The sequence below is a fragment of the Sturnira hondurensis genome, unplaced genomic scaffold (assembly GCF_014824575.4).
Source record: "Sturnira hondurensis isolate 20B ecotype Veracruz unplaced genomic scaffold, ASM1482457v3 Scaffold0002582, whole genome shotgun sequence".
NCBI classification, from domain to species: Eukaryota; Metazoa; Chordata; class Mammalia; order Chiroptera; family Phyllostomidae; genus Sturnira; species Sturnira hondurensis.
In genome coordinates this window covers 89846-160635 of record NW_028075213.1, presented here as the reverse complement: position 1 = coordinate 160635, position 70790 = coordinate 89846, and the positions used below count along the sequence as shown (strand labels likewise).

The window sequence follows — 70790 nt, the reverse complement described above, 5'->3', positions numbered from 1 at the left end:
TGAGCCTTTGGTCCCTTTGCCTGTTTCCTAGTCTGTGGATGTACAAGAGGGCACCCAGAATAACCCAAAACCAGAATTTTCTTGTGGAGGGTGATCTCCTTGTAGACCAGGCTCCTCCTGCTAGGTGAGTGTTCTAGGAACCCATCTGTATCAGTGCACCAGCTGGCATTGTGAGAGGCTGTGTTTGGTTTCAGTGAATTTTTTTTGGATTCATGGTGTTTGCCCATTTCGTGATGGGTGATTTATGAGCTCACATGCCCACATGATGCTGAGTGTTAAGCAGTGTTTGACCAAAAACAGCACAACCCCCATGCCTCACCCTCTCTTTTCATCCAATCTCGCCCCGAGTGACGTTTTTGTTGTTTCTTGAGTTGAAAAAAGTCCTCAAAGGGAAACATGTTGCCGATGTGCAAGAGGTGAAACAAAAACGGCAGAAGCACTAAAAGGCATAAAAACTGATTAGTTCAGAAAGTGTTTTGAGTGGTGAAAAAATGTCTCCATAGGTGTATTGCATCAAATGGAGAGTACTTTGAAGGTGACAGAGGCTTAAACTTATAAGGATAAATACAGAACATTTAACTAATTCTGTTTTTTTTGGGTCCCCACTCGTATTTGGATTCTCCAGAAAAACAGACCAATAGGGTGTGTGTGGAGACATGAGACCAGGTTGATCATGGTTGGCTCATGTGGTTTTGGGCTTAGAAGTCCCATGACCAGACATTTGCAGGCTGGAGACACAAGAGAGGAGACAGGTAAGGCAGTCCCAGTCAGGAGGTGGGAGAACCAGGGGCTCTGAAGTCTGTGGGCAGGCAAGACATACATATCTGAGACGAATGTCCAGAGAGCGAATATGCCTGTCCTCTGCCACCTTGTTCTGTGTGGACCCTCAACTGGTTGGATGAGGCCCACCTGCTTTGGTGAAAGCCACCTTCTTCCCTTGGGTCACCTAGTCAAATGTTAATCTCGTCTGGGGCACCCTCACAGACATCTGGAAATGATGCTTTACCCTCCTGGCCCTCCCTCAGCCCAGCCAAGGTGACGCATAAGCTAACCACGTCAGCAGTGCTGGGTGAATCTGCATTTATAACAGGTTCCCTTGTCAGATGCTGCTGGTCCAGGGAGCCCTTTGTAGCATGGGGTGGTGATGGACAGACAGCTAGCCTCTTCTGGCCCCATGCCCTAGGACTGGGGGGGCTCTGCTGGCAAATGTCTGCCCATGCATATGGTGTCTTTGTGGATTGGGATGCAAGCCCTGGTGCATTTGAGGAGTCTGCACTTGTGAAGGAAAGGCAGTGGGCTCTGGGAAGAGACCCTGAGCACCCCTATCCCCTTTTGCCTCTAAGCCTGGCTCTGTCACACCCAACCCTGAGATGGAGGGCATACTGCACCATGGGGAGAGGTCATGTTCTGGGCCCTTGTCACTTCCCTCCTTCCCAGGTCTGTGGGCACCCATTGCTTGGGGTCCAGACCCCCAGCCTTACTCTCTACAAGCCCAGACCCCAGGAGAGACCAGTCCTTGATCCTGTTCTAGGGATAGAAGGCCTGTCCTAGAAGGCCACCCCTCCCACCTCCCACAGAAGAGGAAATCGAGGCCTGAGGACAGGACAGGCTGCCTTGGTGTCTAGTAAGGGCCCTAGAATTGCCATGGTGAGGAGGCAGGTGGGGCCCGGCTGGCCTCTTGTGTTTTCCTTTTTCACACTGAGGCATAATTGCACATGTCTTCAGTGAGCTTTGCAAACAGTACATCTCTGTAAACTCCATTAAAACCCACACCCCAGCAAAGACAAAACACCTCCACCCACAGACCTTTGTGGTGCCATGCTGCCCCTGTACAATGTGGTTGGACACTTGTGTAGGCATAAACAAGCTGTGGGGCATCTAGGCTGGCTCTAAGACGTGCTTTCACAACTGGGACACCTTGAGTGGCTGGGACACCTTGAGTGGCAGTGGCTGGCTCGTGGGGCCAGGTTGTGGGTCCCATACTGGGCCAGAGGCAACAATTTTCCCAGCTTCCACGTTGGCAACTCCATCTGCACAGGACTCTGCTTCTGCTGCTCAACACAGAAGGTGGCTGGGGGTCAGGGAGTGGGGGAGCACAGGACAGTACCCCTTCACATCCCTTAATTACCTTGTCAGGGGCTGGTGGTTTCACTGCTCCCCGGGCCTGTCCATCCTCTGCCCTCTGCTCTCACCTGCAATAAAGCCATTAGCTCTGGAGCCTGCCCTCTTTGGGAGCCCTGGGGAAAAGAAAAGTGGCCTGTTCCGTCTCCTCCCAGGCCAGATATCTTCTTGGGAAGATCAAAAAATTCCTCTCAAATATTGCAACAGAACCAAGTAGACCCTCAGATGCGGTTTGTCTGGCCACCTGAAGGGCCTGTGTCTGAGCCCAGAACTCCCAGGAATCTGGCTGTATGCTGCTGCATCAGGGGACAGGGTCGAGGGGGTGGAGCTGCTCCACCCTGAGGCCTGCTGGAGTAGGATGTCTCCAGGAATGGGGCTGGGGTTGCAGCCAGGTCGGTGGGGTCAGCACAGAGCAGGGAGCAGCTCCACATGTGGGGAAGACAGTGTGGGTGAGCTACCATTGCTGGACTTTCAACACTAGCACTGGCATCAGGTGAGGCTTGTTCAAAGTGAACCAGAACTCAGATTCCACAATTTCTTGTGTGGGAAAATGTCACATGGTAGAGACGTGTTGATGAGTACAGCTGGGGTGGCCTCCTTTTGTCCTTGGAGAATGCCTGGATATGCCCTGTTTGGTGAAGGGGCTGTGTAGACAAAGGGGCAGCGTTCTCTGGGTGAGGGCCCACACAGGGATGTGGTGAGGGCGTGCTGGGGGCAGCAATGCCAGTGAAGTTGGGAACTTGACAGGTAGGAGGAGTGCCAGTGATTTGCAGGCTTGCCCTGGTGGTTCCTGCAGTGTGGCCAGGGAGGGGCTGGAGGACGTGTGGCTGGCAGGAGAAAGTTGACCAGGGTGTGGAGCTGTGGCACCCAGCAAGATGGGGGTGAGGAGAGAGGAAGGGGCTGGGCCCCCATGGGTGAAGAGGCGACTCAGAATGTGAGGGGTATGGTTATAGGCTCCACCTGGGCAAAGCTGTCTTCTTGGGACCCACCCCCAGGTAGGAGGGGGCTGGAGTCTGTCCCTTTCTTGGGGCCTCTTCCTCTTTCTAGCCCAGGCAGGACAGACAGAGAGGACTCTCCCTGGGCTGGGAGGTATTGAACACACATGAGGTTATGAAAACACCAGGAGAGGGAACAGTTGGTCCCTGTTCTGGGTTCTGTGACCTAGTGACAAGTTCTGCAAACCTTAGTGGCTTAAAACAACAGACCTTATGTATGCTGTCTCATGGATTCTGGAGGGTTAGGGCTTGGAGCTTCAGAGCAAGAGGTACTGGCCTGAGGTCTTGCATGAGGTGCAGCTAAACAGCAGCAGTGCCTGACTTTCTACCACAGGCCTTGCAGTGGGTAGAGCTGCATCTCTCAAAAGTCCTATCTACCTGGACTGTGGTCTTATGTGGAAATGGGGTCCTGCCAGGTGTAATCAAGGTAAGGATGGAGATGAAATGACCCTGGATTAGGTCAGCGCTCAACCCAATGACATGTCTTTTTAAAAAATTTAATTTATTGATTTAAGAGAGAAAATCTTTTTAAATTTTTTATTTATTTTTAGAGAGAGGGGAAGGGAAGGAGAAAGAGGGAGAGACACATCAATGTGTGGTTGCTTCTTGCACAATTGGGGACCTGGCCCGCAACCTAGGTGTGTGCCCTAACTGGAAATTGAACTGGTAAACCTTTGGTTTGCAGGCCAGCACTCAGTTTACTGAGCCACACCGGCCAGGGCTCATTGGTTGATTCTTGTATGTGATCAGTGATCAAACCCACAGCCTTGGTGTATTGGGACGATGCTTTAACCAACTGAGCTACCTGGCCAGGGCTAATGACATGTCTTTATAGAGAAAGGAAGGGGAGATTGGAGACACAGATGTGGAGAGATGGCCATGTGATGACAGTGGTAGAGATGGGGTGATACGTCCACAAGCCCAGAGATACCTGGGATACCAGCAGCTGGATGGGGTAGGAAGGACCCTCCCCTGGAGCCTTCAGAGGGAGTGCAGCCCTGTGACACCTTTCCGACATGTGGCCCCCAGACCTGGGAGAGAGAACACACCTGTTGTTTCAAGCCCTCAGGTTTGTAGCCCTTTGCTACCATCCTCAGGACCTCAAACCTGCCTGAGGACCTCATACAAGTTTCTGCACTCGGCTGGTCCCTGGGCTGAAAGGTTGCCCCCACACTGGGCAACCTTCCCCCCCCCCACTCTCCCCCCCCACCACCATAACCTTCTCTGTCCTCTGTGCCTGCCTGGGTATTGTCTGCACGCAGTGGCCTCAGGGAAACCAATGGCTTGTAAGTGGGCCCTGGGCATATCCCTGGGTCTGACCATCACCCTTCACAGCCAGTCCCCCTATAACCCTACAGGACTAGGGGAAGGCCCGCGGCAGCTGGTGCTAATACTGGAGGACACTCATCATGCCACGCCCCTCACTCATTGCCCCTGTGGGTCCCCAAAGCCCTGTGCCTGGAGAAAGTCAGGTGTGGAGAAGGTTGACCCTGCAGTGGCAGTGGCAGTAGCAGTTACTGCAAAGCTGACCTGGGAAAAGTTGGCACCTGTGGGGCAGGGCTCCTGGGCTGCCACCATCATCCCCCAGTGGCCCAGGCCAGGTGCAACTGTCTTCAGAAGCAGGAGTTAGGACATGGACTCTCAAGGATCCATGTGAGTCTTGCTTACTGTCTGTGGCACCATGCCCAGTCACCAGGACATGTGGATTGGAGTCAGGTGCCCTGGTGTTCCTGGGACATAGCAAGTGGTCCTGTCAGAAGCCCCATGTGTCCCAACCCCATTCTCCCCAATGAGGAGCCCCCTCCCCACTGTGCCCACAGCCCTCTTTTGATGGGTTCCTCTCTTTCCAATTGGTAGATGCAAGCACACTAGCTCCTAGGTTCTTATCTCTGCCCCTTCAGGTGAGCTCTCTCCCTTGTCAGTCCTGTCAGCCCACCCGTGCCCTCCATCTAAAACAGCCCTCCCCGCCCTCTGCCCTTCACCTGCCTTCTCTATCGCATAGGACACATGATGCAGTCTTTTGTTTCACGCTGTCTGTCTATCTCCTGCCACCTGGCAGGGCCTTGGCAGTGGACCACAGACACTATGCCCTGTGGGTGATTCCAGGACTGGATGGAGAGCAGGGTGGGTCTCAGGGGACAGCCAGCAGGCCCAGTCAGAGATCCCGCAGACTGGACAGGCAGCCTCAGGTCCTTGGGGGACTCTGGGCTGTGTCCCAGCCAGTAAAGCCAGGCAGGCTTGCTGTTGCCACATGAGGCACCACTGTCCTTCGGAAGGAGACTGGGGCAGAGGTGGTCAGGTGGGGGCGCTCCTGTCCAGGCCATGGCTGCCAGGCTGGGAGCCCTAGCACTTTACCAGAAACCCACCTCCTGCCTGACCTCACTTCTTCCACACCTCCCACCTAACTGGAGCCCTTCAGAGCTTTGAGGTTGATTAAAAAGCCCGGTGAAGGATCATGGTGTCCTGGTGTCTGCCACCAGCGCTTGCCTGCATGCACCCTGACCCAAGTCCCAGAGGAGGCCTCTTCCTGTCCTTCCTCTCAAGCAGGGTCCTCTGTGCCAAGTGCTGTAGGCCACCTCCAGCTCTGGTCTCTTCACTGGGCCATGTCATTCAGAGCTCACTGTCCCCACCAGGGGTGAGCAGGGCAGGTACCATCCCAACTCCAGACCCCACACCCCACCTGCCCACCCATCTGGGTACCCAAACTTGGGGAGCCTTTTTAGGGGGAGTCTCCAGCCTCCCCCCCTTGCAGGTTGTTGCCTCCAGCACCCCTGTTAGGACTGTTTCTGAGAGGTGGGCAGGGTGCCTGGTAACCCAGGTGCATTCAAGGTGGGTGGCATGCAGCTTACCATCTGAGAAGCCAGGACATTATGGTCTTTCAGCCAAACCTTCAAAGGCCTCCTGTTCAGGGCCTGGCTACAGAGAGGGACACTCAAGCCAGCCAGAGGGGCCGAGTGCCTGACAAAAAGGGACCTGTTCTGAGCCTCAAGGGGACAGCGGCAGAGGGAGCTGGACTCAGGGCCAGAGCCCAAGCAGGTGGCCAGGTTGCTGAGGAGGCTGGGGCAGCCAGCACTTGAGTTGCTTCTGTTCTGGGAAGTATCCCTCCTTAACTGGGCTGGTAAAAAATCTAAAAAACACACACCCAACAGTGAAATAGACACGCTGGATATCACTGTGTGCTGGGGGCTGGTTGGGTTGGGTGTTGACTATGTTACTGCCTGCCCAGTGTGCTAGGTACAAGCTGTGGGGGGAGTCCAGGGAGTCCTCCGGTCCTATTCCAGGGCCTAGGAGTCTCCGCATGCTCCTCAACCCAGGGGCCCGCTTAGGGATCCCAGGCCCTCACAGGAGGGAACACAGGAAGTTGACATGCCCCTCTCTAGCTGAGGGAGCATATCAGAGTGGATGGTGGCCTGTCACATACCACATGTCAGCCCGGCTGGGATGCAGACCCTAGATCCTGTGGGAGTAGGCTGGCTCAGTTCACTGTTGAGGGTCAGCCCAGGGAAGGGGCTAGACCCAGGGTCAGGAGCACGTCTCTTCTCCCTGCCCACGGCAGGACAGGTCCTGTGATGGAGAGGCAGAGAGTTTGTCTGAGCCACCTGTAAGTGTGTCTCAGCCTGAAGCCTCCCACCTGTGTGGTGTGTGACCCCCACCTGTAGCATGTCTCCACCTGCATCCCCACCTGCAGTGTCCTCCCTCTCCTGTAGATTCCCCATCTGTGTCATCTCCCCCTGCATTGTTCCAACCTGTATGGTTCCTGCCTGATGTGTCCCCACCTATACTGTCTGTCCCCATTATGTCTTCTCTACCTGCATTGTCCTCACCCACAAGGTATTCACCCGAATCTGCATTATCCCCACCTCTTTTGTTCCCACCTGTATGGTCTCCACCTGCAGAATTACCACCTGCAGTGTTCTCGCCTGAGTCCCTGACATATTTATTACCATCATAGCTCTTTGGGAGCTAGACTGTGCCCTTGCTGTTTGGAGAGGGGGTTGAGGTTGTCCCCAGGTAGGTTGAACTATCTCCGGGTAGAGGCCACATTACCCTCCTGGTCTGAGCAGGTAAATGCTGGGCTTGAGCCCCACTTGCTTCTCTACATTGGCTGAGGGCTGGGGTATCTGCCCTTCTCATTGGAGAGGCTAGAACTGCCCACACTCCACTCCTCCTTCCAGGAGTAGCTGTCCCACAAGTGCAGGTTGGGCTGTGGTTTCCTGGGCAGCTCCTGGGTAACCCAATAGGCAGCCAGCACTCCATGGGGGGGAGACCTAGAGCTCAGAAGCTCAGGTGCAGGTTGGGGGCCAGGGAGCTGCTGCTGCATTTCCAGGAGTGTCCAGGATCTTGGGCAACATCCTTACAGGCAGGCTCTCTGGAGGCAGGCAAAGGGCAGGCTGAACCTTCATCCTGCCCCAGACCTACTCCAGACTCCCAGACTGACCCGTGACCTCAGGCTGCCCCTGCTCCTGTTCCAGGTAGCACCTATGCTGGACACAGCCCCTCCCTGGTGGGCTCTCAGGGCAGGAGAGACCCACCGCACAGACCCTGTCCTCAATTTACTGTTGACTTGGAGACTGGGGCAAGGTCTGGTCCTCTCCTGATCTCAGTTTTCCTGTTTGCAATGTGACCAGATGCTGTGCTGTCATCCTGAGATTCACATGACCTTCTTCACGGCCACTTCCTGGACTGCCAGGGCATGGCTCCTAGGTGACCACATACACCTGGCATGGCTGCAGGGCCAGCCCATGTTTGAGGTCATGCCTTGCAGGGTTGGCCCCTCCTGAATGCCCCCAGCCTCTCCCAAATCTCCCCCTATAACAGAGAGTGTTCCTCTGAAGGGCTCTGGCGGCGGGGGGGGGTGCACTAACTTGGCTTGTTCAGCATGTCCTGCACAAGGGCTAGGGAGGGCGGATCTATTGGGCGTGGGACTGGAGGTAGGGAGAGAGCTGGTGGCTGCAGAGGAGCCAGGTATGGGGCTTGGCAGCAGAGCCTCTCCCCCCACCATGCATGTGTGCATGTGCAGACACACCCAGAGCTTCTCTTGTGCAGCCCAAGTGCCCTGTGTGGGCCCTTGAGTTATGGCTGGTACTGGCAATGAGATGGTAAGAAGGCTGTGGCTAGGGGGATAGTGGGAGGTGAAGAAACTCAAAAGTTAACTGCAGGTGGGGCTGGAAGGTGTGATGAGAGGTTGCCGAGTGCCCTTGGCCAAGTCATGCTCTGGGGAGGGTCAGTTTCTCAATCTATGCATAGAGGCCCCACTTCAGCCCAGAATGGGACCAGGGTGTAAGGGGCATAGCCTGAGGCACTTCGACTCCATCAGTGGGCACTGGGGAGTGATGGTTGGTTCTTGAGCAGAGGTGGGGCTGTGCAACCGTGATCTTAGTTCCTGAGGTTCTGGCTCAGATCTGGATACTGAAAGCACACGTGGGAAGAAGCATGTGTACTCTACAGGACTCCTTCCAAACAGCCTTGCCCTGGGTTCCCAGCCTTGCCTCTTGGGGATCTGGGACCTATTGGGCTGGGCTGCACCAGGTAAGGTAGGGAGATGAACCTGGTGCACAGTGGGCAGCAGGGGGACTTGAGAGGCTGCTGGGGTTCTGTATGGGCCTGCCTGCCTCTCCACCTTGGCCCTTGTCAAGCGAGGGGCATACAAGTAGGGAAGTCCCTTTCTCCCTCATTGCTGCTGCCTGTGCCTGGAATTCCATCATTCACCCTCTTGCATTCCTGTCTTCAGTTCTGCAGATGGCCACTGGGGTGGAGAGAGGTGTGTGCAGAGTCCCGACTTCTGCCCGGACTTGGAGCCCATTAAGGGAGGTGACAGGAGTTGTGGTTGGATGCAGAACACTCCCAGGAAGAAGGCAAGGGCTCTGCTGCGCTTTCTGAGCTCCCTTTGGAGGGCCCTCTGCCACAGGAGCCTCACCTCTCCCTACAAGCCCTCTGGATTGACTGCAGTGCCACCTCCAGCCGCACCAGCACCCGGCCAGCAGGATTCTAACTAATGCCAGTCCAATGAGTTTGCCGGCAGCTGGCCTCAGACTGGGCTGCAGGGAGGAGATCAGCCTCCTCCTTCAGAGGGAGTGAAGGTTCCCCTAGAATGGGGCCTCTGTGGATGAGAGAGGGTGCTGTCCCTCCCAGCCAGCCATGTTTGGGTGGACCAGTCCTGGTCCTCACACCATAAACACCAATTTGCAGGGCCCAAGAGCCAAATGACTGTTTACCCTAGGCTCCAAGGACTCAAATAAAAAAAAAGAGAGAGGGAGAGGGAGAGGGAGAGACATGAACAAGGAGCCAGCCTGGAGCTAAATATCAATTAGCACCTTCTGACTAGCTACTGTCCCAGCTGCCAGGCTGGGAGGTGGCGACTCCCAGGCTGGGACCCTCCCCAGGGCTTCCCTTGTGCCCTGGGCACCCTGCTTGGGCCTCAAAAGTATAGGAGGCCTAAGGGGTCTGGACAGAGGGTGTTGGAGCCAGAGACCCAGTGCCCCATGCTCACCTCCTTTTGGAAGCCCTTCCAGGTGACCCAGTAGGTGGCAAAGGAGCTATTGCGCAGCTCTCCAGGATCAAGGTGACTGAGTGGAGTGAAGGGTGGGAGTGTCATTTGTGAGCTGCTCCCCATTTGCCCCACTTTGTGGGGTGACAGGGAGGCAGTAAATGGGGATGGCCTCACCTACATGAACTCATACCCTGAAGAGTAGCCTCATCCAGCAGGCTTCAGTTTACCTGTCTTCCAAACCTATGAACAGGAGGGTTGGCAGGCTGTGCCCACAACCGAGGCAGGGGTAGGGTGCCATCCCGTTCCCTTGAGAGCTTTGGGTGTCTCCCTGGGAGGTAGTGTGCCATCCAGACTGAGGCTGGATGGCAGGCTTCATGGAGAGGGTGGGGCTCCCACCAGGTAATGGGTGGCAGAGAGCAGGGCTGTGGGGTCTGGGCCAGGGAGTCCATTGTAGGGGAGAGCCGAGGGAGTGCAGCCACCTCAGACCATTATGCCAGGAGAGGCTGTGCCCCCAGACCAGAGTCCAGGGCCAGACTGTGTCCCCCAGACCTCAGGGCAGGGCCATGTCCCCTAGACCAGACAGATCCCAGAGCAGGGGCAAAGTTTAGTCCAGTGGGGTCTTGACACCTACCCATCCAACCAGGCTCTGCTTGGGGGCTGCGGGGGCAGGAACCTTCGACATTTGGGTGGGGACTGGGATAGGGTCCTTAGTCCTCTGACTGTTGCCCTTGGTTCCCAGCCCTGGGGAGGAGGTAGGGGTTGCTCAGAGAGTCCCTGAAGGAAGGAAACCAAGGTTCCAGGATCAAGACAGTAGAGGCCAGAGGAGGGCTCTGCCACACCTCTGTGAGACTTCAAAGCTGCTGTTTGGGGAGTGTGAGATTTACAGGGGTGGGGCCAGAGGGGGACTGGAGCTGCGTGGGGGGCCAACCACCTCCGGGCCTTTAATATGGTTATTCCTTCCCTGTCTCAACTACCTGCGAACAGTCCCACCAGGTCCATTTCCTCCCTCCCAGGGCGGGCAGTACCCGCTATAAACTCCCTGGAGAAGCAGTTTCAGAGGCCACCAGGCTGCTGGCTCCCACCCTTTGAATGGAGGTTAAGGAGCAGGCTGGGGGATGGGCAGGGGTGGGGATTATAGATGGGAACTTGTAGATAGATCTTGGCAGGTGAGAAGGTAGCCAGCTGGGCTCCACTGGTGGCTCTACATGAGCATCCAACATCAACAAAAGGCAGGAGAAGAGAGGCCCTGGAGAGACACCCCCTCATCCCTTTACTTCTTGCACTGGAGGGAAACTGAGACCCAAGATGGGTGGGGCTTTCTCCAGGACAGCAGGCAGTTGAGGGTTTCCTGTCCTTTACTCACACGGGCACTTCCCCAGGCCCTCAGGGCCTGTCCTATGGCCCCAGGGCCTGGGTGCCCCATCCTGGCTCTTTTCTGGTGGGTTCTACCTCTGCACCCTGGAGCCATGCTAGAAGGGATGGGGGCATGCCTCCGAGATCAGCACTGTCCTGGTGCCTCACCTCCATGAGCTGAAGCCATCTCCACAGGGGTCCTCCCCAGCCTGAAGCAGGGCCTCAGGGCCCAGTGCTTAGAGGCCAGAGTGGGTCCCTGACATACTGTGTCCTCAGGCCAGTGCAACTCCCTCTCTGGGCCCTGGCCAGACAGATCCCCATGCTGAGGGTTTGCAGTCCTGTGACTCAGAGGTGTGAGGACCAGACAGGCAGGACTGACCTCTACATTGACCCCCCAGGGTGGTCCCATCTTGTCTCCCTTCATAGGCCAGCCCCACCCATGCCCAGCTGGGCTCTTGTGCCCTTTCATCTGCAGAGCCCCTGGCCCCTGGTTCTCAGCAGGTGCCAATTAGCGTGGCTCCTGCCCAGCCCCTGACTCAGGTGCTGCACGTCTGTGCTGTCAGCACTGTGACACACCCACAGGTGGCTTGAAGGAGTACCTGTCAGGGGCCTGACTCCTGTACAGGAGTGTTGTCCAGGATGGCCTGGTGGGCTGTGAGAGCCAAGGTCCCCGTGATGATGACTGAGCCTGGTGGGGTGGGGAGGGGATGGCCTCCAGTGCTCCAGCCCTCCACCCCAGCACTGAGTCCTGGGTTCCCTGTTTATACAGCACCTGCCTGTACCCACTCTGGCCCTGGCTGTCCTCTTGGGACCCCAGTTGAGAAACTCTGGTGGTTAATGCGGCCCCAGAGCAGTAGGTGACCCAGCCTGGTGTAGGCTTGTTAGGGGAGCAGCAGCCCTTGGCCACTGAAGCTGTGGGCTTAGGGTGGGCTGTGGGGGTACCAGCTCATGAAGACCAGGGAGGGATGCTGGGAGTCCAGAGCTGTGGTTTGTCCTCTCTCTTCTTGTCCCACTGGGCCCCATCTAGCTCTGTCTTCAGTGGCTTGGAGCCTCCAGCCAGGACCCTGTGGCCATAAGAAATGAGGGGGTGCAGGCAAGTGGGGCCTCTACCCAGGTTCTGTCTTGACTGTCAAGGCCATGCCCTCCTACCACAAGGCTTCCTTTTGCTGTCCTCACTCTGATGAGCACCCACTCTATCCACCAGGCTTCCCCCCACAGAATCCCACAGTTTTTTCTGGCACAGGCCATGGTTGGGAGTAGATATCCCTGCCCCTGCCCTGGGTCCGCACACCCTCGTCTAGGACCCCCCCTGCACTCTGCACACCCCTGTCGGTGACACCCATGCCCTGCATCCTCACACCCCCTTCCAGGACCCCCTGCTTTGCATCTGTACATACAGTTCTAGTACCCTCTGCTAAGCCAGCAGTTGCTCTCTGTCACCAGAGGGTGGCCTTTATTCCCTGGACCTTCGGTGGCCCTGATGTTCCAGTGGCAGGAGTGTTGGGCTCATGTGGGCTCTGGCCAAGTGTGTGTGTTGGGCATGGAGCTGACCTGGGGCAGGTGTGGGCTCCTAGATGGGGGCCAGGTTGGAGTCTGTGCCCAAGGGCAGTGGGGAGCAAAGGCAGTGGGGGGGCTGAAGGACTGAGGACTAAAGGACTGAGAGGGTCAGTGGAGTACATGCTCCCAGAGCAGAAGCCAGCCTACACCAAGATCTGGGGGCACTGGGGGGCTCCCCTTAGAAAAAGCTGGAGTGGTGGTGAGTGGCATGGGCAGGCTCTGCCCCCAAAGTCATGCAGACTATACCTCCCCCCTCCCCCCACAAATGGCTACATTGGACTCCCTCTGTCCACCCTCAGCTGGCAGGGGGCTCCTTGTGAGGCCTCCTCTTGCCCCCTACCTCCTTCCTTCCAGCAAATGGCCTGTATAGGGCCCCAGCTCTGAGAGGGTGGGGGTTGGGCCTCTGCCTGCAGCTTCCCCTTTATGGTCCTCACCCTCCACCTGTCCCAGCCTGTCCACGCTCTCTCCTCAGCTTCCTCCCCCCTTTTGAGTTTGGCTGGAGACTAGGGCAGGGCTCAAGAGGTGGAGATCTCAGAAAGGCAGAGAGAGGTGCAGGGACCCTGCACCCAGCTTGAAGAAGCAAAGGTGTGGCCTTGGGACACCCCACACAGGGGCCACGTCCTCAAACACAGAGCCAGCACTGAAATGTCAGCTGACTGTCATGGACATTTGGGGAAGTGGCTTTCGTGTGACTTGGTGGATGTCCCACTGCTCCACTGACTTTTGTGGGGCCTCCCACCTGCTCGCTGCATTGCACCACCCCTGTAGCAGGCAGGCTTCCTCCTCCTCCCTGCACCCTGCTTTCCCCACCCCCAGCCTTCTGCTCAGGTCCAGTTCCCTCGCCCCAGACCTCGGCACCACTGGCCAGGTCCTCCTTTCCTTGGCATGTCAGGTCCTCTTCCTTCAGTTGGAATTCTGGCCTCTGGAAGCCACCTCTTAGGCCCCAGGAGTCTCTGAGGTGCATGCCGACCACCTCCTCCCCTGGCCCATGGGTGTCCCCTGCCCCAGAGGTCACCACTGAGCCAACCTCCATATCCTTCCCAACCCACTACCAGAAATCCAGAACAATCCACAGCATTTGGTTGTTTCTGCTTTTTGTTTTTTGTCTTTTACTTCCCCATTGTTTGGAACTCACAGCTATGGCTAAAATAATTTCTTTCACAGAAAGAAAAGGAAAAAAAAATAACAACACATCTGTTTGTCTAGCTCCAGTGTATGGTAGATATAGCAGCATTGGAAATAAAATTAAAACCAAAAACACAAAATTCAAGGCAAGGGAAGGTCTTGTCCTTGGAGGCATGCAGGTCATCCCTGTCTGGCTGGTCTCCTCCCCCAGCCTGGACGGTGGGTCCTTGGGGACTAGGGAGTCTTTCACAGTGGAAGAGTCTGAGCGAGGAGAGGCCTGGCATAGGTGTTGGCTGAGGGGTCCAGAGGCCTGTCCTTCCTGGGTTGGGTGGATGAACCAGAAGGTGAGGGGAGCTGAGTTGCCAGCCAGGTGCTCTGGGACAGTGGCCAGCGTGGCAAGTCTGGCACACTATCGCTACAGAAGGAGGACTGGGAGATCAGTTTAAACCACCAGGGCTGGGGCGGAGTCGGGGGTGGGGGTGGGGGGGAGGACCACCCTCTAGGGGCTGTGGGTCTTCTGCAGCAGCACAGGTGTGGCTGTTCCTACCAAAACATTCCAAACAACCCCACCCCACCCCAAATGAGTCTCCAAGGCAGCATGATGGAGCTGGGGCGGTGCGGTCCAGCAGGCTGGGTGGACTTGGTGTCTGGGCTGTGGATGAGGAAGGTGGGGGAGGTGCTGAGGACAAGAGGAAGGCCGGGCAGTGCTGGGACAGCAGGCTGCCCTCCTCTGCTGTAGACCGGAGGGAGTGTTGGCGAGAGACCCCAGAGGAAAGGAGGGCCCCACAGTGAAGTGTTCTGTCAGCCTAAAAGCAGAGGCAACAGCTGACCAGGCCAACAGTAGGACTGGTGGGGGCGTGGGCGACAGCAGAAATAGTCACTGGGAAGAGCCCCTGGGTGTCTGATGTCCCACTCATGACAGCCAGGGCAGAGCCAGGTTTCAGGGCCCAGCCTCCCGCTCGCCTCCGCCTCCAGAACCCCTCTTTCTCCCAGGCCAAGATGAGTCTCGGGGCTCTGCAAGTTGAGGGCTTTCTCCGTAGGATTCTTGGCCAAGAGCGCTGGCAGAGGCCAGGCTGAGGAAGGCATGCCACAGCCCTCCCGGCGCCAGAACCTATCCAGAGTGCCAGACTTGAACGGCCCTAGTCCCCAGACTTTAGAGGAAGAGGTGGGGGACAGAAGTCTCGGCCGCTGGTCCGCCAGGAGAGCTGCTCTACACAGAGAAGGTGGGGTAGATGGAATCTTTTACAGCGGGCTGCGTTGGAGGTGGGGGCAGGGCTGAATCCCCCTCTTGGGAGCCCCGCCCCTAGAGAGGACCCGCCCCCATCCAAAAGCCTCACCCTGGAGCCCCGCCCCATCCTGGGAGGATCTCCCCGAGGATCCCCCGCCACCACCTTGCAGGCTCCTCCCTGCTCCACCCTGGTGGATTGCGCCCGAACCTGGCGCGAAGCTACTTGCAGGTGTGCACGTCGTAGACGCGCGCGCACTCCTGGCAGCTAACATAGCAGCACCAGTGGAAGACGCAGAGGCACTTCTCCAGGCGCTGCTCCGCGCGCGCGTTGTGCCCGCGGCCGCAGCAAAGCAGGTCGCAGCCGTCGATGCCTGGTGAGCTCACGTTGCAGGTGCGGTCGCGGGTGCCGAAGGAGCCGGTCTCGGGATTGGGCTCGCAGAAGTTGGGCGACGCCTCGTAGTAGACCAGGTCGCGCTCCGTGGGCACCTTGAAGTAGGTGTAGCGGGGCCGCAGCGTCTCCACCCAGCCGCGCGACTCCCGGTGTTTCTCCACCACCATCTCCGAGGCGCTGTCGTACTTGTCCTTGAGGAAGTCGCCGATGGCGCGGAAGTCGGGCTGCGACCACCAGCAGGTCTTTACCTCGCAGCTCCCCGACAGCCCGTGGCACTTGCACTTGAGATGCATGTGACTGGCGATGGCCTGCGGACGTGCGGGCGGGGGCGTCAGGGCAGTGCACACTCCGGTGCGTCTGCACCAGACGATCTCCCAGAACCTGGCTCCTGAACTGCCGGCCCCGCCCCCAGGTGCACCAGGCAAACCCAACCCATCTGCCTGCTCCATAAAGCACCTGGGGCTCCCAGGCAGAGCAGGTGCCTTCTCCATGGGCCCGAAGTGCCAGTCCCCTCCAAGCGCCTCTCCCGGCCAATCCGAAGACCCAGGAGGGGGCAAGGCCTGGAGCCTCCCTGCTCTAGGCTGGTAGGCAGGGTCCAATTTTTTAGCATCTATGACAGAGTGAAGGCAGCCAGGCTGTAACGTTCTGATGTCAGTGCAGGCTGGAAGGAGGAAGGCCTACAGGTTACTTCTGACCTGTAGAACCCAAGACCACGGCCCACAGGTGTATGTGGACTGGTAGCAAGGGTGGGGGCTACTTGAGCGTGGGTGATGGGATGGCTTGCCTTGGGTAACTTCAGGGCCCAGGACGCTGGGTTCTTGGACTGTATGGGAGGGGGAAGAGGAGGAGTGAGGCAGTGCAGGGGACAAAGCTGTGGGGACCTTGGGGGCCTGAATGTGTACAGAGGGTAGGGCCTGGCTGAGGGGTGTGTGTTTCTTTCTCCCGGTGAGAAGCAAAGAACCCCAGGTTCTCTTCCCTTCTGTCTTAGGCAGAAGGGGTGGGGGTGGGTGACCTAATCAGATCTAAGGCTGTCTCGTCCACAATGGTGGGCACCACCACCAGGAGCCCTTGAAATGTGGCTGGTCCACACTGAGAAGCCCTGTGAGTGCAGACCACACACAGGGTTGCTGTAATTCCCCAGACTTCATACATGAAGAGGGTATAAAATGTCTCATACATGATTTTAACATCGATTGCATTATTGAAATGACATGTTGGGTACAGTGGGTTAAGTAGAATTTAGTATTAAATGAATGTCATCTGTTTTCTTTTAAAATGTGGCTAACAGAAAATTTATTACACATATGCAGTTTCCAGTGCATTCCTTTTGGATGGTGCTGGGCTGAGCCTTCAGGTGGGCTCTGCATCCAGACCCTGGCCCTACCCACTCCACCCCCTGTCCCTGCTGTTTCAACTCTTCCCTCTCATACTGGCCCTTTCCTGCAGGGTGTCTGTTAGTTGGCCCACACACCAGTCCATTTCTGTCTAATCTCTGTCCTCTTTTCTTTTGTGGCCAAGAATTTCCAAACAGGAGCAGCTGCTTCCCACCTCTGCCTCCTTAGTCTCTTGTTTTACTTTGACTTTATCAAAGATAAAGCAGTAAAGATATCAAAGATATATATGTATCTACTCTAAAGAGCCCAATATTTTCTAACATCTGTTAAGAACAAGAGTTCTGTGCCTGCTCTCACACTGCACTTTTCTGATACCTCCCACACCCCCATGGCAGTGCCTTGTGTCTCTCACAGATCTGGGGTTCAGCATTGTGTCTGGACCTCTCACCACCCCATCACACTCATGCACATGCCCAACCTCTCCCTGCCCTAAGAACTAGCGCATACTTCCAGCTAGATCGATATTTAGTGCTGATGGGATTGGGACGGTTAAATGTCATTTCAGTGGAGCCATGTAATATGTTATGATTACTTTTCCTTTCCTACAAGATGTTTTGTTGATGGTTTTTAAGAATATATATGAAGGATTCAGTCTTAACCTCTCCCTTAATTGTCTAAATATCTTCTTCAAGACATTTGAATACCAGGTATCTTTTTGGAAACACCAGATTTCATTTTGGAGACATATTTTTGAGAGGTCTTCTGGTAAATTTTATGAATTTTATGTCTGGAAACAAATCTTTGCTACTTTTGCTATACTTGGAAAAATGGTTTAGCTGGGCATAAAATTCTTGGCTGAAAAAACTTCTCCCCACAGAACTCTGAAACATTGCCCATTTTATTCCAGCATTCACATTGTTCTCAGAAACTCTGATGCCATTTTGACTCCTGATACGTTGTGCAAGCCCTGCCTTCTCCCACACAGCTTGGAGCCTGTGTCTCTGCCATTGGCTGGTATGTCACTTTCTTGTGCCAGTCACTTCCTGGGCCTGTGTGGTCTGCAACCTGGGATCTCTGGTCCTGAATCTTCCTGCCTTATTTCTGTGACAATTTCCTCCTCTTCGTGTTTATCACTGTCTCTCTTAGACAGAGCCTCCATATTTTCTATTCTTTCCCACTGTCCATCTTCTTGTCTTATTCCTCTGCTTTGTAGAAAAGTGTTCCGACTATCTTCCAACCTTTCTGCTGAGGGTTCTGTTTCTGCTGTCCTATTTTTAATTTCCAAGAGCTCCTTTTCCCTCTTCCAAACGTTCCCTTAAATTATCATCCTGTTCCACTTTCATGGGTACAGTGTGTCTCTTATTTCTCTGGGGGTAGTGATAGTTTTTGAAATTTTCATCTCTTTACAACATCTCTCTCTCCCATAAATTTGGATCTTGTTTCTTTGTTTTGATTTTTACCTTCATGGTTGCTTCATGGCTTCCTCGGGTGTCTGGCGGTTCTTGGTTGTAGGCTTATATTTAAAAGTGGGGCACTAAAAATCTTGCTGGAAGTTCCTGTGCCCAGGAGGGACTTGCCAACTTGGGCCCTTGCCCCCGGGTGACCTGGCTGCATTGTTTCATTGGAGAAGTTAAGTCTCTTTTCCTGAGTTCCTCTGATTTCTAAGGCAAAACCTTCCATTTTCCTGCCTGGAGGGTGATCAAGCTTTCCTGCTGCGTCAGGAGATTAGGAAGAGAAAATGCGTACATAGATAGACTGTTTTCACTTGGGTGGCCTCACTCTTACCTGTGTTTGGGTCACAACAGTCCACACACACCCTGCTTTACCTTTTTTAGAAATTAAGCCTGCAGATTTCTGGTAAAGGAGAGATGTTGCCTAGGTGCAAGGAATTGGACCAAAGAACTGATGTGTTAAAAGAGACTTTTAAGATAGACTTTCCCCCTGGCTGGTGTGGTTTAGTGGATTGAATATCAGCGTGTGAACCAAAGGGTTGCTGGTTCGATTCAGTCATGGCACATGCCTGGGTTGCAGGCCAGGCCCCCAGTAGCGGGTGTGTGAGGGGCAACCACACATTGATGTTTCTCTCCCTCTCCTTCTGCCTTCCCCTTTCTCTAAAAATAAATAAATAAAACTTAAAAAATAGACTTTCAACCCACCTTCTTGTTTTCAGCCCCATATATATCTCTGCTTCTCAAGACACCTCATGCTAGTAAATCCTGGGTTGTTTCTCAGATTTCTTATCTACTGGCTTCAGACTCAGCTTTCTTCATTCTACTAAGATATTGAGTACTCTTCTATCTGCTTTTTAGCTTTCAGAATTTTGTTGCCACTGTCACTTCTTCTGTTTCTATGTTATCAAATCTGTTTATTCATGTTAAAATTTACTCACTGTTGTTTTGGTGGGTGTCTGGAAGAGTGCAGAGGGAAACACTCATGAATTGGAAGTCCCCGTTCATTCTTCAGTTTGTACCATTTCTATGTGACTCTTTCCCAGTCGATTACATTACTTTTTATAGTTTCCAATTCCCTGCCAAAAGGTTCAACCTTGCATTTCAGCTTTACCAATGTAAGTAAGCATATTTTTTTCCTGATAATCTATGTTTAAGTATTCTAGTATTTGGAGTCTTGCTTCTGTTACTTTTTTCTGATTACCACTCATTCATTACATCATCAGCTCATGTGACAGGTTATCTTTGCTTATGTGTTGGACATTGTGGTTGAAAAACTATCTGTAGAAAAAACTATTTAAAAATTTTTTTAGAAGATTTTGTTTATTTATCTTTACAGGTGAAGAAAAGGAGAGAGGGAGAGAAATGTATGGTTGCCTCTCATGCGTCCCCTGCTGGGAACCGGCCTGCAACCCAGGCATGTGCCCTGACTGGGAATCGAACCGTAATCCTTTGGTTTGCAGGACCTGAGCTACACCAGCCAGGGCAGAAAAAAAACTATTTTTAGCCTAGCTCAAGTTACCATCCTCCAAAGAGGATTCGTGTGCCTTTTCCAAGTGCATGAGTATACCAGCATTTGGGATCACCTTAGTTCATTCTAAAGCCCTGAGACTTTTTTTTAGGCCTGAACATACGTACGAGAACTGGTCTGCTTCTGGTTTACTCCCTAGGGTCCCAAATGGAGCAGTGATTTCCCAGAGACACCACCCTTGGTGGGGCCCTTAGTTCTGGGAGACCATGGAAGTGCAGCTCAGTGTATGTACTTCCTTTCACATCAGCAAATGACCCCTGGACAAAAGCTACCCTAGGTACTAGGCTCAGAGTCTTGTCTTTTGGATTTTGGCTTATTAATCCCTCACTCTAGAGTTAGTTATTCGACACTTAAAATTATTTCATGAAAATGTAATATACAAAAATGTATATATATCACAAGCTAAAACATGACAACATTTCGCAAATCACCAGCTCCTCAGAAACTTCCATCATGCTCCCTTCCAGTGACCTTCCTGCCCTTCTTCAGGGCACTGGCTCTGACAGCATTTTACTGATGGCTAATGATATTGAGCACCTTTCCATATATTTTTTTGCCACTTCTATGTTTTTCTTTTGTGGAGTAGCTTTCTATTTTTTTGGCCAACTCTTCTATTGGGTTATCTGCCTTTTGAAAAATTAGTTTGTAGAGTTCTTTTTATATTATAGCTTTCATATATTTTTGGAGATATAATTTCCTCCTGTGTGGGTTGTGTTTTCAGTCTCTTTTTTATTATTTTTTTATTTTTTTAAGATTTTATTTATTTATCTTTAGAGGGGAAGGGAAGGAGAGAGGGAGAGAAATATCAATGTATGGTTGCCTCTGGTGTGTCCCCTGCCGGGAACTGGCCTGCAACCCAGGCATGTGCCCTGACTGGGAATCGAACCGTGATAATCTGATTCGCAGGCCCACGCTCAATCCATTGAGCTACACCAGCCAGGGCAGTGTTTTCAGTTTCATGGTGGTATCTTTAACGAATAGACATTCTGAAGTCCACATTATTTTTTTTGGGCCTATTTAATAAATCTTTGCCTACCCTGAAGATGTCTCCTATGTTTTCTTCTAAGCATTTGTTTGTCTGTTTTACCATTCCCATCTGGGTTTGTAACTGATTTGATATATAGTGTGAGGTATGGGCCAAGTTAATTTTTTTCCATACTGTGATTTGATTGACTGAGCACCATTTATTGAAAACCCCATTTTCTCTGTGCCACACTGTCTTCCCTGTGATCAATCAGGTGACTGTGTACAGGTGAGCATTCTTTACTTTTAACAAGGTGCTTTTTACATTTCAGGCTGCATGTGTACTTTTCTCCAGCAGGAAGATAAGTCTGACTCACCTGGTCCCTGTGGTTAGAAGTTTAATGTCCCTGTTCACTCCTCAGCCCTCTGCAATCCCCTGGTTCCACTGGGCAAAGCCAGTGCCATCTGTATGCTGCCAAATCTTCTGGACACCTCTAGATTCCTGCGTGGGCACTTTCTGTCAGCAGTCAGTCCTCTTGTCAGCTTCCCACTGACCTTCTGCCCCAGAAGCTCACAAACCCCTCACAGCTGGTCCCAGCAGCCTCTCTGTCCCCTAAATTCTCTTTCCTCCTTCTGCTCGCCATATTCTACCCAAACGAATTCACATGCAGTCTCACCTCTGGACTTCTCAGAGGCTCTCCTGGCCTCCTAGATGACTGCCATTATTCTGCATTTCTCCACTCACCACCCTTAGCAGCAGAAGCCTTTTTTGAGGCTCCAGCCTGGGTCTGGACCCTCTGCTGTGCCCAGTCACCTTGTGGTTGTGCATCTCCTCATTACAGAGCTTCCCACATTGCGCTCTAGCCACCTGGCTGTCTCTCTGGCTATGCAGGAGCTTCTGCAAGGCAGGTCTTTATCCTACCACTCCTTCCTTGTGACCTGAACTCTGGTGGTGGACCTGCCATTCTGTGGGATTTCCCTAGACATTTGTGGAGCAACTGGACAGTGCTGTGTTTCAGACAGCCCTGGGTGGGAGGTGAGCAGAACCCCAGCCTGGGCACTGCAGACAGCCCTTCCACAGCCTCAAGGAATCAGGGCACACACCCTGCTTAGGAAACTTCTATTTCCTGGAGACCCACAGGGGCGTGCTCAGAGGGCCCCCTGGCAAACCTCCAGGGCACAGAGGGCAGTGGCCAGAGGCTCCCCATGTACAGGAAAGTGGTCTGAGAGCCCCCAATAATCCAGAATGGACAGGGCAGTGGTCAGAGGGCCTCCAACACCTCAGGATGCCCAGGGCAGTCATCAGAGAACCCCCAGGTGCATGCCTAGGCTACTCAGGGTCATGGACTTACTTGGCGTCCTGCCTCATTGTTGTGGCGGTTCATGGCAGAGCGGGCATCAGGCCTGTTCTCCCGAGCATCTGCGAACTCTCGGGATACCATCCCTCCAAACTCGATGTCCTCACTGCAGCCGCCCCACTTCCAGCCATGGCCAGGTGAGCCCAGGTGACGGCTGCTGCATCCACAGATGGCAGCGGAGCCCTCAGCACACGAGCGTGTCACAGCGAAGGCCACACCAGCTGCGGCAATGGCGTGCACGAAGGCAGACTCCCGGGTGGCTGCAGAGAGAGGCATGCGGTGGGCAGGACACAGCAGTGGAGCAGGGCTTGGGGTGAGGGGTGCATGTCCCCAGAGGATCCAAGGAGGAGGAAGAGCTTCCCCAATGAGAGTCCACTGAGAGTCAAGGAACCCAAGAAGAGACACTGCACAGCACTCATGTGGGGAAAAGCCCAGGGATGGTGTTATCAGAATCAAGGATCACAGGGAATGCTAGCAAGAACCCTGAGCACTGCTGGCTGGAGGTGCCCCTTGGGAAGAGGTTTGGCAGCTTCTAAAAAATACCCATACCTGCCTAACCAGTCATCACCTTCCAGGTGTTTACCCTAAAGGAAGCCCACATTGACGCAAAGTCCAGGAAGCAAATGTCAGGGCCACTTTATTTGTAACAGCCGCAACTGGAAGCTCCCAAATGTCTATCAACAGGTGAATGGATAAAAAACTGTGGTCTAAGACTTCCAGCCAAGATGGAGGCATAGGAAGACACACTGTGCCTCCTTGAACAACCAAAAGGAGGACAACAAAAATTTAGAAATAAAAAAAAAAACAACCACTACTGACATAAAATTGACTGTATGTAAGTCCGACAACCAAGGAGTGAAAGTAAACACATTCATCCAGAGCAGTGGGAGGGGTGAAATCAGGCGGCTGGGCTGAGAGGGGTCACAGCAAAAAAAGCACTGGCTGGCAGACCCCAGGCATAGGGTGGCAGCTGGCAGACCCAGCAAGGCAGCGGACTATGGAGGGGTGTGGCACCCAAGGCAGCTGGCAGACCAGGCGCAGATAAACTAGGCGAAATTGGGGAGTGAGACAGACCGCACAACCCAGGGCTCCAGTGCAATGAAATAAAGCCTCAAAACACCTATTAAAAACACCTGTGGGGGTTGAGGTGCCGGGAGAGACTCCCAGAATCACAGGAGAGTTTTTTCTAGAGACCCACAGGGTCCTAGAACACACACGACCCCACCCACACAGGAATCAGCACCAGAAGGGCCCAGTTTGCTTGGGGGAAGCAGCGGAAGAGACTGAAATCCAACAGAGAGCAGAGCAAGTACAATTGTTCCCTCTCTGAGCCCTGCCCCCCACACAGAGTCACAACCCAGCAACTGGGTTGCCCTGCCCTGGGGAACACCTAAGGTTCTGCCCCTACTACATAACAGGTGTGTCAAGACAAAAAAAAAAAGGCCCAAACGGAAGAATAGCTCAAAGCTCCAGAACAAATATAACTCAGCAATGAGGAGATAGCCAACCTATCAGATGCACAGTTCAAAGCACTGGTGATCAGGATACTCACAGAATTGGTTGAATTTGGTCACAAATTAGATGAAAAAGTGAAGGCTACACTAAGTAAAATAAAGGAAAATGTACAGAGAACCAGTAGTGATGGGAAGGAACCTGGGACTCAAATCAAGGGAGTGGACCAGAAGGAAGAAACAACCAAACAAAAGAATGAAGAAACAAGAATTCAAAAAAATGAGGAGAGTCTTAGGAATCTCCAGGACATCTTTAAACATTCCGACATCCGAATTACAGGGGTACCAGAAGGAGAAGAGGAAGAGCGACAAGTGGAAAGTTATTTGAACAAATAATAAAGGAGAACTTCTCCAATCTGGCAAAGGAAATAGACTTCCAGGAAATCCAGGAAGCTCAGAGGGTCCCAAAGAAGTTGGATCCAAGGAGGAACACACCAAGGCACATCATAATTACATTACCCAAGATTCAAATGAAGGAGAGAATCCTAGAAGCAGCAAGAGAAAAGGAGACAGTTACCTACAAAGGAGTTCCCATTAGTCTGTCATCTGGTTTCTCAAATGAGACCTTGCAGGCAAGAAGGGGCTGGAAAGAAGTATTCCAAGTCATGAAAGGCAAGGACCTACATCCAAGATTGCTCTATCCAGCAAAGCTTTCATTTAGAATAGAAGGGCAGACAAAGTGCTTCCCAGAGAAGGTCAAGTTAAAGGAGTCCATCATCACTAAGCCCTTATTATATGAAATGTTAAAGGGATTTATCTAAGAAAAAGAAGATAAAAATATGTATAGTAAAATGACAGCAAACTCATAATTTTTAACAACCACACCTAAAAGAAAAGCAAACTAAGCCAACAACTAGAACAGGAACAGAACCACAGAAATGGAGATCACATGGAGGGTTAGCAACAGGGGAGTGGCAGGAGGAAAGAGGGGGAAAAGGTACAGAGAATAAGTAGTATAGATGGTAGGTAGAAAATAGGGGGAGGGCAAGAATAGTATGGGAAATGTAGAAGCTAAAGAACTTATAAGTATGACACATGGACATGAACTAAAGGAGGGGAATGTGGGTGGGGGAGGGTGTTCAGGGTACAGGGGAATGGAGGGGGACAATGGAACAACTGTAATAGCATAATCAATAAAATATATTTAAACCCACCCCAAACTGCAGCATAAGATAAGTTAAGCCCTGGGATGTAACGAACAGGGTGGTGGCTATACTTAACGCTTCTGTGTTGTACATCTGGAAGTTTCTGAGAGTAATCTTAAGTGTTATTATCACACAAAAATTAGCAAGTATGTGAAGTGATAGATGTTCCTTTACTTACTGTGGTGATCATTTCACAATATATGCACACATCAAATCATTCTGTTGTGTACCTGAAACTAATATAATGTGTACATATATCAATTATATCTTCATTGAAATTTGTGGCATTTCCATAAAATTGAATTCTGTTTAGCAGTAATTGGAAAAAGAGCATTATGCTTCTCAGAGTAATCATGCTTCTGGCCACCCTGACTCCCAGGGGTTTGACACACTGGGGTGCAGCCCCTCCCCCCACCCCACCTGGACTTTGTGCTTGGAGCTTCCAGCAACCCGATGACCCACCCAAAGCTTCTGTCTGTGTTGCTGTTCTGCCTGCACATCTTCCCCTCCTGCTGCATCCCAGGCTCCAGGCACTGAAAGGACCACAAGCTCCTAGTGTATACCTCACTCTGTGCTGGTTCCACAGGCTCAGGCCTGGGGATGCCAAGGGCTGGTATTGGAGCTGCCTGGGCCTCACGTGTGGAAGCAGCCTCTTGCTTCCACACATGGGGAAACTGAGTCAGAGGAACGGACATTTGTTCAGCAGAAGGGCAGTGGGGGAGAGCTGGAGCTGGGGAAGAAGAATCGGGTGAGGCAACAGGATCAGAGAGAGGTGTGTGCAGGAGTCCGGGGAGTCCCCTCCCTACCTTGTTGGGTAGGGGAGGCCTAGCCTGACCTTGGTAGACAGAGCCTTGAGCAGCTAGTCCTTAAGGACAGGTAGGAAGCAGACAGAGGGGACACGGGGTGCAGCGGTATTCTGCTGGGCTGGCAGGACCAGAGCAAAGCACAGGGCGTGTAGGGGGCAGCCTGGCATCCCTCAGCAGAACTTTCACCTTCTGGGTATGTGCTAACATTTAGATGGGCTCTGGGCTCAGGAGGAGGGGATGGGGCTGCTCTGGGTCCCCAGGGGAACTGATGGAACTCCCTTCCTCCTCACTCACCATTCCACCAGCTTGCATAGGGAGCACCGGCTGTTTGCCAAGCCCTGCTGGAGAAACAAACAGCAGGGAGCCAGATGGCCTCCCAGAGCTTAGCTTACCTGTGACTAGCAAGACTTTAAAAACCCAGCAGAAAACCTCTCAGGGCTTGGGAGCCCAGCAGGCCCAGACTGAACCTTGGCTTGGCTCTGATGGCTGATGTGCCTTAGGTATCTCTGCTGCCTTTATGTGGGGTCCTGCACCCCACCTTTTTTGGCGCTGGCTCCTATCTCCCCTCGGGCCCTGAGTTGGCAGGAGGGAGAAGGGAGCAGGAGAGATGATGTGAGAAAAAGACTGACCAGGGCACCAGTGAGTGCCCTGTGTGTCCCCCAAGCTCCTCCTGGGCCGAGGACCCAAGGCAGGCTTAGGCCCTGCTGGGCCCTTTTGGCTGTAAGAGAGTCATGGGGGAGGGTTTCTGCTGTCTCCGCACTCTACCTCATTGCCCAGGAGGCTTCTGCTCTGGAAGGGATGCAGGTAGGTGGGCTCCACCCTGGGGAGCAAGCAGAGGTTCTGGGCATCCAGGTTGGCAGCCAAGAGCTAATGTGCCCCAGGCCCGTGTGTGCATACACTCAGACTCGCCCACCCAGCTTCATTCACATTCACACACACTTGTCACCAAAACTGCACATTTTCTCAGCTACGGAGAACACACACACTAGGAATATGTTGGAGGAAGTATCCTCCCCACTGACCTCCCACTGGCCCTGCACACATACTGGCTTCTGGTGACTCTTTCTGTAGAGGTGCCAACACTTTCTAACCGCCCTGTGAAGGCCCTGGGCACCCTTGTCCTCCCTGGGCTCTGACCAGAGCAGTCCTGGACTCTCCCTGCTTTCAGAAAGCTCTGGGCCACACACCTCACTGTAAATCCCAGAAGGCCTCCCATTGCTAGTTTGGGGCCACACTGAACTGCAAGCTGCCTCAGGGGCCTGGGCCCATCCTGTCCACCCAGCCCTTCCCCAGGAGTCCAGCCCTCAAAGTCTCCCTCCAGGACCAGAAGGAGCTCCTGGTGGGGACCTGCACCCTAGCCTCCAGCTTACTCTCCAATCCACATGTGTTCACTGCACACACAGGCACATGGACACGAAGAGACACAAACATGCAAAACACAGACATATATACCCATAGACACTCTCACACACAGGCACGTAGATATGTGGACACACACAAATGCACAAATGTGTGCACACAGACACACACTCATAGACACTTTTATACACGGACACACCGACATACAAATGCACACATACATGCACATAAAGATACATACAACCATAGACAGTCTCACACACAGACACATACATTCACTCTCACATACACATGGCCACATAGCCACACACACAACACACACGTACATACCCACAGACACTCCCACACATAGACAAACATGTACATACACGGACACACAAGGACACCCATGCACAGGCATGTACACATAGATGGGTACACAAACATGTACAGGCACACACCTATAGAAATACTCTCTCGCATACTCCCAGACACACATACATACATAGGCGCACACATACACAGGCGCTGGAACAGTGCTTTGTCCAGGGTTACAGTTAGGGTTAGGGCGAGGGCAAGCACTAATACTGTGCCCATCTTGTTCTGGGCACTGTCCAGTGCCCATCTTGTTCTGCATGGTCCCTTCTCAGGTTCTCAACACTGTCCTTGCTTGACTGACCACAGGCTGACTCCAGCCCGCTCATTGTCCTCCCAGTCCTGTTGGCCGCTACCTGGTCTCCAGCCACACTCAGCTACTGTCCCTCCCTTAAAACAGCTGGGTTTTCCAGCTGTTCTGATGCTCATGCAGCACCTGCTGTGTCCCCTCCCCACTCTGGGGCACAGGACAGGGTCCTGTGACCGTGAGGTCTGGGTAGGACCTACTTTGGCTCTTCAGGCTCCCAGGCACAATGGGAGCTCCCTCCTTCACCTGCTTGATCTGGAAGTCCTCAGCCCTGCTGAGGCAGGGACCAAGTCCTGTTCACCTTTTGTTTCCAATTAAGAGCACCAGGAGGTCACACAGGTGGTTGTTGAGGAGCAAGGACCTGGTCTGAGAAAAGAACAGGAGCCCTGGACTAGAGCAGGGAGTCTGGTGGGGTCTTGGCCCATCTGGGCAGGCCCACCCTGTGGGGCTTGGCTCTCTGACCCTCCCCACACAGCTTATTCTTGAACAGATCCAGGAAAGCTCCCTTCCTCAAAAACCCGTTCTCAAATACCATCTAGGCTGCTGTTTCCCACGACACATGAAGCCCCTGCCTTCTGCTGGCCCAGAGCATCTAAGTGAGTAAATGCCAATGTGTGTGACCACCGACCACTTCCCCTCCTGTCTCCACCCTCAGTAGAACTCCCATCCTTGTTTTTCATTCTCCAGGACCTGGCCTGAGGACTCCTCCCCCACCAGTGCAGCCTGGGTGAGGGGCTGCTGTTGGGATGGCCTGCAGACTCCTCAGGGCCAGCTCTCCTGGTCCACCTCCCAGGCTGCTCAGGATCCAGGACCAGTTCCTGCATCCTGGGCCTTTCTCCTGGGACTCTTCCTCCTGGAAGTCCTCCTGGGACTTATACTCTCTCACTCTAAGCTGGCTAAGGGCCCTGATTACCCTTCTCCAGGATCTCCAAGGCCTGAATGCTCTCCCCCAGCCCAAGGAAAGCTTGCCTTCTAGCCCAGGGGGCTAAGGGCAGGCTTCTACATGGGACCCTCACTCTGCTTCTGCCTCTTCCCCCTGTGCCAGCCCCTCCCCTCCACTCTTGCCTCTGGAGATAAGGGGAGAGCAAACAGAGGCCTTGCCCCATGGCCCTCAACAAGGGCTTGGAGATCCCTGCTTATCAACCTCAGGCAAACAGCTCAGGGCTGCCAGACACACTTGAGGGAAAGGGTGTGTGGGGTGGGGGTAGGGGACCGTGAGGGCTTCCCCTTGAACTTGGAGGAAAAAGAACTCATTCTTACCCAGAAGCGTCACCAGCTGGCTGTGCAATCCTTCACATACCTCCCCCAACCCCATGGGCCTCAATTTCCCCTTCTGCCAGGTGAGGAGAGGCTGCTCATTGGATAGAGTCCTGGTGGCTGAGGATGTCCCAAGGTTCAGCTATCTCATGGAGGAAAGAAGCCTCTGCTTCCTGTTTCAGAAAAATGTAATATGGTTTGTTCTGGCAAAAAAAGAATGGTGACTGCACTGGAGAAACCAGGCAGGCCTGCCTCCCAGAGGGACCAACACAGCCACTGCCAGCCATGGGACAGACATGTGCCCCAGGCACTGTCCCGAGGGTGCTCCAAGGACACCCTCTTGCCTTCAAGGCATTCTCGCCAAAGATGCACAATCTTTCTCTAGTCATCAGGAAACCCAGAGACCTGAGCAGGTTCCTTCCAGTCTTAAGGGCACAAAGGATAAGGACCAGCATAAGATCCTGGACAGTAAAGGAGTATTGGTGGGAAAATGGATGAAACCTGAATACAGTCTAGAGTTGTGCTAATCATGATGGAACGCAGTTTTGATGGATACAACTGGGAGAAGCCTGGGAGTGGGTCTCAACTCACTGCTGCAGTTTCTGTATGTTGACAATTGTTTCCAGAGAAAAAGTTAAAATGTACCCTGAGGCCCCATGGAAGGAAGAACCCAGAATGCCTGGACGGCTTTAAGCCAGGGTGACCTGCAGGTTTAAAGGGGGCTCACAACCTTCCAGAAACCGTGAGCAGGAATGAGAGCATGTCTGAAAACTCACATGGTTCTGGGAAGAGGACCCATTGCTTTGATCATATTTCCATGGTGGTTTGAACAGGAAGGTCACAACCCACTTGCTGGAATGGCTTCAGTTTACAGAGGAGGGGGACACGGCTCCCCTGAGGTCATGGGTGGGGAGGGTCTGGAGCCCAGTGGCTGTCCCGCTCACAGCAAAGTTCCTATCCACAGACAGCAGCTTCTGCAGAGGCTCCTGCTTCTGTTTGTACAATGATGGGGGCTCTCACGCCCTGGGAATGCACCCTCTTCACCTGCAAAAGGCTTTCTTCCCAATAGGATGTGCAAGGTCAAGAGAGGAGGAGACAGAGGCTGTTGGGAGAAGAAGGGTGGCTAAGAACCAGTGCTGCCAGTTGGCCACATCTCTGGGACAGAGCCTGAATAAGCTGCTTGAGCTACCTCAGGCCTGTTCCCTTCAGGCCTAGCACTCTTATCCCCATACTGTGGCCAGGCTAGGAAAATGAGAGAGGGAATCGGGTGACCAAGTCATTCTGTGAGGTGAGCATCTTCCACCAGGAAAGCCTCTTCCCAACTTAGCATCATCTCATTAACAATTATTTATTGAGTCTGTGCAAACTACCAATGATCCTTCCTTCCACCCATCTCCCATCCATCCTTCTCTCATCCATCCACCCTCCGTCCATCCATCCATCTTCTGTCTGCCCATTAATCCTTTTAAGCATCCAAGAGCTAAGAGTCTATAATGAGCCATAAGCTAAACTCGAAACCAGGAACATGAGTTGAGTTAGATGCAAGGTGACCACTCTCAACAGCTAAAGAAAGAAATCTGAAAGAAAGATGGTTGCTGCCCCATGTGATAAAGTTTCCAACCCAGGCTTTTGAGAGTTGAAGAGTTACCTGCCCCAGTGGTAACTAGGCGGAAGCTCAATGACCAGCCCACTCTCAGGTGCAGAGAATCTTTGCACTAGGCTGGGGGAGGGTGAATCCGAGGAATTCTTTCATCTCTTTAATAGTTAGCTCTGCTGCTGCAAGACAGGTTCTTTGCTTTGGGCTGTGCAGGATCTTACAGTTGGGATCTTGCCTTTGGGAGCTTACAGTTCATGAGGGAGAGAGAGTCAGGAGGATAAGGACACCCAGTAGGCTTGGCAACACGAGCTTTGGGGCAGGCCTGGAGTGGCTGGCTGAATGGCTGAATGGGGGATGGAAGGATGGTAGATGGGTGGATGGATGGATGGACAGATGATGGATAGATGATGGATGGGGAGAGTCCAGGGCAGATGAGGGAGCCCTGTGTGGCAAGAGCTGGGCATCCGGAGGAGGGCAGGAAGGGCAGCCCCATGAGGCCCATCCCGGGCACGGCCAGGGCAAGCCTGGGTGTGGGGTGCCAGGTGCTGCCTCTGGACTGGGCTGAGGTGGCCACTTTGCCTCCCAGAACTTAGAACTAAAGGAATCTTAGCAATTCCCTTCTTCCTGTGGCTTGTCAAGCACCAGGGATCACTTGGGGACTGAAAGAGGACTGCCAGGCATTGTCACTTTTCCACAGGAGGGCAAAACATACAAAAATGACTACCAGAATTTCAGAAAGGGAATTTTAACATCAAAAAAGCTCTATTTCTGAAGTCCTATATGTTGAAGAAAGTTCTCAAGACATCCTTCCCAGGACCTTGTCTTTCACATTTTGCCACAAAGATCATCAGTTGGCCACTATTTATTGAGCATCAGCTGTATTCTAAGTGGACAAGAAGGCCACCACTTCTGTCCCCAAGCTGGCCTTCCCTGGGGGGAGGGGGTGACCCAGGAGGCTGGTTCAGTCACACTGATAGGAAAGCACACCTAGAGGCCACCCTTCCTCGCCCCATGAATCCTTTACCACTGATGAGAGAACCAGCCCAGACAGGGAGAGGGCGCTCTGCTTGGCCCCAGTAACGTGGGGCTCAGGGCAGGTCAGCTCCTGGCCCCAGGCTGCAGAGAGGGAGAACAGAGCCCAGATAGATGTTTCTGGGGGTGGCTTCTGCACCCCCTGGCAAGGGGTCCAGAATCTCCACCAGGCTGTTTTCCATGGCTGCAACCTTGAGCGGGGGGTGGGGAGGCCCCACCTACCCTGCAGGGCCCATGCCCCACTGCCATGGTGGGTAAGGGACACCCACCTATCCTCTCCTGGGAGAGGAAGGTTGTAGGGTGCTAATGCTGGACAAGGGGGGCAGGTTACTGAGATGAGCCAATGGCCCCAAGGAGACCCGGAGTGGCCACTGGAGTGGCCCTTCTGAGAAACAAAGGTGATCACAGGCAGTAGAGGTTCCTGGAAGGGAACTGTGGCTCAGACGTGATCTTTGAGAAATAGGCTGTAGCTCCCGGGCCATCCTGTCTGTGGGGCCCACCAGGTGGCCTTCTCAGGAAGCTCTGCAGGGACAGGGTCGCCAAGCCCCACATCACTATGGGCCTGCTCTTCCTGCCATGGGCCTGGGGCCATAGCTCTTGGAGACATCTGTATTCGTAAAAGATCCCAGCTGATTCCTATGCATCCCCAGCTGTCCGGTGTCTGGTGAAGGGTGGCCTCTAATCCTGGGGGAGGAAGAGGGCCCCTGGGATGAGGGCCTCAGGTTGATAAGCCCCCACACTGGACCATGGCAAGACCCGGAAGGAGTGTGGGAGAGAGGAGCTTGCACAGGTCTCTGACACATCCCCCGCCCAGGCTTTCCCCAGTGGGCTGTGTGTCTCTGGCCTAGTCTGTATGTGAGGCCAGGCCCTTGGTCACTGACTTCTGGGACTCAGGGGTCTGACTATTGTCACCTGGTGGCCAGGCAGGGACTCAGTCAAAGGCGGGTGTGGTGTGACCTCCCTAAGAGCTGCAGGACCTTCTGGTCAGAATCTCTTCTCGGCTGACCTCCTCCTTCACTGGGTGCAGCACCCCTCCCCTCAAAGGGCTCCTGGCTCCATCTTTCCTCTGGGCAGTGCTGACCTTTGAGCCTCCATGGGGACTCCATGGGGGCCTCCATGGGGGTCCCCCATGGGTCACTTTGTCCCTGCCTGTCTATAGAGCATTATGGGGGGGGTGCTCACAGATAGAACTGGAGTGCCTCCAACCAGGCTGCACCCTCAGCCTTCCTCCCTGGGTCCCCCAACTTCCCCAGGTGGCTTGGGGACTTACAGAGCCCTGTCCACCTGGCAGGTGAGGAACCCAGGGCACTCCTAGAGCTTTCAGTGGGTTGGTACCTCTCCCCCAATCAATCCCAAGACTGCAGCCCTGCAGGCTGAGGGCCGGCCCGTGCCTCCCCCTCCACAATGTCTACCTTCCCTGGTCCCAGAGTGAGGTGGGCTGTGGTGGGGGGAGAGTCACAATGGCATCTGGTAATCCTGCATCTAGGAGCCACCTGAGAGCGGAATGCAGCTGGCACCCCACTGCGGCCAAGGCCCCTGACACGGCCCTGCCAGCGGCACAGCCAGTGTCCTCTGATTACCTGCTGGGGCTAATGAATTTGGCTTTGTGAGCCACTGTCACGCTGCCTTAGGCCCACAATGGCCAGTGATATTTTATATGAATATCCCCCTTGTCGGCGATTAGGCCATAGCAAGCTGGTCATAGCAACCGGGAGGTATGTGCGGGGAACGCTGTTCACACGCCGAACATGGCCCTCGGGCGTGTGAATCCAGCCGCATTTTCACTTCTCTCTGTACTTAATCTTGTCGTCCTGGCGGGCACATTGTGCTCTGATCCGGGCCCTGTGGGGTGTCCTAGGGTTTCTCTGGCGCCTTCGCCCCCTCCCACTGGGTAGAGTTAATGATATACGAAAGTGCCCCCACCACGGAGCACTGAAACACTTTCTGATTAGGGTCAGAGGTCACAACCTAGATTGGGGACGCTGATCCCCTCAAGGGCCTCCTCTTGGGGCCCCTCCTGAGCCCTGAGCCCAGCTCGTGCCTGCACCCAGCCCTCCCAGGTAGGTGGCAGACCACCTCTTGGAGCTTGGACAGGCAAAGGGCTCTGCCAGGGAGGGGACAGGCTGTGCTCTCCCCTTCCTGCTCCTCCCCAGCCCAGCCACCAGCGAGCACAGGGGAGATTGGGGGACTGGGTTCACACCTGCTGAGTACTTGATTGATTCCCCCCTGCCCCTGCAGCGTGCCTAAGGGGCTCAGGAGCCTTGGGGAACCCATTAGTACTCTGAAGTGACAGGCTCCTGGCCCTGCTCACACCAAGGGCACAGAGAGCATGAGTGAACGCAGCCTAGCGTTGGGGTCATGGGAAGATGCAACTGGGGACGCCTCCACCGAGGATGACTTGGCCCTCGTGGCCCCTTCCACGGCTCTCAGGTGAAGTGCCCCACTCCCCAGCTCTACAAAGAGCTGAAGGAGAGAGCCTGCTCACTTGCACCCTAGGCTGGCCACGTGCCAATGTGCTCCCCAGGGACATGGCCCAGCTGGCCCTCCTTCAGAGTGTCTGCTGAGGCTCTGAGCTCAGAGACCTGCCTTCCCTGCCCTGCAGCCTCCCCATCCCTTTGCCTCAGGGTCAAGGGCTGGCCAGTTCCTCCCCTTGTGTTGGTCAGCTCTGGGGAAGCCAGAACCCTGCCCGGGGCAGGGGGTGGGCAGATAAGCAGCAATCCTACACCAGCCTCCATGCACTCAAAAATTCTTCGAATGCTTTCTGTCCCACAATGCAAGTTAAACAGTTCAGCTGCCTATGAAGCAGGAGGGGGCACTTGTCCCGAGCCAGGGCTCACTTCTGTCACCCAACCCCACCTTCCCTGCCAGCACATCCTGCAGATCCAGCCCCAGGCCAGGCAGATGGCAGAGAGAGTGTGTGTGCATGTGTGTGCTGCAGGCAGAAGCTGTGACCACACGCTCTTTCCCTGAGGTCCTCACACACCCTGCACATGCACCCACATACCCTCATGCATGCCATGCATATGCACACACAAGGCTGGGCCCTCCCCTCAGCTGGCCTGGTGGTGTTAAGCTCTGTTCCACAAGGCCACTCCCATGGGGGCCAGGCACCCAATGGGCCTGACCACGGGGCCTGGGTGACTTCTGACATGATCAGGGCAGCCCTGGCCCCAATCCAGTCAGACCGATTGCAGCCAAGGGCCTCCAAAAGGGCCTCTGGGAGCTGGCCTCTTTCTGGGGCACCTGGCCGGCTCCTTCCCCCATTTCTTAGCCACATGGTAGGTGAGGGAGAGCCAGGCATCCTCTGTCCCATTTAGAGCAACTGGTGAGGGGTGGAGGGCTGAGGCAATTGTCATCCAGCAGAAAAGGGAAGAGGTGGGATATGTGAAGAGGAGGAAGGGAGACCGGGCAGGGGGAGCCTGAGGAGCAAAGGACAGAGACAGGAGCTCAGATGTGGGGAGAATGACACGGGGAGAGTAGACATGGAGCAGTAGATGTGGTAGGAGTGGGTGTGAGGGGTGTGGACGCAGTGGCAGTGGATGTGGGGGAAGTGGGTATGAGGACCTGGACATGGGGCCGTAGATGTGGGGAGAGGTGAAGTGGGGAGAGTCAACATGGGACAGTGGACATGGGGACCAGACATGGGGGAGAAGTTTTGGGGACATGGAAGTAGGGAGGTTAAACATGGAGAGAGTGGGTGTGGGGGAACCAGGGGCCAGGACACTGCGGCTGCAGGAGTGTCCCTGTGACCTGCTGGTGTCTAGACTTCCCGGGAGAAGCTTTTGAGGAAGTTAGAGGTGCAGAAGAGGAGGGCAGGTGCCCAGACCCTGGGGCCCTGCTTTCCCAGGGAGAGCCCCTGCTAACTCCATGTGGGCTTACTTTCCTCACTTGTAACCATATCTCTGGCTCATCTGATGGGTGTTAGGATTCAATATGCTGCCTGGTGTAAAACAGTGAACACTCAGCGGGAAAGCTCTGTGTACATGTTCTAAAGGAAGAGAGAAAACTCTGAGATCTAGCTAGGGTGCCACCTCCCCTGTGACTTCTGCCCACACAGGGATACCTAAGCCCACACTTTGCCTTTTGGTCACCCTCTCACAGCCTCCTTACTAAGCACTATCTACCTGCCAGTGCACACATTGAAAGAGCCCCTTGCATCTGCTGTGTACCTGCTGGGCACACGGTGGGGCACACGAGACTCTGGTTCCAGAGAGGGATGATGTTAGTGGGACATAGATGGACCTGGGAAATGCGGAGCAGCTCCAGGGGCTGGGAGCCACTGCCCAGGTGGGACCTCTGGGCTGAAGAATAAGGAGCTAGACAAGATGAGGACTTTGATCACAGGGGCACAAAGGTTGCCCTTGTTTCAAACTGAGGGTCACAGTGAGGCAGGGTACAAGGGAGAGCGGTTCTGGGCAGGCAAGTAAGGTCTGTCACAGTGTCATTTGAAGCAAGCAGGGAGCAGGATGTGCCCCAGGAGAAGGCATGATGCTATGACACTCATGAAACACAGAAGGGGCTGGGTGGGGCATGGGGCCGACAGACCTCAGGGCTTCACTGGCCTTGCTGACTGAGGTGTTTGTGGGTCTGAATGCAGCTGGAGGATTGCAGTTCGGAGCTGAGGATGATGGGACCAATGTACCAACGTGTGAAGAAAGGGCAGAGCCTGCAGCCAGTGAGGGTGATGCTGTGTCCTAAGGGAACAATGGCTTACCCCAGGGAACAACGGCTTACCCCTGCGGTGCATGGAAATGAGCCAGGGCCCTTAGAAGGCATGGGTGGATGAGGCATCTTCCCTTGGGCTCCTGCCTCCCCTTCCAGGGCTGCCCTCTCACTCTGCCCAGGAGGAGATTCCTGGTCTTCCTGACATGTGTCCAGCCTGGCATTGGCTATGAAACTGGGTCACAAAACCCTGTGCAAATCAGGTGTTTCCAGCTTCTTATTTTCCACAGGATGAAAGGGAATCCAACTGAGCCAGAAGCTGACAGATTTTTAAAACTTTTATCAAAAGACAACAGATTGCTATGTGATTTTTGACATACATAACTCAAAAAATGCAAAAAATCAAAAGATCCCTTTCACGTATATATACTCTCCCACATGTCCTATTCATGTGAACTGGCACCTTCACACTGAGATCTATAAAGCCAGCGTCACACCCAGCAGGGAAAGACTGAAAGCTCTTCACAGAGCAGGATGAAATCAGAGTGCTCACTCTGCCTACTGCTGTTCGACATTGTCCTGGAGCCTCCAGCCAGGACAATTGAACGAGAAAAGGAAATAGAGAACATCCAGATTGGAAAAAAAGAAGGAAAACAGTCTTTATCAGCAAATCACATGAAAACCCTAAGAATGCACAAAAACTATCAGAACTGATAAACCTTCAGCAAGGATACAAAGTATAAGAACAACATTAAAAATCAACTGTGTTTCTTTACCTGAGCAATAAATAATCTAAACATGAGATTAAGAAAACAATTCCACCCTGGCTGGTGCAGCTCAGTGGATTGAGTGCCAGCCTGCGAACCAAAGGGTCGCAGGTTGGATTCCCAGTTGGGGCACATGCTTGGGCTTCAGGCCAGGTTCCCAGTGCGGGGCCGGGGGGGGGTGGGTGGGGGTGGCGCATGAGAGGCAACTACACATTGCTGTTTCTCTCCCTCTTTCTCCCTCCCTTCCCCGTTCTCTAAAAATAAATAAATAAATAGATAAATCATTAAAAAAAGAAAACAATTCAACCTACCACAGTATCAAAAAAGAATAAAATACTTAGAAATAAATTTAACAAAAGAAGTGCAAGACTTGTACACTGAAAACAAAACATCATTGAAAGAAATTAAAGAGACAAGTAAATGAAAAGACATCTATGTTTGTGGACCAGGGTACAATACTGTTAATATGGCCACATTCCCAAAATTGATCTGCAGATTCAACACAATCCTTAAAAATCCAAGCTTTTTGCAGACTGATGAACTGACCCTAAAATTCACACAGGAAAGTAAGGGGCTCCAAACAACCAAAACAAGCCTGGAAACACAGAATAAAGTTGAGGAATTCACACTTCCCAATGTTGAAACTTAGTGCAGGTAATCAGGATGGCATGCATGGGCATCAGTGGGATAGACATGTGGACCAACAGGATAGAACAGAGCCCAGAAATAAACCCACATTTCCCTCTCTGGCTTCCAGGTGGGGTCCAGCCCCATCTGAGACAGCCTTCCTCCATGACTGTATGGTAGATTCTTTAGAGAGGATAGGCTTTTGCCTTCTTCCTCAAATCCTGTTGTTTCCTTTTGGGGCAGTGGGAACCCTAGGAGTCCCCATCTGGGCTCTGGCACCAGGAACCCAGATGGCACAGGGACAGTGTCTGGGGCACCCTGGCGATGATGCAAGTGCTGAACATGCCTCTTGGCCCCACAACACCATTGACCAAGGCACAGCATGGGTTCCATATAGGCAGCAACTGCACCATAGGCATGCTCGCTCAGATGTGCACAGATATGCTCATGCACATGCGCACACACCACATGATATCTGCACACTTGAACACATGTGCACACCTGCATGCACACCATATAAGCAGTCATACCATGCATGTATATGCACAAGCTAAACAAATACATGCATGTGTACACCACATATGCTATGTACACATGGGTGAACATGAGCACACATGTACTCACACAGTCATTCACACCCACACACATGCACACAAATGCATGCAACCACACTCATACATGTGCAGGGACATACACACGTGTGTGCACACACTTATACACACATGTCTTCACATGCCTGGTGTGCCACATTGCCCTGTGGACCTTCCATGCACAGTGGTAGCCATCCCCATGGGGAGATACTATGTAATTACCCTTACAGTAGCTCTGTGAAGTCAGCCAAGTAGCAATTATTTTCTCATTTTGTGACGTGGATGCTGACACTCCAGGAAGTGAGCAGACTTGCTGATCAAGGTCACGTGGTATGACCCCCTCACCCACAAGCTCCGGAGAACATGGGCTCACTTGGGGTGTGGTCGTGACCACCTGACATTTGGGCATCCTGGGTGCTTGGGCAAACACTGTCAGGCCCCTCCAGCCCTCTCTGCAGCACTTAGCTGCACTCTTAGGATCCCTCCTCAGGGGGCCCCTGCTATGTGCACAACAGTAGTCCCAGGACATGATGCATCTTCCTCCCAGATGTCTCTTATGTTTTCTCTTCCTCTGCATTCTGAAGGTGCTGCACATTCCATCCTCCATGCTCATCTTGCAAGGTGACTTTGACATGCCACCAAAGGTTGGGGTTTTTGTCCCCTACCCCAGAACCTGGGCTGGCCTTTGAAAATGCCTCAACCAATAAATGTAACAATGCGAGGCCCCTGAGACAAGGTCTCAAAAGGTGACATGAAGTGACATCAGTGAAATAGCAGAGTAGGGAGTGCCAAGAGCCTGTCCCTCCACAGAAACATGAAAAAAATAAGCAAAAACTGTCACAATCAACATTGTTGTAACCTTGGAAATGAGCCCAAGGTTTTCAGCAACCAAGCAAATTCTGAGTCAAGGTGACTCTGTCAAGGTAGGAGAGCTTCGTGCTGTTCCTACTTGGTCATGGCCCACCAGGCTCCATGGCACAGTGAAGTCTTGAGATGGCAGTCCTTGTTGTTTCCATGTGTGTAGATGGTTCCGAGCGGAGTATAGTGGACATTTCCCCAAGGATTTTGTCTGTTTTGACATGTCTGGGGTCCCCTAAAGGACTGAACTCTCTCAGTGGAGGATATTCCATGAAAATATTAAAATCGAATGAACCAGCCACTTCTACCTGGGGAAAAAAGATAATTGGCTGCCTGGAAGGAAAAGCTGGGGAAAGAACTACTTTGGTGAATAAAGGCTTTGAAAAGCTCCTGTGCATCCTGAGAGAACGAAAGCCACATGCATATCAAATGCAGGATGCTTGCTCAGGAAGTATCTTAAGTTTTCATCTCCAGCTGATCTCCAAGCTCAGTGGTAGGAAGCAAAACTAAGGCAAGTTGTGAGCAGACTAGCTAACAGAGAAAGAGCACACAGCACACAGTTGGTCTGCAAACATGAGAAGAGTATTTTTTGCTTTTCCTTTTCTCCAGGGTATTAGGGAAATTTCTACCAAACCATTATTAGCTGACTACAAAGTAAAGCAAAAGATACTTCAGAGACCACACATGACAAAGAATACAGTAATTATAAATAGTTTTTAAAAGTCACCAAGCAAAAAAGCAAGTACAACTTACAGTAAATAAACAAACCCTGACTGAGGAGGGGCAAGAATCTGGTTTCCAAAGTTACCATATTATAATATTAAAAAAGCACAGATTCACCAAAAATCATGAGGCATGCAAAGAAAGAAAATCTAGATAAAATGGAGAAATTCCCAGAAAAACACAAACTACTACAACTAACTCAAGAAGAAATAGAAAATCTGAATAGCTCTATAATAAGTCAAGAGATTGAATCAGTAATGTAATACTTTTCAATGAAGAAAAGCTTATAGAATTATACCTAACATTTAAAAAAGAATCAATACAGATCATTCTTAAACTCTTCCAAAAAAAAGACAAAGAAAAAGAAAGAGGAAGGAAGAATTCCAAACACATCCTCTGAGGTGATATCAAAACCAAACTACTGACCAATATCCCTTACAAATATTGATGTAGAAATCCTCACCAAAATCCTTACATACTAAAACATCCAGCAGGTTAAAAGGATTGTACATCATGGTCGAAGAGCATTTATCCTAAGAATGCAATGGTGGTTCCATGTAGAAACACCAACCAGTACTAACACACCATGTTAATAGAATGAAGATGACACATAAACATTTTCATTGATAAATAAAAAGATTTTGATATAATCCAACATCCTTTCATGATAAAAACACTCAACATACTAGGAATAGATGGGAATTTCCTCTACCCAATTAGGGCATAACGGAGAAACCCACAGGTCACCTCATACTCAATAATTAATGACTGAAGGTTTTCCTCCTATGACAAAGGGCATAAATAACAAACCCAGAGCTAACAACATACTTAAAGTTGAATGACTGAAAGTCACTCCCTAAAATGAAGAAGATGATTCAACAGAGTACTGGAAGTGCTAGCCAGAACAATTAGGCAAGAAAAGAAATACTATAAAAGGCACATAAATTGGAAAGAAAATATTAAAATTATTTCTATGCATAGATGACATGATCTCATATACAGCAAATCCTAAAGACTCCACAAAAATTACCAGAGCTAAGGAACAAGTTAAGAAAAGTTGTAGGATACGAGATCAAAACACAAAAATTGGTTCTAGTCCTATATATCAGCAAGAACAATTTGAAACAGAAATTAAAAAACAATTCCATTTACAATAGCATCAAATAAAGTAATATACTTAGGAATGCATTAACCAAGGATGTACAATTCTTGTTCACTGGCAACTATAAAACATTGATAAAAGAAGTTAAGGAAGACCTGAATAAATGGAAGACAGCCCATATTTAAATATTTGGAATACTTAATATTGTTAAGATGGCATACTCTCCAAAGTGATCTACAGATTTAATGAAATCTCCATCAAAGCCTCAATAGCCATTTTTGGAAGAAATGGAAAAAAGCTAATCCTAAAATTCATATGAAATCAGAAGGGACCCCAAATAACCAAAATAATCCTGTAAAAGAAAAACAAAGTTGGAGGACTTACACTTCCCAACTTTAAAATGCACTACAAAGCTATAGCAATCAAAACCATGTGCCATTGGCAGAAGGATAGACATATAGAAAAGTAGAGTGAAATTGAGAGTACAGAAATAAATCCCCACACCTACTGCAAACTGATTTTTGACAAGAAGCTAAGACCATTCAATGAGGGGGACAAAGTCTGTTCAACAGATGGTGCTGGAATAGCTACATTTTCGCATAAAAAAGAATGAAGTTGGACCCCAACTTCATGTCATATACAGAAGTTCATAACATAGATCAAAGATTAAATGTAAGAAATAAAACTATGAAACTCTTAGAGGAAAACATAAGTGTAAATCTTTGTAGCCTTAGATTAAACAATGCTTACTTTAATATGACATTTAAATAAATAAATTAGACTTTACCAAAATAAAAAAAATATTGTGCATCAAAGGACACTGTCAGAAAAGTGAAAAGACAACCAACAAAATGGGAAAAATATTTGCAAATTGTATATCTGAGAAATGATTAGTGTCCAGAACTTATGAGAAATTCTAAGAGCTCAAGAACAAAAACACATTGGTGGGATTGCAGACTGGTACAACCACTATGGAAAATAGTATGGAATTTTCTAAGAAAACTAAAAATGAACGTGTCTTTTAACCCAGCAATTCCACTCTTGGGAGTATATCCTAAGAACCCTGAAACACCAATCCAAAAGAACCTATGCACCCTGATGTTCATAGCAGCACAATTTACAATAGCCAAGAGTTGGAAGCAATCTAGATGCCCATCGGTGAATGACTGGATCAAAAAACTATGGTACATTTACACAATGGAATTCTATGCTGCAGAAAGGAAGAAGGAACTACTACCCTTTGCAACATCATGGATGGAACTGGAAAGCATTATGCTGAGCAAAATAAGCCAGGCGGTGAAAGACAAATACCATATGATATCACCGTTAACAGGAATCTAAACAACAAAACAAACAAGCAAGCAAAATATGACCAATGACATTCAAATATGGAACAGGCTGACAGGGTCCAGAGGGGAGAGAATCATAGGGGAAAAGGGAATGGACTCACATGAACAAGTATAAAGGACACATGGACAATAACTAAGGGGGGGGCAGAAAGGGGAGGGAGGTGGGGAGCATGGGGTGGGGGGCGGGCAGGGTTGGGAATATAAGGCAGAAACCTGTACTTGAACAAGAATTAAATAAAAAATTATATTAAAAAAATAAAGGGTTACACTATTGTTAAAAAAAAAAAGAACAAAAACACAAACAACCAAATTAAAAACTGGGCAAAGAACTTGAACTGACATTTTTTAAAAGAAGACATACAGATGTCCAATAATCCTATAAAAAGATGGTCAGCATCATTAGTCTTCAGGGAATTGCAAATAAAAATCACAAGGAGATGCCATTTTGTATCCACTGAGATGAGTAAAGTCAAAAAAGACAGAAAATAAGAAGTGTTGTCAAAGATATGGAAAAAAGGAACCCTTATGCCTTGCTGGTGGGAGTGTAAAATGGTGCAGTTGCTATGGAAAACAGTTTGGTGGTTCCTCAAAAACTTAAACAGACAATTATCTTGAGAACAAACAATTCTACTCATCCACTGCAAAGGCTTTGAAAACAAGTACTCAAAGATAGTTGTACACAAATGTTCATAGCAACACTATTCGCAATGGCCACATGTGGAAATAACCCAAATGTCCATCAATGATGAATAGATAGTAAAATGTGATATATCCATATAGTGGACTATTATTCAGCCATAAAAGGAATGAAGTCCTGTAACATGCTACAATGTGGATGACTCTTGAAGACATTCTGCTGAGTGAAAGGAGTCTTTTTCTCTCTCTCCACCTCCCTCACTTCCCATTTGCTGGTGGGGCCCACCTACCATGTGGTAAGGGAGCCCAGGTCACATGCAGAGGTCGCTTGTGGCTGCTCCTACTGACAGCAGTATTGACTGCCAGATGTGTGAGAGAGTAGCATGGCTGAGGGGTATAGACCATCCCTGCCTGTGTGTGCTGCACTCTGATTTGTTGGACGTACGACACATCACTGTTAAACCATGATGTTTTGAGAAAATTTGCTGTTCACCAAAAGTTAACCAGCACGCAGCCCTCCCCTTCTTCCTCTTCTTTCCAAAATAACTGTTGGCTCCAGGATACTGGGCAGCTTCCCCCATGTGCCCCGTGGCCTGCAATCCTCTCCCTTACTGTCTTAAAAAATTTTCTAAGACCTGCCTGAAGTGTCCTCTTGGAGCTGTGCAATTGCCTTGGGAAAAAGAGAAGCCGAGAAACTGGAATGGTCCTGTGTCCCTCCCGAGTTTCAGGAGCCCCTCAGAGCCAGGGACCACGTGCAGGAACCACACCAGATGCAGACATCATGAGGTCTGCCCACCTGTTGGGGGTGCTGCTCCCATGCCAAGCGCCAAGTGAGACACCAGGGCAGAGTGGAGCAGCTGGCTTGGGCCAGCCACACCCACAGGCTGCCACTTCCATTTGAAAGGCCTACCTTTGTCCAGCACAGGGCCAAAGATGGCCAGGCTGTTGTTGATGGTGGTGCAGTTCCACCGGCGGCCACGGAACTGGTGCTGGCACTCTTCAATGCTGATCCTGACACCCTCTGCCACGCTGGGCATGATCTCCACGTAGTTCCGGCAGAAGCGCAGCTGTTTGGGTACTAGGCCCGGGATACTGGCACAGAGGATCGGCTGTGTGCTCAGGGATGAATACTGGGGCCCGACAGCCAGGGACCTGGGGAGAAGGACAAGGAGAACTAGTGAGTGGGAGAGCTGCCCTGGAGGGAGTGCAGGGGTCTTTTCTTTTGTGCACTCCATGGTGAGACATGCTTGCACTCTGGAGGTGGCCTGTCCCTACACTGTACCCGAGATTTGGCACAAAACCTTAAGATGTGCCTGTGGAGCAGTGGGAAGTAAATCAAGAAGGATGGAGGCTTGCTGCCCCAAGGAGGTGCTGCTGGTCCAGGGCAGGAGCAGTAGTAAGATGGGCACAGCAGTGGCCAAATCACACACCCACTGTGCCAGCCCAACAGAAATAAAAACGTGTCTCAAGGAAGACGTGCTCAAGAATACTCCCAGGGCTGTAATCATGAGCACAAACCTAGAAGCTGCTGCATGTGCAGCACGGGCACATGAATAACAGACAGAGCTTCTGCAGAGAGAAGCTCTAGGAGACAGAGGAGGGCAGTGCAGTGGAGAGGCCTGACGCAGGTGCCTGAGCTCCATCTCTCTGAGACAGAAGCTGCCCACACCATGGGTGGGGACAGAAACCAGGGCGGTGGTTATACACACAGTAGGATGGGCCTGACAGGGGCAGAGAGAATGTTTCTCTGGCTCCAGAACGGTCCCCACTACCCTGCAGGTGCCTGAATTTAGTAAAATGACATCGAAACAGAGAAAACTTGGTTTCTCAGTTGTACCAGCCACATGCGGCTCAAAGCGACTATGGCAGAGGGTTAGATATGGAACATTGCAATTCCTGCAGAGAGTTGCACAAGACCACAGTGGACTACAGTGACAGAGTGCTCTGTGTTTGATGGGGAGTTGATTACCCATGTGTTTGTGTGTCAGAACAGATTGAACCAAGTCCATTTTACTGTAGTAATTGCAGGTCCTCTTGGCAGGAGGAGGGAGAAAGAGCTCCTCCAGTCCAGCATGTGATGCACAGTCCTGCCGCCTGTGGAGGTGTCTCCCTCCGCAGAGGTTGGTGGTACTTGCAGGCAGAGCTCTGAATCTCTTCATCCCAGAGTGGATGGTGCAGGGCATGTAATCATTTCTATCAACTGCTGGTATCATAAAGGGCCTGCAGGGCCTCTGGGAAGGGGCTGCAGAGACCTTCAGGCTCACAGGGGAGGCCCCAGATCCAGGAGGCCCCCAGGGTGGGTGGTTCTAGGGGACCAGCGTCCAAGGCTTCTGAATGCATTGTTGCTAGGGATCTGCTGACTCTTCGCTCACTTGGGCCGTGGGCTGTGCACACGCTGTCCTCTTTCTCTTGAGGGAGCCCCCCTTCTTCCTCTGGACTGCAAGGTATGGGGTGTCCCAACCCCAGACCCAGAGCATCCCCTGGGCCCTCACTTTTCTGGGAGCTTGCTGGCTGGGCTGCAGGTGGGAGGAGAATGAGGACATGGCGGCTTCAATGATGCCTCGGCCAGAACTATTAGAGGTTCTTACTCAGCACCTCCTCTACCCTGGGGGCAGAGCACCCTGAGAAGAAGGGTTGAAGGGTTCTGTGTCTCTCGGCAACCACATATCCCCAAGATGATACCGGCGTTTGGTAAGTCCCACTCTAAATCTAACTTAGTTTCATCTAGCTTCCATGACAGCCATTGGAAAAACAAATCAGCTCTCTGGAAGCACAAAGCCTATCCTACCATCTTTCCTGCTCTGGTCTTCAGAACCTTTATAGGACAGCTGGCTGTGAAGCCTGAGCCTGTGCCTTCCAGCCCCCAAGCACCCATGCCTTTCATGCCTCACCATTTCCTCACCACACCGCCCTGCTAAGACCTGGATTTCCCACCACTACCTATTCCTCTCACAGCCCGAGGCCCTGTACTTCTGCCACCACAGCCTTCCCACGACAAGGGGGCTTGTCTCACCCATCCCAGCTGCCACACGGAGAACCCTCTCTGCTTGCAGAGCCCTGCTCCTTGGCCCTCGGCAGGCAATACATATGCAGTTCCACCTTATTAGTTAGCCAGCTGGAGAGCGGACAACTTCTTCCTGGAAGTCCTGAGTGCAGGGTCTCCCATACGTGATGTCCTCTCACCCCATGCCCTCCTGTCCAAACCCCTCAACAGTCTGTGTGTTTCCCCCATTCCTGGGCGCCCTCCCGCTCTCCAGACCCTGCACACCTCTCAGGGTCAAACCTGTCTCTTTCAGCAGTGTCCACTCACTTTGCAGCCAGATGCCCTACCAAAGCCAGGCTTCCTTCCCATGGGTGCCTCTCCTTCTGGAGGGAGACCTGGTGCTTCCAGACCAGACTCTTAGCCTCTTGGGTCCCTCACACGTCCCCACTCTGATACGCTAGAGTGCTCCCTCTCCTGGCCGTTACCTGCTCGATATGTTGGTGAGCCACAAATTAGCCATGACCTCATGCCAGACACCACTGGCCTCGCCTTACCCCCATCTCAGTCTGTGTCTCTGCTGTGGTATGCAGTGGGTGGGTGGAGGGCTGGCTCATTCATTCATTCCTTGTGGAGCCCTGTCAGTACCAGGCCGGGCCTCACTCTCCCAGCTTCATAGTCCCAGGACCCCAAAGTTCCCAGAAAGGCTAGCCATCTGCTCTCACCCAACTATTTGGTCTTTCCCCTCTGGGAAGCTTCCCGTAATCTGTACCTGGCTCTCCTGCACCTTGCCCTATAAGCATGGTTCTGAGTGGGGCCCACGTGGGTTGCCTCTGCCATCTCTTGGGGACCCTGGGGCAGCCTAGTGCTTGCCTTCCGGGTGGACAAGACAGGGCCAGTGGACAGATGGCAGGATGAGCAGAGAAGCTGGGCCGGGCCTGGTGCTCTGGCATGGGGCATGGGTGGGAGGACAGGGGAGGCAGTGGGGCAGGGGGCAGAGACAGTGCGTAGCTAGCCTGCATGTCCCCATCGCTCTTGGCCACTTGGGCCTGGAGAGCCATGAGGAGTGCAGCCCAGACCCTGGTCCTGCTCGCCACCCCCACTTCCTGTCCAGTCCACTCCAGCCCATTTTTGCGCCACTCACCCACCAGATAGCCTTGTCCTGGCTCCAGAAACTGCGCAACCTGTGTGGATTCTGTGTGTAGATGGCTCTGCCTGCCCCAGGAGAAGGTTACCATCCGTTTCCAAACCTTCCTGCCCGACTCCTGATGAGAAGCAGGTGCTGGGGGTTCCACACGGATGTCTCGAGACAGAAATCCTTGTAATGGCATATCCACTAGGCTGCATGCCCACCCCACTGGACCTGCAGCACCAGGGGAGGGTGCACCCTTGCCAGTGAGTGGGGAGATGCAGGTGCTGAGGCCTGGGCACCCTTCACCGGCTGAGTGTCCAGCAGGAGCGGTTGAGGAGGAGCCCTGTGGCTCAGGCCCCTCTAGTAGCTCCAGGGGTGACTCCTGTAGGGGCCCATCTCTCACCAGGAGGAGAATTTACACAGCTTTTGAACATGCTTTCTGACTTAGAGACTCAGACAGACAGAGAAGAGGACTCTATGTCTCTGTCTTTGCCAGTCTCAAGGTACTGGCCCCATGCCAGATGTGAGGCCAGGATGCATTGTGGGTGAGGCGACAGGAGGGTTGAGGTGCCCACCCCAGAGCCCCACAGCCCCAAGTGCCTGCACCACCCTGGCCCTCCCCACCACCCTTCCTGCCTGCGAGTCGGGGCCAGGGCAGGAAGAGTGGGCCCACCCTGCTTCCTTCGTACCCCATGCCACTACTCTGGGAGATACAGAGAGGGTCTTTCGGGTTCACAGCCTCTCCCCAGCTCATTCCTGGAGATGCTGAGTCAGCTCCCACCTGCCTCCTCCTGGCCCTCCTCTGGGCAGGCCCTGGCTCGTCACTTTCCCAAGTGAGGCCAAGGTGCCAGCAGCTGCCAGCCCAGATGCTGCCCCAGCTGCTCCAGCCTCCACCAACCCCAGCTGGATCCCTCTCCTACCCCATTAGTTTCTTGAATTGCTTCCAAAGAGTTTCTCTGTCCAAAAGCCAGGTGGCCAAGGGGACCTGGGCAATGCAGACCCTTCCCAAGAAAGGCTGCGAGTCAGGGGCGGGGTGGGGGGGTCCCTTTCTTATGGGAGCAGGGCCGGTGTTGAGCAGGAAAGGGGCAGGGAAGGGCCAAGGGATCTAACTGGGCCACCAAATGTTGGTTGGGTCTTAAAGGACAAACTGAGTCATTAAAAAAATCACATAAGCCCTGGCTAGTGTGGTTCAGCGGATTGAGTGCCAGCCTTCAAACCAAAGGGTCACCAGTTCAATTCCCACTCAGGGCACATGTTTGGGTTGTGGGCCAGGTCCCCAGTAGGGGGTGTGCGAGAGGCAACCACACATGGAAGTTTCTCTCTCTTTTTCCCTCCCTTCCCCTTTCTCTAAAAATAAATAAACAAAATCTTTAAAAATAAATTAATTAATAAAGAAATCATAGAAAATTTCAAACATGTTCACTAATCTTATGTGGTGATTATTTTGCAACATGTACATGTATTTTATCAAATCATCATGTTGTACAATGTCACGTGTCACCTGCATCTCAATAAAGCCGGGAAAGCATCCGTACTGCACACACCCAGGGCCCAGATTTCTAACTAAGGAGAAGGTAGACATTGTGTTCCTGCAGTGAGTTCAATCAGTACTTGGAAATCATGACCTGTGTGTGGGTCCCCCCCTGCCACACCCTTCCAGGAAGAAGTGGGGAGCTCTGGGCTGTCACTGGATGGGAGAGTAGGAAACAGCCTCCATCTGCAGCAGTGGCTGTAAGGGGCTCAGTCTCCTAAGACCACCATGTACCGGCCTCTCCTAGGGTCTCCCAAAGACTAGAGGCAGCACCAAGTGGGGCAGGAACAGGGAAAGGATGCCCACGGAGACACTGGTGAAGTCAGCTGTGTGTGGCTGGTGGCACCATGCAGGAGGGCTTTCTCCTCTGAACAAATGTGCTTGCTGTGCAAGACGAGAGTGTGAAGGGACGTGGACACAGCCTGGAATGGGAGGGTGGAACTCACTGGGAACCAAGAGGAGGAGACACAGTTGTGAGGAAGCAGCAGACTGACATGCAGTTGCAGCCGCAACACAAGGTTGTGATTCAGGAATGAGTGTGTCTCCTTGTTGGGCTGACACCAGGGCAGAGAGCACCAGGGCATTTTGTGATCTCTGCCCCACCATCATCTGAGATGAAAGTAGCTGCCTTCTCCTGGTGACACTGGCTCAGAAACTGCCTTAGCTGTGGCAGTTTGCTGCCGTGTTGGTAACTGAAGATGAGCCCAACCTCAGCCGGCGGTGGGCACAAATACAGATAGCATCCATCTCCTCTGCTCTTGGGGCTAGCTCTGAGGTTGCTCTGGGAGTCTGCAGACAGCTGCATGCTGTGGAGGAGCTCCCCCTACCTCACTGCCCAGCAATCCCAGACCCTGACATGGCCCCGAGTCCCCACCCTGCTGCCCAGACCGTGACAGACAGCAGATCAACTTGCTTCATCAGCAGAATCTATGGTGGATGGCAGGATGTCAATCGGGGCCCCACTTGCACAGTTCTGGCAGCACAGACTCCACCTGGGGATAAAGTCAGAGTCCCAAGGAGCTGCTGTGGTTCTGTGAGGGAGGGGTCGCCTCCGGGGACAAGAAAGTGCCCCTCAGGAGCTAAGAACCACTAGGTCAACAGCAGCAAGTATGTGGGGCTGGTCCCCTTGCCACAAGGACCTGATTTGCCAGCTAGGTGAGGCTTGGAGCACTTTGATTTTGTCCTCATGAGATCCGGAGCAAGAAACCAGACAAGCCCCCCAGCCTCCACCAGCAGAGCATGAACTAATGACTGGGTGCTGCCTGAGGCACGAGCCTGGTCACTTGTCCCTCAGCACAGACTGTTGTGTTCCTGCAGCTGCCTCTGCTCACAGGCCCGAAGGGACAGACCCCACAGGCTGCTGGGCCTTCCATGTGCAGCCTGAGGGTCTGTGCCAGAGCTGCCTTTACCAGGCAGTCACAAAGATCTTCAGTTAGCTCTTCCAGCTCCCTCTGCCAGCCTGCATCCCCAGGTCCATCGCCCCCCACAGCTCCTAATTGCCCCCCAACCTGCTCTTAGAGGCTAGTTATTTCTTCCTTCCAAAGGCCTGGCACCACTGAGGCCTCTGACTGCAATTAGCTACCGATAAACCCCTTACCTGGCTCACCTGCCCTTTGCCATCACCTGTGTAGCTTTGAGCTCAGCCCTGCCCTCTCTGTGGCTTCCTTCAACCTGCACAAACTGTAGAGGCAGTGCCCAGGATGCTCCAGACTAGGAGGCCGTGGCTCAGAGGAAGATGCCGGCCAGCAGACAGCTGCCTTCTCACTGTGTCCTCATGCGGCAAAGAATGAGCTCCTGTCTCTCCCTTTTCTCATAAGGACACTGGCCTGACCATGGGGGCTCCACCTCCTAACACTTCACACTGTAGGTCAGAGCTCAACTTGGGAATTTGGAGGACACAGACAAGCAGTCCATGACAAGGAGCAAGATGCACATCAAATCAGTAAACAAAACCTACCAGCCACCACTAAACCCACACGTCTCATTTCCATCATGTAACCGTTGTCAGGGGGGACAGACAGCCGAGGCAGCACATGCCTGTTCCCCGGGCTGGTCGACTCTGCCTGCAGCCAGGGTACCTTCTGTGCTTTGGCTTCTCTAGTGCACACACCAGGTGTCTGGGTGAGAGTGAGGTCCTGCCAGGGTAGACCCCGACCTGCCAATGTGCATACCACAGGACCTGCCGGAAACTTGAGTTCCCTGAACCTGCTGGGTCAGAAACACAGCCTGGGAAAGGAGTTCTGATTCTGGGTCACTGAGGGTGCATCCAACTCTGAGTCCTGGGGCTGCAAAGCCTTCCTGCTGGTGAAGAGACCCTCAGGCCTCTTCAAGTCCACACCGCTGGGCATAGCAGCCAGGGTTACCCTCTGGTTTCTGCTTCTGAACCCCAAGGCTTCTGGAGACATCCAATGCCACCTCTGAGACCACAGGTTTGGTTCAACCCAGGAGGATATGTCTGATCCAGGTCAGGACTTGGGCCAGACATGAATCCCTGTGGCCCTATCCACTTCCCTGGTGCAGCCATGTGCCTCTCTCCAGCCCAGCAGTCCTGGAACCAGAGATGAACAGGTCACTGGGGCCAGGCCCACATGTCCTCTCGAGACACCTACAAGAGGAGGAGGCATCAGTGGTGACTGTTCTAGAAGCCACATGGTGGGAAGGATGATGTTTGGTCACAAGGGACAGCTTGCTCTCCAGCCTGAGCGGACAAAATGGAGTCTCCATCCAGCATTAATGAGAGGGGTTCTCAGGAGGGGCCTCAGGGTAGAACCAGCCTCATTGACCTTGGAGCCTGGGCTGAGCTCTCTCCTGGAATCTACGTGGCAGATTAGTCCTCCAGTCTCCCCTGGGGTCCAGACGGGGATGGGAGAGGCCTGGGTCAGGGGCCACTCACAGGAGATAGGGCTGAGTCCATGCGAGCACCGTAGTGGCGTGTGAAATTCCTTACTCCTCTTTTAACCCAGATCACAGCGAGGGCCTGACCTTGCCTCAGGGCTATAATGCATTCCCCCTCCTCATGGCCATCACCACTGAGGGACATTCCAGCTGATGGCCACTTGGGGTTTGCCAGCCCTGCCCTGATGGCCCCTGGGATTGTGGTCCTGGGGGCCCGGGAGCCACAGGAGCATGAGGGCCCTGCCCACCCAAGGAGAGGCGGAGAGTCTGTCTCACTTCATGCACTTTCTCTACCCGTCCTGGTCACGTGGCTCATCCGTGAGGTGGCCTGCATTTTCCTCCCACTGCCAACCCAGAGGTGTAGGTTGGCACTCCAGGAGCACCCACACCCCTGCAGAGAGGCTGCAATTTTTAACTGCCCAGCTGGACACCATGTCCCACAGGCCTCTCAAAATCAGAGGGTCCCACACTGAATGCTCCCCCCAGACTCTGGGCTCTGAGCCTTTACCCTGGATCTCAGCTCAGGAGAGACCCTCCCCGCAGAGGGGCCAACAGTCAGACAGAGCACACCCACGCCACAGGCCTAAGTCACTGCTGGCATCATCACTGAGAAAGTCCGCGAGATTCAGAAAACGCTTAACAGACAAGGTAAGCCTTACAATGCAGAACACTAACAGCTCTGAGCAGTCTTTTAAACCACGAATAAAGTGAAAAGAACCCACAGTATTAAGTCTATGAGATGACAGACTTTTTTCCAAGGTGAGGAATCACCTTCAGTCCAGAACGAACCACATGCAAAGTGGCCTCTAGGCTTGGTTCCAGCAGCGTTAGGGCCACGTGGACCACACCTGCCACTAGCCCTGGGGGTTTCCTTCCCCCTCCCTTGTTCATTGCTGTTGAGGATGGTGTTGCTGAGAGGCCGGGCGCCTTGCCAGACTGCCTTGCTCCGAGTAGAGGTGGTGCTGATGTCACATGCATGGGAACAGGCCATTGGAACCGGGTCTGGCTGACGGCCTTCACCGTGTAAATTTTACTGTGATTTTGTGGTGGGGCCAGAGGGCAGAAGAAGCTCTGGGAAGAGCATGGATTTCCAGTTAGAGGGGCTGGTCCTGTGTACCCTCCAGGTGGGTCTGAGTCGGGGTCAGGATCTTGGTTTTCTTGAATCCTGGCCATGAGCATTTTTCGGGGTCTGTGGGCAGGGACTCAGCTGGGCCCGGAAGGCAGGATGTGGGCACCAGCTCTGCTATTATTCTCAGTTCTAATTCATTTTGCCTTTCTTCTTTTGGGCCTCAGTTTCCCCCTCTCTCTCTGGAGGCAGGGGCCACATTCTATCTGAGGCTCCCAGAGCGAGGTGAGCAGAGAGGAGGTAGGTCTTTTGCACCTTGGTGGCCCTGGGCACATTCCACTCCATGTCATCAGGCCACCTGTCCCAGGAAGCTCTCTATTCCCCAGTCCTGTTGTTTGCCTTCTTGTCCTGCCAAAGCTGGCTACCACTTCCCACACATCCTGCCACATCTGGGCCATGAGGCACCTTCCCCAGAGGGCAAAGTTATGTCTTCTCTTGTCCTTTGAGGGCATGGAGCTCTGCCCAGGCCCTGGGGGAGCGAGGAAGTCCTGGGGCCTCTGCTGCCCACCCTTAAGGGTCTCTGGCTTGGAGGGTCCTGGTTTGTGCAGGGGGTGTCCCTCATGGTGATGCATGAGGCCTCCAGAGCACTTGTCCTGGTTGGGATCGCTGTCTCCTAAGACTCCTCTCCACGGGAGGAATGAGGTTCCTGTCCTGAGATCTGAAGCCCTAAGTGAGGGCTGCTCCCCCTGAGGGTTGATGGCTACCCAGCTTAATGGGTGGACTCTGCTCCTTTGGGAGGAGCTGTCCAAGAGCCATGAGGAACCAAGGCTCCCCCACTGGTGCAGACCTGCCCCAGTAACCTCCAGGTTCTGCCCACTGAGGGGACCTCAGGAAAGGCAGCATGCCTCCCCTCTTTCTTCTACTTGGAAGACCCCTCCCCAGGAGCATGAGTGCCTTCTCCATGGGGAGGGCCAATGGGAAAGGGGTCCCGGGACCCATCTTTCCCTGCCCAGTGCATGACCCTGCCTGTAGCCCTCCCAGCATCCCCAACCCACCAGGCCAGCAGGCATTACTGACACATACTTTGAGCAAGTCCCAGCAGGTGGGCAGAAGCTCGCGTGCCCGCGGCCAAGCATTTGCCCGATTCCCTGGGCGGCAGCGGCACGTTTTGTCTGGGAAGGAATGTGGAAGCGCCAAAGCGTGAAACACCTCCAGGGTGTCACCTGTGGAGGCTTGGAGGGAGACCGAGGCAGTGCGCCCTGATGAGTCATGGGCAGCCAGCCCGAGAGCAGGGAACTCAGAGGGGGGCTGTGAGAACATTCAACTATGTCCTCATGTCCCCCACCCCATACAGCTTCTGTTTCTTATAGGAAAGATTTCATTGGTTTATTCACTCATTTATTTGTTCATTCCACAAAACTGTACCAGAATTTTCAGAAAGAAAATGGCCAAAAAGGGAGGAAGAAAGAGTCCTGCATAGGTGATGCATAGGATTTCACCTGCACAGGTGATACAGGGACATTCCTATGCCAGTTCTACAAAGGGAGGGACAGAGTGAACTGGGAGAAGGCTGCTGAGATGGGTCTGTTTCCCCACAACCTGTGACCTGTGGTGATGGCCTGGGTTGGTCAGGTCCTTGTCCAACCCAGCATAGGTGCAGCAGGCAGGGCTGTCCCTGTGGTTTGTGCCAAGGCGTCTCTGCAAGGCCTGCCCAGTACAGTGCACGTCTGACACCAGCCACTGGGCAAACACGCTACCCAGGTGGCAGACTGCACCTGGTGGAGTTTAGGGACATTACCAGGAGGATTGTCAGTGGCAGTGGTGGAACCCAGATGTCCAGGGGTCCACACTGCAGCAGGCTGTCCCTTTCCACACCTGCAGGGCAGCCCACCACCTCCCAAGCACCAGGACTGGTATTGCTCTCAGACCCAGGGAGCTTTTCTACCCTGAGCCAAAATCCACTTCCTGGACACCCGCAGCCTCTGAGCCCCACCTCTCACACCCAGCACAGCAGTGTGGGCTCCTGACACTTTGCAACCCTCCAACCACACTTCTCAAGGACACATACAAGGCCTCACATTTGGTTTAAATATCCAAATGCAGTGCTGGGTGGAGAAGCAAAAGGACAGAGGTCCACTGGGCTGCCTGCCGCAGGGGACTTTGGGCTCAAGGCACACATAGGTAGGTGCTTTTCAAACTCGCTAGAGAACAGCTTGCACTTGGAGTCTTTTAGAATCTTCTCACTCATTATAAAATACCCAGACCCGCAGCAGTGCAGGCACTGCTGTGATATCCCCATGCACGTACTTTCAATTTCTGTTCTTATTTCTTCATGGATGACCTGCGGACCACACTCTACATATAACTGACACCTGCTTGGACAGGCAGCATACCCTGGCTCTGCTCTCCTGTCCTGGGCCACACCTGTGGGACAGGACCCGTTGCCTCCCGTCCTACAGGATGGAGACTTGCCCTGGGCCCACTGTGAAGAGTATGATTTGAGTGATTTGCAGCCCCTCTGAGACTGCTCCTCCTGGATGTAGGCATCCTGTTCTCCTTCCACAAAGCATTCTAGCAGGTTTGTGCAAATAAAACAAAAAATCACTCTACAAAAAGTGATAACAAGCCCAGCAAAATGGAGGGCAACCCACCCTGAGAAAAGCTGCTACACCCAGACCCCAGATAGAGGCCTGGGTGTGTGGGTGGCTAAGTCAGAAGGATGGATGTGAGAGTGAGTGAACTGCACTGGGCTTGTGAAGGATTGAGATGAGGAAGATCTGACTTGGCAGTTGTGTGAACCAGCGTTCTGACCATATAGATTTTACTTGTGGCCATTTCTGATATCGCCTCTCAGTAAAAGGATGTCTGTTGGTGGTTCTGTCGGGGAATGCTGTTCCCAGGATCCCAAGACCCTACACTACTTGGGTGCCAGCTGGTGTCTGGATATCCCTAGTTTTATAATCTAGCTACCACTATCACCAGCCTCAGGAGTGCAGAGAGAGAGAGAGAGAGATAGACAGGGCAGAGAAATAGGGAAGAACTGGAGAGAGGCAGGGGGCAGGGCCGCCCTGGGCAGGCACACCGGGCGCAGTTCACAAGGCAGGGTGGCTCGGGAAGTCTTGCCCACTTGGGCCCTGTTTGTCTGAGAAGCCGCAGAGTCTTGCTCAGCCCTCCTCCTGCTCCTGCCCCTCCTCCTCGATCACACTCTGAGGTTGAGGGTCTTGAGCAGCACTGCTAGAACTCTCCTTCACCTGCTCCTTAACGCAACACACACCTTCACCCGGCAAACAGTGGGCTCCCCTGAGGGAAGTCTATGTCCCACTCCCAGACTGAGAAGACCCTGTGTACCAGGAGCCTGCGGGGCCAGCAGGAGGGAGATCCACCACAGAGGAGGTTCTGGGGGGGTGGGGGCAGGTAATGGCTTTCCTTTGGGCCCAGAAGGAGAGAGAGGGCTGGACGTACACTCTTAGCTGGTGCCTGCATGCCCAGGAGTGTGAATGGGCCCGGCAGGATCTGGTGAGGAGGGTGGGGAGGCCAGGAGTGGAGGGGAGGCAGGCAGCACATCTCGGGCCTCTGAACTGGTGCAGCAGTGGGAGAAGTCCGGTTTCAGTCTCACACTGCCCTGCTCACTCCCTGGGGCAACCCCTGACCCAGGGCATGGCCTCTGTGCTGGGGAGCCTGGGGTCCAGCAGGGACTGGTGAGGGGCAAAGCAGCAGGAAGGGGGTTTCTACAGGCAAAGTGGGGCAGGCTCTCCGTGTGGGTGCAGCCAGTGCAATAACCCTGGGCAGCGGGTGTGGGATTGGCTCAGAGGGCAAGGATGGAGGCTGAAGAGGGCCTCGGGGCCCTGGTCATGCTACTGGGGGTGGGGAGTAGGGGGTCTACAAATGCCAGCGCCCAGACAGGGGAAGTGGTAGGAAGGTGCCCAAAGTACAACAAGGGAACACTATGCCCACTGGGATTGCTCCCCACAGGGTCCATGCCCCCTGGGCTCTAGTGTCAGTCCCGTGTCCTAGGGACCTTCCACTTCACTGATTCTGCAGGCAAGCAGCCTGGTGAAGAGGTGCTGGCCACGGAGTTAGGTGCCATGGCCGTGTCCCTTCTCCAGGCCTCCACCTCCACCTCTCACACAGGAACGCATGCTCCTAGAGGTCTCCGCCACCCTTAAGGTCCTGGTCTGAGGGCTGTTTTGCTTTACCACACTTTGAGATGGTCCTGAGGGTCCTGTGGCCCTTCAAATTCCTCCAGCAGCACCAACTCCTCCTCTTCACCCTCCCACCAAGAGCCACACCAACTTCAAAAGCCTAATTACTCCTGATGTGGGCTGTTTCCTGGTGGTTTCTCAGGTGAGAAAGTCCCCCATCCCTTTCACTTTTATATGTGAGCTGCAGGGGTGGGGTGAGAAGGGATGGGACAATGGTTCCCTTTTGGGGAGGGAGGTTGAAACTGAACAGCCAATTAGGAAGGCTAGGCATGAGGTGAGAAATTATAAAGGGAGGGTCGCTCAGGCCCCCTTGGCAGGGGAGGGTGGCCAGGAAAAAGGAGGTGCCACCTGTGGGAGCTCCAGCAGATGGAGAGTGAAGACAGAGGGTGTCCCTGCTGTGAACCCCCATCTTTCCATGAGTCCTTCTCTCTGTTCTGCCTGTGTGCCCTGTGGACACAGTGTCCTTCCTGTGTCCAGCTGGCCTGGGGGCAGAAAGGAGGCAGGAGGTGGAATCTGTGCCGCCCCCCCCCCCCAGGAGACCTGAGGTTTTGTCCACCAGACTCACTTCAGGAAATGGAGAATCACTGAGTGTGCAGGCAAAGTGGGGTGTCATGGCACCCCTACCCTCTGGGGCCACAGGTGGCCCTAGGCTTTTGTTTGGGCATGTGCCAAGTGGTAGCTTCTAGTGAGAGGACCCCTCCTTCATCTGGAGAAGGCGGGTCATGTCCTTTGTGACCGAACCCATACGGCCCAAGTGAAAAGGGCGACACATGCGTATTGTGGGGGGCAAGGCCAGGGCCCCCCGAGTCCAACAGGACAAAGCTCTCACTGCCTGGGGCAGCCAGGAGGCTGGTGACAGGGCTTTTCTTTATGGGAGGAGCGCGGGGGCGAAGGCGCTTCCTCCTGCGCCCAGGAATGCGGCGGCGGTTCTAATTAGAAGCCAGCGCGGGAGCTGGCGGCCGCGGGGCCCTCGGGACGCGCTCCCTGGCTTCCCCCGTGGCTGGCGTAATGAGCATCAGGGTCCCCGAATCATAGGCATGCCCGCCGCAGCCCGCGCTGGGGGAGTGACTGGGCCCGCAGGTGCCACGCGGGTGCGGGACGCGCGGGGACCCCCGAAGCGCATCCCCGCCATTCTGGGGCCTCTCCCAGGTCCCCAGACTCGCCCCAGCTATCCTCCCGCCCCTCCCCGCCTGGCTGCGCCTGGACGCAAGTCCCACCCTGGGCACCCCCGCTCTTGAACCATTTCGAAGAGAAAAATTATTATCGGATTAGATGTACTTGGGCTCCTTGGGTCTCCCCCTTCCCCTCGGCGTAATTATTATAATTCCACCAAGCCGTCGGAGAGAGCTCCTGGGAGTGTGGGTGCAGAGTGCGCAAGTGTGTGGGGAAGCTTCTCTTCAACTCTGGGTCCTCTCCAGCTGCGCGCCCGGCCCCTTGGCTCCCGCTTTCCCCCCAGGGAGGCCTGGGGTGACCGTGGCCCCCGGAGGAGCTGCCTAATCAGGTGCCACGAGGGAGAGTAATCCTGACCCTCCTCCCCCAATATGTGCAGTCGGCCTTCGAAATCCCTCCCTCGGTTTGTCTGCGCGTCCATTGCCAGGTTTAGGAGGGTCTTACAGGAACGTGCCTTGTCTGGGGCAGAGGAGAGAGCGTCCCACCCTGATTTCCCAGCGGTGGGTTCCCGGGCCTCTCACTCAGGGAACCTCAGACTGGATGCGCTCTCCCTCCGTAACTCTCGGCAGTTCCTCACTGCCATCGAGGTCCGGACAGAGGGCTCGCAGAGAGGGCCCCTCGGGGCACCCTCGCCCGGACAGCGGCAGAGGCGCGGAGGGCCTGGCGCTGGCCCCACAGTGCCCGACGCTCCCGGCCGGTCCCCACGGCTGTCTTTATGTAACTGCGCTGCCCCGAGCTGTTCGGTCTTGTCTCAACGACTTTGTTTTAAGGTGTGTGTGTGTGTGTGTGTGTGTGTGTGTGTGTGTGTGTAAAGCACGGTCCTTAAAAAAAATCTCTGGCGAATCTCGGTTTCCCTGCTATCCCTCCCGGCTTCCCTCGGACTCAAGTTGCCCAGACGTTCGTGACATCTGTGTGGACCCTCTTCCAGTCTCTCCCCAGCCCACTGTTCGTCCCGTCTGGCGCCTGGGCCCCCCGGGCTGGGGGAGCAGTGTCCCCGGAAGCTCTGCCACCCGCATCCCAGCCCCGGCCCGAACCGGTTGAAAGTGGCGGCCAAGGGAAGCCACCCGCCCGCCGCCCGCGGAGTCGCAGGGGTAGGGCGTGGGCTCCAGGCCACCGCGGTCCCTGCCCGAGGGGACGGCGGCTAAAGACGCACAGAGGCGAACGCGAGGAAGGCTCACTCACCACCAGATCGGATAGCTGCCCAGCGCCTGCTTCAGGCCGTGGAGGAATAAGAAGTACACGAGCGGGGCCATCGCCAGGCGGGAGAGCGCGGGCGCCGGGCGGGCCGGGCCCCTGGGAGCTGGTGAGTGGCGGCGCTGGGCCCTTCTGAGGCCTCGGGGTGCGCGGGGAGCGCGGGTGTTCGCGGGTGTGCGGGCTCCGAGGGCGGCGCTGCGCCAGGTGGGCCGGCGGCCGCGCGGCGGGCCCGAGCCCGAGGCGGCGCGGGACGGCGGGGGCGGGGCAGCGCCGCAGGGGGCGCCCGCCAGGGCCCCGGCCAGGGCGGGGCAGGGAGGGCCGGGCGGGGCCCTGGGAGCCGGTGTGACAGAGGTGCCGGCCGCTCCCGAGGCCGCAAGATGCGCGGGGCGCGCTGGATGAGCAGAATGGTCAGGGTTTGCTGTCAGATGGAGAGACCACAGGCGGCCGACCCGGAGCCTGGACGGCTCGGTCGGCAGTAATCCTCTCCGAATTCCCCGGCCGCGCCCGGAGTTTGGAGCCCCGCGCGCCCTGTGAACACCGTGGGTTGCGCTGTCCTGCTTTTGCTCCTGCTTTTTCGGTGTCGCGCGCTCTGCCCTCACGGTGACTAGGCTGCCGCATCTTTCCATCCATCTCCTCGCCAGGAGCTAGGGTGGTGGGTCAGTTTGTCTAAGCCGGCTTTCTCCATCCGTGCCTTGCCGGTTCACTGGGATCCGGGGTACCAGAGCAACTCGACAGAAATCAGAGAGGTTGGGGACCACCTGCCCTGGGGACAGCTGCCGGGTGAGCTCCCAGGGTGCAGCCACAGTATCTGAAAGTTAGGACTGGGAAACATGTAATGACGCTGTCACTCTCTTCCCACACCCCACAGGGGAAGAATGCCGAAACCCCTGGTTTTTCGAGCCCCGCCCGGTCCCCCCCCCCCCCCAGCGCAGGGACCTTAGTTCTGGGACCTCCCACCACCCTGTCTGCCAGGACTGCCAGGTGTTTTGTTTGTTTTTGTTTTTTCTTTAACCCAGAAGGGATTTCTGACGACTGAGGTAAACCTTATAGTTCAGCTGAAGGGGAAAGGAAGACCAGAAAGGGAGACCTTGGGTAAGGGAAAGACTTACCCAAGGTCTCCAGGAGTGGCTCTCTAGCTCTCCAGCTTTCAGTCCACAGTGAGGCTGTCTGCAAATTAATCTGTAGCCCAGGGAGACAGAGAGGCTTTTACTTGGGGAGGGGAGACAGCCCCAGTTTTCTCTGGCACACATGACAAATAACAGGCGAGAGGCCTGCACCCACGGGAGACTGGTCGATTTTAATTACACTGTGAGGAGAACAGAGAAGGAAATCCTGCTGCCATCGGGAGACTTGGGGCAGGGGAGCAGAACTGCAATCCTAAATTGAGATTCTCTCACGATGTCTCTTTTCTTGTTGGAGCCACGGCTCCCCACCACCTGTGAGCTGTGTGGCACTGCACAGAGCGGTCTGCAGAGCGTAGGGCCCCACCATGAGGCCCCAGCGCAGGGCGTGACTTGGTGTCCCTCCAGATTCAGTGCTCACTGAAGACCCAGAGCCAGCACTCCACAGCATGCTGCCCCATTTGCAAAGGGGACCTGGGGGCCTTTGGATGCAAGCCCCAGGGTCACCTGGTGACTTGCACTGGGAGCCCTTTCTCCTGTGGAGCAGAGCCATTGTGTTTCAAGGAAAGCTCTCTTCCCTTCACCGGCCTTGGGATCCAGTTATGTCTATGCATGCCCGGCCCTCCACCCCTCCTCTGAGTCACAGCATGCCCCCCACCCCTAGAGGGAAGGAGGGACAAATTCTGCGAAGAGGTAGATGGGCAGGAGGGAGCTAGATTGTTCTCCTCCGGACTTCCCCTCTCTCTCTGAGAGAAAACTCCACCCAATTATGGAATTACTGGGGATCTGGGCTGTGGGAGCGAGGTAGGGGCCACACTACAGCTCCCGCCCCTGCCTCCTCAGCTGTTCGGCCTGCCTGGATTAGAGCTGCGATGGGGAGCCCCCTGAGGCTGCTGGATCCATACACACAGGGGTGGCTGTCCTGCTGGGATGGGCCCAGGCGGATCTTGTCTCTTCAGCTCTCCCTCCAGCCCCTCACCTGCCAGGGCCCTCTCGGCTGGCTCCCTTGGCTTCTCCCTTCTCCTGCTTGGTCCTTGTCCTCTGCCAGGCTAGGTGGCAGGGAGCGAAGAGAGAGCGACAGGTGAGCTCTGTCACGCCCAGGCGAAGGCTCCCTGTTCTGGAGAATTCCCTGAAGACTTGCACCCAGAGAGCTGCAGCCAAGGCAAGCTCTTCCTTCACCCCATTTTCTAGGCGTGATCAAAGCCTTTGGATCTGTTTTCTGCAAGCCTAGGGGCTTGGGACAAGACCACCTGGGGTTGGTGTGGAGAGGGACATAGGTGTAGGAAAGGGAGGTTTCCACTAAGTTGGGTGGTGAGGTTCTCTCCTGTTCCCTTACTTCCAGCTGGAAATTCTGTACCTTAACTGGAAGAGATACACCCCCCCACCACCACACACACACTCGGTCTGCTTGTGCCCCTTCTTGCCTGGCCCTGGTGGTCCGCATAGCTCCCTCCAGGACAAAGCCGCTGAAGGTGAGATCCTTCTTTGGCAGCGCCCTCTGCTGTCAACCAGAGGGAGTTTCCCTTACCCCACCAGGGCCACACATCTGACTCCACAGCGTTCCCCCTTTGAGGATGACTCCTGTGGAGGGGTCTTATTTTTTCTGCTTAGGGGCCACTTTCCTTCCAGAATAAGTCCTCAGGGAAAAGAAGGTTCGGTCCCAGGGGATCTGGGAGGCCCCTGCTGGGGCCAGGAGGGGAGGCAAGGACCTGGTGTGGGGGCAAGGCCCCACGGGAGGGCAGTTGGCATTCTGAGGTGATGATCTCCCTGTCTGCAGAGGCATTTAAATCCTTCATGACAGGTTCCAAAAGGAATTTTGTAGTAGTACTTTCTGTATTGGGGAGGGGGATGCTAGACTTTCAGACACTAACTGCCTGATCATTCACTTCCTTCTTTTGCAAAAAGAAGTTGGGGAGGCAGGAAAGGATATGGGCAATGAGGGGCCTGGGATATGGAGGTGGGGAGCCAACTGGCCCTCAGAGGGACCAAGTGTAGACAGGATAGGGGTCTCAGGTCAGAAGTGGGGGTGTTCTTCTTGCCCCTCTGGAATTTCCCTCACCTGCCATGTGCATGCATGTGTCTCACTCTGGGGCACCTGTTGGCACTGATAGGCAGAGGGCCCAGACTCTCTGTCCATGCTCAGTCATCTTTCCAGAGCGCCCAAGGCCAAAAGACATACCTGACAGTATTATTTAGCAAGTAATTAGGTCCCAAACCATAATAATTAGTAGTTCTTTAAAAAATTACATAAATGAAAAGGAAAAATGCTATATTTTTATTTCATTCACACATAACTGCAGCTATTTGCTGATGGGAAGCTGTGCCTGCAGTTGGCAAGGACACCTCACTTTCTTTCCCCATGGATTTTCACTGGTGCTTGCTTTTTATCACAGCATCAGCCAGAAAGCCAGTCTCACAGAGATATGATAACTTCCAAAGGAATGTGGCCCATCCCAGCTGAAACGTGGCTACCTGGAGCTCCTAGGTGTCTTCTAAGCAGATGATGATATTGCTGTGTCCCCCTTGTGTGTCAGTACCTTGGGGGTTTCCTGCAGTGCCCTGGGTGCCTTGGCACCCAGTTTGGAAACCACGGCTACAACACAAATAGCTGTGAGTGGCCCCCAGTTGCATGATCCATTTCAGCTTCTACCCCCCCCCCCCACCTTAGATGCACCTCTTGGTGTGCCCTGCTGCACATCTAATCTGCCTGTGTGTTCCCGGATCATTCCATTGGCCCATATCCCTTTTTCTTACTTTGCGGGCATATTGTATTTTAATAGTCTTTCCTCTCCAGCCCTGGTTGGTGTGGCTCAGTGGATTGAATGCTTGCCTGTAAACCAAATGGTGGCTGGTTCAATTCCCAGTCAGGGCACATGTCTAGGTTGTGGGCTAGGCACCCAGTAGGGGGTGCTTGAGAGGCAACAACACATTGATGTTTCTCTCCCTTCCTTCCCTCTCTCTAAAAATAAATTAAAAAGAAAACAAGAACGAGTCTTTCCTCTCTAGCCCAGAGCCCTGGCCAAATTTTTGGCTCTCCAGGTTTTCCTGGCAAAGTCAGGTCATCAGTCAGATGATTTCTTCAAGCCCTTTGAGACAGTGACAACAACACATGCTCTAGGTTCCAGGCTTTGCCTGGTGCTGTGGTTCCTGATCTCACTCAGAGCCCTGGCAGCATCTGTTTCCATGTTTCAGGTGGGCAGAGGTTGCCCATGTCCCCAGAGGGTGCTAAGGCAGTATGGGTCTCAAGTCTGTGTGGATTATATGTTTCCCATGCGAGCCAGTCCCTCCAATATATGGATACTGGAGGTGTAACTGGAAGTTCTTAGGTCATGTGGTAGAAAACCCTGGTGGAGAAAAGCCAAGGCCAGGGTGCATGGGTGGGGTGGGCGCTTGTGCATCTTTCTAAGCTGCCCCATGGATGGCAAATGAGGCCTCTTTCACAACTGCTACTTCTTTTTCTATTTTTAAAGATTTTATTGATTGATTGATTGATTGATTTTTAGAGAGAGGGGAAGGGAAGGAGAAAGAGAGAGAAAAAAATCAATGTGTGGTTGCCTCTCAAGCACCTCCTAATGGGGTCCTGGCCTGCAACCCAGGCATGTGCCCCTACTGGGAATTGAACTGGTGACCCTTTTCTTCTCACTCCGGCACTCAACACTGAGCCACACCAGCCAGGGCTCGTGGTTGCTATTTCTAACTGCCCCTGAGAGTTCCATTTTCATTTTGATAGGAAGTTCTGAATAGCCCCTATGGACGCTGGACCCTTACTTAGGTCAGCCTCTCCTTCAATGAGAATGAAGACTCAGGGTGGGTGGCAGAGGGGGAGGGGTGAATGAGTGAGACCTCTATTTCTGGACCCCACCCTCCAGAGACTCTCCACACCTTCAGAACGTCCACCCTGAGTCACCACACACCTAGCCTGTGCCTCTGGATGTCATGTAGGAGGTTGTCATCCATGGCTAGTGGAACAAACACCTGCAGAACAGCCCTAGCTCAAGCAGCTTCCTGTTGGCATGACGTCCCATTTCCCGGCTCCAGGCAGTGCAGCCATCAGACCTCCACATCTCTGATTCTCAGAGCAGTGAGTGGGCCTGTGAAGCATAAGAATACAGAATTTGGGGATAAAAATCAGCATCGTGGAGTTCTGGGATCCCAGACTCTCATCACCATGGTTAGGACTATAGATTAGTTTTCTGGCGTCTTGGCTCCCTGGATTTACTTGCTTGTCTATAAAATGAGGTTGTTAGTCAGATTTCTGTCTAATGTGCTATTTTGCTGTGATGGCCAGATGGGGTCATTAGTGTTTGAGTAGTCACCTGTGGAAGTTCCACTTCTGGGCCTACATCACCACCATGTGGAGTGAGGCAGCAGAATGGACAGAACACCCGGGGCCACGTTGAGGTCCCTCACTGGCAGGCAGTGCCCATCTGGGCTTGGCTGTGGGTGGAGAGAGCCTCAGTCCTTGCTCAGCTCTCAGCCTTCCTGTGGTCCCTCCTCTTGGTAACAGGACAACCAGTCCTGGAGGGTCTACCTAACTTGTGATGGGTAATCCACTTGATCCTGAGAACACTCAAGACACACTGCTACTGTCCTTGGGGCATGAGTCGGAGGTGAGGCCTAGAAGGGCTGAGTGTGAGGTTCACATGGCCAGCATGCAGAGGGTTAGGGCTAGAGTTTAGGTGGCTCCCTGGCGATATCCTTCTCACTGCTCCATCACACAGATTCCCAACTGGACTCCTCTCTCCTTTGGTGTACCACAGTCCCAGTGTCACCTTAGGAGCCTCCCTCAGTGATGGTGGGGGACACATGCATCTGTCCGTTTCTAACCCCCCCCAGGTTGAGGGAGACTGGGAAGTCGCCCCTCTGCATCTCCACGTTGGACTCTGTGGGCCAGGATGGGTGGAGCCTTGTCCTGGGAGGGTGTGAGCAGAGTCAGGCAGAGGCCCTGATGCTGTCTAGGTCTCCACTGGCCACTCCCTTCGTCTTTTGCTGCCCTCTGGCTCCAATAACACTTGACAATGTTTCCTCTGGGGCCACCAACCCTTTGGTGGGCCACCCCCTTTTCCTATCTGCTTTCAGGGCCTCCCCACCCAGAATCCCCATCTCCCCACACTCCCAAAGCCCAGCCTGGCACCCTGCCAGCAACATCTTTCACTTCCTTCTGTAAGTCTAGTGCATCTCCTCCCTTCTCTCTCAGTAAACTCCCTCCTTTTCATCTCATTGAGGGAAATCAAGACCTAAGAACTTCCATTACAACCTGCAGTGGGACCTCCATCTCCTGCCTCAGAGGATGAGAATTCCACCAGCCCAGCTGGTCCAGAGGGTTTAGCAAAGCATTTGTTTTCATTCTTTCTATGCTCAGTGGCCATTTCTCTGTCCTAAATCTTCTATCTGCTCTAGAGCAGCCACTTCCTCTTAGTTTGGAAGCTAGATGCTATTACAAATTCTTTCAATTTCCATTTCCATGATCTACTGCTACTACCTAAAAATACCATAGATTTTAGTAATTGATCTTGTAGCCGTCCCAAACTCATTTGTTAGTTTTATTAGTTTTTTTCTACTATACATTATGTAGGATTTATTGCATAGACAATTGTGACAGTTTTACATCTTCCTTTCAATTCTAGATACATTTCACTTCTTTTTCTTGCTTTATTGCATTGGCTAAAAACTCCAGGATAATGTTGAATGAAAGTGGTGAGAGTGGACGTCCTTTCTTTGTCCTGATGTTGGGGACAGACATGCAGTGTTTTACTTAAGCACGATGTCTATGGTAGGTTTTCTATAGATGCCTTTTATCACGTTAAGGAAATTCTCCTGTATTTCTAGTTTGCTGAGAGTTTTTATCCAAATGTCAGCATCTGTCAAGTGATTTTCTTCATCTATTGAAGCAATTATATGTTTTTTATTCTGTAAGTCAGTTAATATATTGAATTCTACTAGTTGATGATCAAATAACAAACAAACCTTGCATTCTTGGGTAAATTCCACTTGATTATGATGTATTGTCGTCTTAAAATATTGTTGAATTGGGTATGACAACACTTATTTGTATCTATGTTCATGAGGAATATTGGTCTGGTGTTTTGTTTTGTTTTTTTAATTTCCAAAAGGTGTTTCTTATTTATCTTTAGAGGGGAAGGAGAGAGGGAGAGAAATATCAGTGTATGGTTGCCTCTCATACGTCCCCTGATGGGAACTGGCCTGCAACCCATGCATGTGCCCTGACTGGAAATCGAACCACAATCCTTTGGTTCACAGACCCATGCTCAATCAACTGAGATACACCAGCTAGGGCTGATGTTTTCTTTTCTTATAATGTCTTTGTGTAATTTTAGCATCAGAGCAGTTCTAGTCTCATGGACTACTCATGTGTTCCCAAGTCTTTAGAAGAGTTTGTAAAGAATTGTTATTTCTTTCCTGAACATTTGGTATAGTTCACCAGTTTACAGGGCCTAAAGTTTTCTTAGGAAGAAAAGTTTCTATAGGAAGGTTTGTAACTACACAGTCAGTTTATTTAATAGATGTAGAGCTATTTTGGTTATTTGCTTCTTGTAGAGTGAGCTGTGGTATTTATGTCTTTCAAGGAATTTTTAATTTTGTAGAAGTTTAATTTATTGGCATATAGATTATAATAAATTCCCTTTTTGATGTCTATAGAATATGTAGAGACATAATCTAATTTTTGATATTATTAATTCATTTTCTCTTTTCTGACTAGTTTGGCTGGAGTGATTTTTGCAAAGAGCCCATGGTTTGAGTTTGCACATGATTTCTTCCTGAATTCCTGTGGATTTTGGACTCACTTAGTCTTCATAAACTCATAAAGTAACTCCTTATAATAAATGTATGTCCTATCTTCAGGGACTCTTATTACAAGTATATTATGCTGCTTGAAGTTTGTCCTCAGTTCAATGATTCTCTGTTTGTATTTTCAGTCTTTTTCTTCTTTGCTATGTCTTCAAGCTCACTAATTCTTTCTTCGGCCATGTCTAATGGTCATCGGTCCCATTCAGTGTGTGTGTCATCTCAAACATGGTAGCCTTCATGTTGAGAAGCATGCTTGCTTTAATATAGTCCTTGTTCTTACACATCTGCTCAGTCTTCCCTCTACCTTCTTGAACATGTAGAATCCCTACAGTCACTGTGTTGATGGGCTTGCATACTAATTTTCTCATCTGTGCCACCTGTGTTTATTTCTATTGCTTGATTGATTTTCCTCCTCTTTGTGGGTTGTATTTGTCTGCTTACATGCCTGGTAATTTTTGATTAAGTACCAGGCATTGTAATTTTTTCTTATTTGGCTGGATACACTAGTATTCTTATAAACAGTCTTCAGCTTTAATTTAGAATATAGTTAAGTTACTTCAAAACAAATTGGTTCTTCTGAGGCTTTCTTTTAAGTTTCATTTGGCAGGACCTAAGTGGCATTTTGTCAAGGGCGACCTTCCTCTCAGTCCTGAGGCAAGGCACTTCTGACATCCTCTGTGCATGAGGCTTTTCCACTCTGGCTGTAGGGAACTGAAACTGTTGCCAACCTATGTCAATTCTGGGTATTATTTCTGTAATTCTTCTAATGGTTCTTTCCCTAGCCATGAGTAGTTTTATCATACACATGTGCTGATCAGCAAGTCACAGGTGACTTGGGGGAGCCCTCAGTAAATCTTGGGAGCTCTCTCCATGCAGTACTCTCCTCTCTGGTGCTCCATCTTTGAACTCCAGCCAATCTGGACTCCTTGGACTCCTGACTCTATTTCCTTCGTTCAGGAAGACCCAGGCTCCCTCAGGTGCTCCTCCTGCCTCGATGTAGACTCTCCCCAGACAGTCGGTGGGCCATTCTTGCTTATATCCACTCTTTTAGGGATCACCTGTCCTACACTGTGGGATATTCACTATGTGTTGTTTCATATGTTTTGCCCATTTCTTTTGTATTATTTGTTGTTGTTTAATAGGATGGTAAGTCCATTCTCTATTACTCCATCTTAAATGGAAGCAAAAGTCCTGATGTCAGTCATTTTAATTTTGGTTCTGCTAGTGGGTGCAAAGTGGTAGCTTACTATGGTTTTCATTTGCATTTTTCCTAGTGATATTTGTATTTCTTACAACTTTGGGGTTTCTGTTTGAGTGTTTTATGCATTGTTTTATTGAGATGTTTTCCTTTTTAGTTTTTACTTGTAGGAGTTCCTTATACAACTTGGATGCAAATCCTTTGTCAGATAGGTATACAGTGAAAAATTTTCCCCATTTGATGCCTTGAATTTTGTCCTTAAAAATGTCTTTTGTTTAATAAAAATTTTTAAAGATTCTATTTATTTATTTTTAGAGGGGAAGGGAAGGAGAGAGGGAGAGAAATATCAATGTATGGTTGCCTCTCATGCGTCTCTTGCTGGGAATGGGCCTGCAACCCAGGCATGTGCCCTGACTGGGAATCGAACCACGATCCTTTGGTTCACAGGCCCATGCTCAATCCACTGAGCTACACCAGCCAGGGTGTTTAACAAAATTTTGAATTTTGATGAAGTGTGTGTGGATGTGTGTTTATGTTTAGAGCTTTTTGTGTACTCTCTGGGAAATTATTGCCTGCTTCAATGTCATGAGGGTATTCTCCAAGGAGATATTTTTAGAACTCTAGAAGATATTCCTTCTAGAGGAATTTGCTGTTTTATCCTTCATATTTAGGTCTGTGATCCATCTTGAGTTGATTTGTGTGCTTTGAGGTTGAGGTAGGCTCACTGTCCAGTTGTTCTAACACCACTTGTTGAAAGATCTTTTCTTTCTGGTTGCTTTGCTTTGATGCCTGTGTTGCACATGACAGAATCTGTTTCCAGACTATTATGTTCACGTACAATCTATTATTATGTACATGTTGATCCATATCTCTACACTTGTTCCTTGTTGGTGCAGCCTATAGTAAGTCTGCCAACTTTGTCTTTCTCACACTATTTGGGTTATTTTAGATTCTTTACTGTTTCATATAAATTTTAGCATTAATTTGTCCATGTCTCCATAAAAAGCCTATTAAAATTCACTTGTGAATTTAATATTTAATTAAGATAATGTAAAATTAACTTCTGAAATGTGCAGTCCCATAAATTTTAACACATGGGTTTAACACAGGGTGAAATCATTCCCACAGTTGGGATCCACAGTAGCCCCACCCCCCAAAATGCTCTTTCCTGCTGTGCCTCTGTGATTGCCCTCCCCACACCCATCCCCCAGCCACCACTGCTCTGTTTTCCATCACTACAATGTCATCATTCTGAGCATGGCATATAAATGGACACAAGAGTGGCCTCTTTCATCAGCGTAATGCCTTCCCACTTCCTCCACATTGCTAAATTTATCAATAGCTCAATCATTTTTTTTTAGCTGAGGAGCATTCCCCCACGTGGGGACACCATAGTTGGTTTGCCCATTCCCTTGTTGAAGGACACTTGAGTTCTCCTGGCGTTTAGTCATCATAGATAGAGCTGCTGTAAACATGAATGTGCACATTTTTGTGTGAACAAAAGTTTCCTTGCTCCTGTGGGATTACTGGGTCCCACATAGGTCAATGTTTAACTTTATAAGGAACTACCAAACTGTTTTCAGAGTGGCCGCACCATTCTGCATCCCTACCAGCAATGCAGAAGTTCCAGTTGCTCCATGTTTTTTTTAATGCTTTGCATTACATTTTCAGAGTTTTTGTTTTAGCTGTTTTAGCAGATGTGTAGCAATCGGTCACTGCATTTTTCAGGTCTGTATCTCAATGGCTCATGCCAGTGAGCACCTTCTCATGAACCAATTTGCCATCTGTGTGTGCTCTTTGGTGATATGTCTGTTCAACAATCTTCCTCATTAATTTTTTTTATTTAAGAACCAGCAGCACAGTCGAGACACACAGCTGTCTGACCAGCACATAACTCTGCTTGTGTGCCTGTTGATAGTCCCGACCCCTGCCCTGGTGTCACCAATATGCCTCTCTCTATATAATTTTGTCATTTCAGAAAGACTCAACACATCATGCACACAGACCTGTTGAGACTAGCTTTTTCACTCAGCATAATGCCCTTGAGATCCTTTTAATTGCTGTGCATTTCTGTAATTTTTTACTGGTAAGTATTGCATTGAGTGGGTATGCTGAAGTTTGTCTGTCCATTCACCTGCGGAGGGGGATTTGGGTGGTTTGCAGTTTTTGCCTATGACAAATACAGACCATTTACATTAAATGTAACACTTGGTATGTTATCGCTTATGTCTGTCCTGTGTTTTGAGCACCACAACAAATAATGTTATATTTTGCTGAAACCATCAAATACAATTTGGAACACTCAAGAGGAGAAAATTCAATGTCACTGATCCATATTTTTACCTTTTCTTCTATCTTAATGCTCCACAGCTTTTCTTCTCTGTTCCATAAACACCCTTGAACCACCTTTTCAGGGTTGATCTGCTGGGGACACATGGTCTCCTTTCTCCGAGAACACCTTTATTTCCTCTTTATCATTGGAGACTTTTGCTGGTGAATATAGAATTCTGGATTGACAGTTCTTTTTTATCAGCATTTGAAAACTTGTTTCTGTTCCTTTTGTCCTCCACGGTTTCTGATCCAAAGTCAGCTAAAATCCTAATTGTTGCTTCCTTATGGGTAGGCGCCACTTTCCTCCTGCTGCTTTCGAGAACTTTTCCTTGTCTGTAGTGTTCAGAAGTTTGACTCTGGTGGGTCGTGGTGGTGTACTTTCTTTGGATGGATCTTCCTTGGGGTTTGCTTGGTCTCTCAAATCTGTAAACGTATGGATTTTACTAACTTTGGGAAATTTTTAGCCATTATTTCTTCCAGCACCTTCTCAGCCAGACCTTCTTTCTCCTCTCCAGTAACTTAATGACAAACAGATCTTTAGTTATAGAGTCCCCCAGGTCCCCTGGGCTTTGCTAATTTTTTTT

General features: G+C 52.3%; 1 protein-coding gene across 1 annotated transcript; it reads right to left on the bottom strand.

Annotated features, from left to right (window-relative positions):
* Positions 1-13610: 13610 nt before the first annotated feature.
* WNT3A (Wnt family member 3A) lies at positions 13611-58939 on the bottom strand. Its single transcript, XM_037040063.1, has 4 exons — positions 58735-58939; positions 43487-43728; positions 21889-22154; positions 13611-15568 (listed from the first exon to the last, which is right to left on the bottom strand). The coding sequence occupies exons 1-4, from the start codon at positions 58803-58805 to the stop codon at positions 15089-15091; spliced, it is 1059 nt and encodes a 352-aa protein (XP_036895958.1). The 5' UTR covers positions 58806-58939; the 3' UTR covers positions 13611-15088.
* Between the last annotated feature and the right edge of the window lie 11851 nt (positions 58940-70790).

Coding starts and splice junctions, on each gene's coding strand:
- WNT3A (XM_037040063.1), bottom strand. CDS start 58,805: ATGGCCCCGCTCGTGTACTTCTTATTCCTCCACGGCCTGAAGCAGGCG. Junction 43,729..58,734: donor GGCAGCTATCCGATCTGGTG/GTGAGTGAGCCT, acceptor CCTTCTCCCCAG/GTCCCTGGCTGTCGGGCCCC. Junction 15,569..21,888: donor ACAATGAGGCAGGACGCCAA/GTAAGTCCATGA, acceptor GCACGTCCGCAG/GCCATCGCCAGTCACATGCA.